At 44.2% G+C, this 72,089-nt stretch overlaps 1 protein-coding gene across 1 annotated transcript; it reads left to right on the top strand.

The window, feature by feature from the left end:
- The first annotated feature begins 16,361 nt into the window (after nt 1-16,361).
- NSG2 (neuronal vesicle trafficking associated 2) lies at nt 16,362-69,397 on the top strand. Its single transcript, XM_045998823.1, has 5 exons — nt 16,362-16,516; nt 17,429-17,579; nt 32,954-33,037; nt 65,068-65,178; nt 67,563-69,397. Exons 2-5 carry the CDS (start codon nt 17,451-17,453, stop codon nt 67,752-67,754), a joined length of 516 nt encoding a protein of 171 aa, XP_045854779.1. The 5' UTR covers nt 16,362-16,516; nt 17,429-17,450; the 3' UTR covers nt 67,755-69,397.
- Nucleotides 69,398-72,089: the final 2,692 nt, after the last annotated feature.

Here is a 72,089-nt window from a genome sequence, read left to right as displayed (position 1 = left end):
TCTTGACTATATTTAATTTCATGTCATCATGAAATTTTGATCACCATGTCTCTTCCCTGTCAAATTTATGGATTTCAAGGATATAGATTTCATTAATGACTAATCTTTGATTCATGACAGTCTCATTGATCAGTGCATGGTCTGCTTTTAGTTATTTTAAATAATACAATAAGCAACTGTGAACATACCCCCACAACAATAGCTTGAAAATAAGTTATATCTAGTCATGTTGTTCAATACCTTCAACCCATCCTCCCTGTCTTTCCTATTCAAGATAACCATCTTACTAATCCTATGCCTATGATTCCTTTCCTTTCCTTTTTATGTAGTTTTATTATAATCATATCCCCTAAAACTTGTATTATAAATCTAAGTATTTAATTTTCTAATGAGGACATGCTGCATATAATCTTTTTGGACTTTTAGTATAACATTGATATTTTTAACACATTGCTAACATTCGTGTATATTGTTGACATTCATTGTGGTTTGTTTTATTCTGTACTTTTTAAAAGTTAAGTAAAGTGGGGAAAATATCCATATTTCTGGGAATAACACATGTTGAGCGTAGATTTTCCTATTTTGACTTTTCATAAACACATTGACCACTTGCTTAATCTGCTTAATTTTATTGATGGTAAATGATGATAATCCTAAGTGAGTTCTCCGGTTTCTATGCATTCAGAAACCTGATTGTGTATATAGAAATACTTTATATTCCTAGAAAAGTTACAGAATGAAATCCAATTAATCAACCAATTATCAAATTGAGGGACCTGATGCTGCCTCAGAAATATCATTTACATTATTCTATACTTTTCTAAGAATCTGAGTATGAGGGAGATTTTTTATATTTCTGGAAGTGCTCCAGTAGAATCTCAAATGGCTCCATTTAAATGTTAGTTGTCATATTGGCCTTCCTGTGACCCTAATGTGTCCTCATTGGACCCTATTATTGCAGGAATCTGGTGAAGTTTAGATATATTTGTCAAACAACCTGCAATAGTCTAATTGACTTTGGGTGACTATTAGTCCCAATATTTTATGCAATTTTTTGTTTTTGTTTTAAACAATCACCTTGAAATGGGATCTTCTGGACGTCAGGAGACAGAGACCAGCTGAAAACAAATTGTCCAAACAAAGGTAGTGCCCTCTAGTTAACAAATGTGTACTACCCACTCCTGCCTGAAGGTGGGAGTCTTCAATTATGTAACAGCCCAGGGCAGAGGTTGTGGAGGAGCAGTGACATCTAGTCAGAAGTCTTCTGCCTTTCTGAGTGAGGTTCATTCATTCACTCTATTTATTTATGTAATAGTTATTGAGTACCTATGTTCCAGATTCTGTCCAGGCTCTGGAGGAACAGAAGTGAACAAAACATGCAAAAATCTCTGTCCTTGGGGTAAAACTGATAATAAACAAAATAAATAAATGCTAAAAAATACAATGGAGAAAAAGAAAGGAGATGAAGCTGTATCAAGGGATGCAGTGTTAAGTAGGGAGGTGAAATGAAGGTCTCACATAGAAGGTAATATAGAATTACAAACCTGAAGTAAGGAAATCAGACATGTAGTTACATTAGAAAAACTGGAAGAACATTCTGCAGAGGTCAATGTCCTAAGGCTGAAGAAGGGGGGAGATACAGCATAGTACTATAAGTTTATTTTCTTTTTCTTATGATTTTCCTGAAATTTTCTCTAACATTCTCTAACATTTCTTTATTGTGAGAATACAGTATATAATACATATAACATAAAAAATGTATGTTAATTAACTATTTATGTTACCAGTAAGCCTTCTGGTCAATAGTAGACTATTAGTACAGTAGTTAAGTTTTGGGTGAGTTAAAGTTATACATAGATTTTTGACTGCCTGGGAGATCAGTGCCCCTAATCCCTGCACTGTCCAGTAGTCAGCTGTATGTATGTATACAGATACATGGAATATTATTCAGGCTTAAGAAAGAAATCCTGGGGCGCCTGGGTGGCTCAGTGGGTTAAAGCCTTTGCCTTCAGCTCAGGTCATGATCTCAGGGTCCTGGGATTGAGCCCCGCATTGGACTCTCTGCTCAACGGGGAGCCTGCTCCCCCCACCACCCCCGCCTGCTTCTCTGCCTACTTGTGATCTCTCTCTGTCAAATAAATAAATAAAAAATCTTGAAAAAAAAAAAGGAAATCCTGTCATTTATAGCAACATGATTGAACCTGGAGGACATTATGCTAAATTATTAAACCAGGCACAGAAAAACAAATACTACACGATCTCATTTATATGTGAAATCTATAAGAATTGAACTCATAGAAGCAGAGAGTAGAATGATGCTGTCCAGGGGCAGGGGAGTGGGGGAAATGGAGAGATGTGTTCAAAGAATACAAAGTTTGCAAAATGATGCAGTTTGCAGTTATGCAAAATAAATGTGTTCTGGAAATCTAATGTACAGTGTGGTGACTATAGTTAATAATACCATACCATGTATTTGAAATTTGGTGAGGGTAGATTTTTTTTTTTTTTTGAAGATTTTATTTATTCATTTGAGAGAGAGCACAAGTGGAGGGGAGAGGCAGAGTAAGAGGGAGAAGCAGGCTCCCTGCAGAGGAGCTCAATCCCAGGACTCTGGGATCATGACCTGAGCCGAAGGCAGATGCTTAACTGACTGATCTACCCAGGTGCCCTGAAAATGGATCTTAAATGTCTTCACCACACATAGAAAAAAGTGGTAACTATATGAGGTGTTGCATCTTTTAGTTTGATTGTGGTGATTATTTCACAATGTATACCCATATTAACACAGTGTACACCTTAAATATTTACAATACTTATTAATTACATTTCAATAAGGTTGGAAGACAAATAACAGTAGATGTTTACAGCCTGTTAATCCTTTCTGGTGTGTCAGAGAGGAATAAAAAGAATTTTCCAAAGGTGTTCATAACAATCCAGTGAACTTATACTCAACTATTTGATTTCACCATGTTAGCTTACTTATCTCTTGTAAATTACTGGGTTTTTTTTAAGCTTGTTTTTTTTTAGAGCTCATAGATTTTTTTTCTCTAGCAGAAGAGTATTCATTTTTCCTATTGATTTAAAAAATAAGTAATGTTGGGGCGCCTGGGTGGCTCAGTGGGTTAGAGCCTCTGCCTTCGGCTCAGGTCATGTTCCCAGGGTCCTGGGATCGAGCCCCACATCGGGCTCTCTGCTCCGCGGGGAGCCTGCTTCCTCCTCTCTCTCTGCCTGCCTCTCTGCCTAGTTGTGATTTCTCTCTGTCAAATAAATAACATATTAAAATAAATAAATAAATAAATAAAAATAAGTAATGTTTTTGGGGAGATGAACAAAGAAGGGAGAGTTAGGAAGAGAATGAAAATCAGTCAAAAATCCTGCAGAAAAACCCTATAAACATTTTTATGTCTTTCAGTCTTTTTTATTGAAATATAATTTGACATATAACATTGTGTAAATTTAAGGTATGCAACATGTTAATTGGATACATTTATATATTGTAATATGATTGCCATTGTAGAGATATTAGCACCTCTGTCACATTTTGCAATTCTTTCTTTTTTTATTTTTAGTTTTAGAGAAAGAGGAGGGAGGGGCACAGGGAGAGAGAGAGATACAATTTTTTTTAAGATTTTATTTATTTCAGAGACAGAGAGTGAGCACAAGCAGGGGGGAGGGGCAACAGGAGAGGTACAAGCAGACACCCTGCCCACTGGGGACTCTGATGCAGGGCTTGATCTCAGGACTGTGAGATCACGACCTAAGCTGAAGTCAGACGCTTAACCAACTGAGCTACCCAGGTGTCCTGAAAGAGAATCTTAAGCAGGCTCTGTGCCCAGCACAGAATTCCACATGGGGCTTGATCTCACAACCCTGAGATCATGACCTGAGCTGAAATCAAGAGAGTCAGATACTTAACTGATGCCCCAGTTGTTTCTCTTTTCTAGTTGGTATTCAGTCTTTATATTTTCACATAGTCAAAATCATAATGTCTCTTCAGTTTTGGGTCCTCTTTTTGTCCAACATAATAAGCATTTCCCATGTTACCTAAAATTCTATGACATTATTTTAATGACTGCATAATATTTCATCATATGATGTGAACTAAAATTTACCCATCTACCTCCTTGTTGCTGATGTTTGGGTTGGAAGAACTAAATCCCTACTCTCATTAAACCATAATTACACAAATAATCATATAATTTTTAAGACTGTTAGGTATTTCAACATGGGAAAACAGAGTCCTATTTTTTAGGGAGTACAAGGAGGAGTAAAATATAATCTGGGGTCTTGGGGAGACTTCTCTGAGAAGGTAATATTTAAGTGACTCTGAAGAATAATAAGAAATTATTATAGGACTAGGAAAGAGCAGTCCCTGAAGAGGGAGTCACAAAGGAAACATGTGAAAAGTCGCTGGCTTGGGAAGGAGTGTTTGAGAGATCAGAGAAGCTGGAGCATAGCAGTAAGGGGAAGAGTGGCAGGAGGTGAAGTTTGTGGAATAGGCAGGGGACAAACTGTAAAGAGCCTTTCAGACTGAGTTTGAGATTTTGGTCTTTATCCTTAAAAAGAAGAAGGAGGAGGAGAAGGGGGTGAAGAAGAAGGAGAAGAAAAGGAAAACCTTCTAAGGAATTGTAAGCAAGGAAATAACATTACTAGACTTTCCATTTTATAGAAATTGTTTGGACTACTGTATAAAGAATAGCTTGGTGGAGAAGAAAACACAGTTGTGAGGAGAATTCTTAGATGGGGTGACAGAGTGGACTCAGGAGTCATGGAGAGGGAGAGGTGGGCTGATGTGAGAGATATGTGGGAGGTAGAATAATCAGAACTTGGTGATTAGATATAGGAGTGAGGAATGAGATGTCAATTCCTGTCAGTTTTCTGGTTGGATAATGGGTGGATAATGGCACAATTCACCAAGAGGCAAAGCCAGAGGAGGTGACTATTTGAGGTGAGAGATCAGGAGTTCAGTTTTGGACATGCTCAGATTCAAGTGCCCTTGAACCATTGGAATGGATATGTTGAGGAAACAGTTGTATATACATGTCTGGAGTCCAGAACAAATCTCTGTGCTTGGGACATAAATTTAGGAGTTACCTGTATAGGAACAGTATTTAAAGTCACAGGTGTGACTGTCAAGAGAGGGAGCATGAGGACAGTCTAGGTGGGTGCTGTGCTGTCCAGTTATGTCCCCCTACAGGACTGAAAGTCTTTTGCCCCTTGGGTGTTGGGTGACAGCCTTAGCTATTAGCCCTCTCCAGGAATTGCCCTTGGCAGAAGAGAGCAGTCTTGCCCAAGGTCTTTCTCTCTTGGAGAAGGGTATCCACCTGCAATTGAATTCAAGACAACTAAGAAAGTTCATCCGGCTTCACAGGTACTTGTGAGATTGTCTGAGGGCTTTGTTGAGATTGTATCACAGTTCAAGTTCTCCCTCTGGTCAATCCTGCTTCCCTCCCTTTCTTCATCCTGAGCACTCCTTAATAAGTTTCCTGCATTCAAAGCTCTTAGAATCCACTCAATTGTGACTCATTTTACAAAAAAAGACCGGGAAAACTTTTGTTGGAAAAGACAGATGAATGGATCATTTAACAGGAAAAAGTCCCCTGGAATGCATTTTAAAGACATATGCTTCTAGGCACAATTTAAAGCTTTTTTTTTTTTTTTTTTTTTTTAAAAAAAAAAAAAAAGGCTTTGTTCTTATCGACTTATTTCTAAGTGGATCCCCAGCCTTAATTGGAAGGATTCTTCATAAGTCATCCTGCTGGAATTAAGCTGATGTCAATTTTCACCCCCAGGGCTTGCCTCCATTTTAAAGAAAGTCATCTTCATCCGTTTCTAGCCAATCTGAGGAGAGATGTGGACTGGCCTTTCTATCGTTTGCCTTTTGGCCTCTCTATTGTCCGTTTTTCCTTCAAATCAAAAGTAGGCAATGCCCTCTTCCCTTTTTAAGAAGAAAGAGAATCTCATGCTTTTCATAGCTTTCGGACTGCTGTTATTTGAAATTTAAATATAGAGCTCCTAGCAATAATATGAGCATAGCTTCCTTTTATGCTGGCCTCTGGGAGATTCTTAGAACAGATTTCTAAAAAGCTTATGTTCCTATCACACCATTAAATTTTGAATAATGTTCTTAAACTGACAACTTAAGAAGATTTATAATGAGACATTTAAAGTGCTTTCATCATCTCTTTCATTGGAGGTATATCTTATACATGGAAACAAAACAAAACATTAAATGCTAGGATGTAATGAAAACCTATCACAGAAACATCACATATCCTTTGAAACTTATGTATGTAAAGTAATTATTTTCACGTAAAGTATTATTGAGCCCTTTGGGAAAAGACTCACACTGTATTCTAACTTTTCTCCCACTATGAATCCTGACAAGAGTGTTTCAGGAAATGGAAGTAAAATGGGAAAATGTGCATCAGTGAAAGTAAAGACTTGTGTTTAATATCTGATAAATATGAGAGAAGTAAGAGGCAGGAGAAGGAGAAAAAATGTGATGTGATGTGAAAAAAATGTGTGCTAATTATCTCATTTTACATGGAAGGATATTGAAAGGTTTGTTTTATTCTTGAAGCTGGGAGATGAAAGTTGATTCAAATATGTTTTGGACATATTGAAAAATAACTGAAGATATAATTTTAAAACACTGTATGTGCCTTTCAAATTATTGGAGGAAAATTTATGTAGAAAACAATGAAGGAAATGAAGGAAATCACAAAGAACAATAAACATTATAACAAGTATAAGACCATACATATCATCATAAGAGTTAATTTTAAGGACTTAAATTCCCACATTAAAAAGGTTACTTATAATGACCTATGTAAAAAATAAAGTCTAATTATAAAAGGCTGGAAAGAGCAAATAAAATCATAGAAAGAAGAGTTTGCATTTGTATTTTAGAGGAATTCAAATCACAAAACACTAAAAAGGACTCAAAGCTCATTTTATATCCATAAAAGCAAAATTCGCAAGAAGATGTGACATTATGAAGCTGTATGTCAAATAACATAGCTTTAATGCAAGGAGAAATATCACAACGGCAATAGAAAATAGTAACACCCTTCATTTCTTTTCTTTTTTTTTTTTTTAAGATTTATTTATTTTAGAGAGAGAGAACAAATGAGGGGAAAGAGGAAAGGGGAAAGGGAGATAAATCTAAAGCAGACTTCCTGCTGACGCAGAGACCCACACATGGCTTGATCCCATGACCCGAAGATCATGACGTGAGCTGAAACCAAGAGTCAGATGCCTTACTGACTAATCCACCCAAGTACTCTGCCTTTCATTTCTTATCAGATCAAGCAAGCGAAAAATCAGGGTACAGAAGATTTTAAGTATCTTATATAATAGATTTGACTTAATAGTTATGTATAAAAATCATATGTATTTGAATAGAAAATCACTTACTTCCTTATGCTTAGAAAATTTAGCAGAAATAAATCATAAGCTAGGCCACAAAGCAAATTTAATACATTCTGCAAAATAGAAAATGTACAGAAAATACTCCTAGACTATACGAAATAAAACCAGAAACTGGTCTCAAGATACAAATTAGTAATGATGAAAAACATGTAGAAATTAAAATAAAACAAAACTATTTTACTGAGTGACTCCAGTCAGTGAAACAAATCTTCAGTTATAAGATATTTGAAGATTAATAATGAAAGAGCTGCAGCAATCAGAGGTAAATTAAAATAATAATGTTAATTTCCCATTTTCAAACAGGAGGAAAGCAAATCAATAAACTAGATATTTGTTCCAGGAAGTTCAAAAGACAAAAATGAGATATATTTAAGGAAATCAAGAAAAGGAAAACATTTTAAAAGTGTAAATTAGGAAAGTAAAAACAGAACTGATTAACATAGGGTCCAAAATGTGTATCTAATAATTGGAAAACATGAGTAAATATTATTTTGGACTTACAGGTGTTGTTCTAAGCACCTTACATATATTAACTTCTTATAATGACCTTATGCGGCAAGTATTGTAGTATCCTGACTTATAATGGGGAAACTGAGACACAGAAAAGTAAGTAACTTACCCGAGACCAAAAATGTTGACCCCAGACAGTTTGGCTCTAATGACTGTCCTTAATTTCCATAGTATACACACAATTATTAAGGAAAATGGTTATAAACTCATAGAACAATAAATACCAATTAAAACATTGACAAGTGAAAAAAAGGCATATGACATTATGCTAAAAACATGGGTGTTTTAAAAATATTTTTATAAGTAACTTATGGTGCAAGCCATCTAGAATTGTCAGATAATGTTCAAAAGAATAATTATTTCTTTGTTTCATTCAGGACAATTCCAATATACTGTCATAAGGATATATTAGTAGGTTAAGGGTAAAGCTGATAAAATTTAAACTCTTCAGCATGTGAGGCTCAGTGCGTTAAAGCCTCTGCCTTTGGCTCAGGTCATGATCCCAGGGTCCTGGGATCAAGCCCTGCATCTGGCTCTCTGTTCAGCGGAGAGCCTGCTTCCCCCCCGCCACCCCGCCTGCCTCTCTGCCTACTTGTGATCTCTATCAAATAAATAAATAAATAAATAATCTTTAAAAAACAAAAACAAAAACAAAAAAACCTCTTCAGCGTGTTATTATGGTATTTAGATAGCTGTTGTTTTGAGTGATCAACATAGTTTCTCACTTTTTGGAAATGCTCCCTTCCTTTCTTCCAGGAAGTGCTTCAGTCCACTTTGACCACGTGGTTTAAATTGAAGTTGTCATCTTTTTCATTGCTGGAAAGAAGTGGGCACTGGAGTCTACTAGGGCCCATCAGAGCTCTTCTCTGAGAACTTTGACCCTAGGATCTGAGAGGGCAAATCTCAAATTCTTGTTTCGTATGTTGGAGAAGCTTGCTTTAGCAATACTTCTGAACTGAGAACAATTAAAATTTTGGCTAAAATAGAACACAGCAATTTGAAACAATGAGATACTACTATACAGTTTTGAGGTGGTTAAAATCCAAAACACTGACAACAATAAATGCTAGTGAAGTTCTGGAGCAACAGGAACTCTGATTCATTGCTACTAGAGCTGCAAAATAATACAAATACTTTGGAAGAACTTGGCAGTTTTTTTTTTTACAAAGCTGACCATACTCTTTTCATATGATCTAGCATTTCCTTTCCTTGGTATTTACCCAAATGAGTTGAAAACATGTTTACATAAAAACCTGCACACACATGTTTAAAGTGGCCTTATTCATAATTGCTAAAACTTGAAAGCAATCAAGATATCTTTCACTGGATGAATGGATAAATAAATGTGGTTTATCCAAACAATGGAATACTATTTAGTGGTAAAAACTAATGTGCTATTGAGTCATGAGAAGACATGGAGAACACTCAAATGCATACTGCTAAGTGAAAGGAGCCTATCTGAAAAGGCAACATAATGTATGATTCCAACTATATGACATTCTGAAAAAGGCAAATTTATAATCAGTGGTTGCCAGGGTTTGGAGGGAAGAAGGGAGGGACAAATAGGTAGAGCCCAAGGGATTTTTAGGACTGTGAAACTCTTCTGTATGATACTGTAATGATGAATGTATTCTATACACGTAATGGTGGATACATTATACATTTGCCATAACTCACGGAGTGTACAATACAAAGTATACCCTAATGTAAACTATGGATTTTAGTTAATAATAATGTATCATTAGTGGCTTATAAATTGTAATAAATGTTTAAAACTAATGTCAACTATTAATAGTAGGAGAAACCGTTTGTGTATTTGCACAGGATGGGTGGTGGCGAGGGTATATGGGAACTCTGCACTTTCCACTCAATTTTTCTGTAAACCTGAAACTTCTTTAAAAAATAAATTTTGTTAATTAAAAATAAAACTAACAAAACTGCTGTTTGAGGGGAGGGACCAGTGAAGCAAGGACTTGGAGAGCTAAGTTTCTAGAGAGAAATTAGTAATGGATTGGGGCAAATGCCAAATTCTCAGTGTTTTTTCCCTTCACACTGCCAATTCTTAATGACATGTTTAGAAGCTTAGCAGAAAGCAATGGCCTAGAGCTTTCATTGGTCTGTTGGAGTTGGGGAGACAAACTTTGGAGTTCTTTGCTACCAAAATACTCAGAACTGGAAGGGACAAAATCCTAGGTAAAAGGGAACTGCTAGGAAGAGAGCCCAACCTTTTATTTTATTTTTTTAAAAAGATTTTATTCATTTATTTGACAGAGAGAGATCACAAGTGACAGAGAGAGATCACAAGTGACAGAGAGGCAGGCAGAGAGAGAGAGAGGGAAGCAGGCTCCCAGCTGAGCAGAGAAACCGATGTAGGGCTTGATCCCAGGACCCTGAGATCATGACCTGAGCCGAAGGCACAGGCTTTAACCCACTGAGCCACCCAGGTGCCTGAGCCCAATCTTTTATACCACATTTTCCCTCCAGATGTTTTCTGATTTTTAATCTGTACTTGAAGGTGATGACCCAAATAGAAAATGGATATGAAGAGCCTAAAGAACTTACATTGAACATTTGAAGCCTCATGGTATCCCAGAGAAACAACAATTGGAGTTTCAGTGTCTGCCATGGTGGAAGGGTCCTGACTGATACCCTAAGTTTTCATTTAAGAGCCCCCCCACCCACCAAGGGACAGTTCAAACCAAAAATACACCAGATGTTATAAGAACTGAAAACTGACCTCTAATTACCTCCATCCCTAATTGGACAAAAGTGAATTTTCCCCTATTTAACTACCTGTCTGAATAAAATTAAATTTATTTTTAGGAAGATAATAGAATCTAGAGCCTCTATAATTTTTTTCATACACAGTACAAAATAATCAATAAAAAATTAATAGTTATGTCAGAGTCAACCAAGTGAGAAGAAAAAGGTAATAGACCCAGATCCATATGTGCTCTGGATACTAGAATGATCAAATATGGACTTTAAAATATTTGCAAATAGTATCATTAAGAGAGCATGTAAAAAATGCAAATATCACCAAGACCTGAAATCTATAAGAAGAACTATAAAGATGATCTCTAAATAACTAAAATTAACTAAGTCAATAGATAATTTACCGGTAAATTGTATGAGTTTAAAAAACTCAATTAGGGAATTGAAAGATAGTTCAAATAGAAAATATCTGGATTAAAGCATGAAGAGGAAAAGGAAAAACAGATGGACAATACAGAAAAGGCTGTAAGGGATGTTGGGAAAAGGTCTCACACATGTCATTAGCATCCCAGAAAATAAGAAGAGAAAAAAACAAAACAAAACAAAACAAAAACCAAAAAAACAGGGCCAGTACATACCTGAAGAGATAAAATGAAAGGAAATCCATAAGGAAAATCAATAAAACCAGAAGCTGGTTCTTAAAAAGAGTAATAAAATTAAGAAGCTTCTGACCAGGCTGACTGAAAAAAAGAGAAAGGACACAAATTACTAATATCAGAATGAAATAGGAGACATCACTACAATTCCATATACATTAAAAGATTAACAAAGGAGTACTATGGACAGTTTTATGCCCACACATTTAACAATGTAGATAGAATGGACCAATTCCATAAAAGACACGCTGTGGCCAAAATTCACAGAAGAGGAAATAGACAATCTGAATAAATCTATATCTCTTAAAGAAATAGAATTGATAACTAATAACCTTTCAAAACAGGAAGCACAAGACCCAGATGGATTCACTGGTGATTTCTGCCAAACATTAAAGGAAGAAATCATATCAATTATCTATATTTTTCAGAATATTGGAGCAGAGGGTATATGTCCTAACTGATTCTGTAAGTCCAGAATTACCCTAATAAAAACATCAGGCAAAGAGATTATAAAAGAAGAAAACTATAGACTAATATCTTTCATGAATATAGATGTAAAAATCCTCAACAAAATATTAGCAAATTGAATCCAATTCTGTATAAAAATAGTTATATACACAATCAATTATATACACAACCATTTAGCCCAGGTATGCAAGACTGGTTCAACATTTGGAAATCACTTAATGTAATCCATCACATCAATAGGGTAAAGAAGAAAAATTGCATGTTCATTTCAATAGGTGCAGAAAAAGCATCTGACACCCATTTATAACAACTTTCAGTAAAAGGGCAACTTCTTAACTTGATAAAGAACACTGTCCAAAAAACCCCTAAAGCTAACATCATAATTAATGGCAACAAACTGAAATTTGCCCACTTAAGATCAAGAACAAGGCAAACATATCTTATTACTGTTTCAGCATCATACTGGAAGTCCTATAAATTGCAGTAAAGGCATGAAAAGGAAATAAAAATTATACAGATTGGGAAGGAAGAAATAAAACTCTTTTTGTTCATAGATGACATGATAGTCTCTATAGAAAATCTGAAAGAATCAACAACCAAACTCCTGGAACTACTAAGCAGTTATAGCAAAGTTACAGGATACAAGGTGAATATACCAAAGTCAATTGCTTTCCTACACACCAACAATTAACAAGTAGAATTTGAAATTAAAAACACAATACCATTTACAGTATAACCAAAAAATGAAATGCAAAGGTATAAGCTAAAAAAATACATCAAATATGTTATAAACAAAATTGAAGAAGATCTAGATAAATGGAGAGATATTCCATGTTCATGGATAGGAAGACTCAATATTATAAATGTTCCAGTTTTTCCCAAGACACCAGATTTTCTTTTGATCTATAGGATCGATGCAATCTCAGTAAAAACTAGTGAGTTATTTTATGGATATCAAAAAACTAACACTTAAGTTTATACAGAGAGGGAAAAGATCCAGAAGAGCCAATGATATTGAAAAAGAAGGACAAAGTTGGAAGATTGACACTATCTAGCTTCAAGACCTACTATAACTCTTTAGTAATCAAGATAGTGTGTTATTGGAGAAAGAATGGACAAATAGACCAATAGAACAAAATAGAGAGCCTAGAAATAAACCTAAAAATGTATAGTCGAACAATCTCTGATAAAGAGCAAAGGCAATACAATGGACAAAATACAGTCCTTTCTCAAATGGTGCTGGAACAATTGGATGTCCAGTTGTTAAAAAATTAGGTGCAGAACTTACACATTTCACATAGATTAACTCAACATGGATCACAGACCTAAATGTAAAATGCAAAACTATAAAATCCCTGGAAGATAGCATAGGGGAAAATCCAGATAACTTTGGGTTCGGTAGTGGTGTTTTAGATACAACATCAAAGTTATGAACTAGGGAAAAAATAATTGATAAGTTGAACTTAATCAACATTTAAAAATTCCACTCTGCAGAAGATATTGTCAAGAAGATGAAGAGATTAGTCACAGACTGGGAGAAAATATTTGCAAAAACACGTTTGAGAAGGGACTATTATCCAAAATACACAAGAATTCTTAAAACTCAACAATAAGAAAATAATTTAATTTAAAAATGAGCCAAGATCTTAATAGACCCTTAACTAAAGAGGATAGATAGATGGGAAATAAGCACATGAGATAGTCCACATCATATGTCAGCATGGAGATATAAATTACACAACAATGGGAAGCTACTCCATACCTATTAAAATGGCCAAATTAAAGAGTCTTGAAATCACCAAGTGTTGGCAAGGATATGGAATAACTGGAATTCTTATTGCTCTTGGGAATGCACAATGGTACAGACACTTTGGAAAATGGTTTGGTGTCCTACAAAACTAAACATACTCTTATCATATGATCCAGGAATTACACTCTTTGGTTTTTACCTAAAGGAGAAAAAAAACTTATGTCCATACAAAAACCTGCACACAAATGTTTACAGCATCTACATTCATAATTGCCAAAATGTGGAGGCAACCACAATGGCCTTTAGTAGGTGAGTGGATAAACTGTGGTGCACCCAGACAACGGAAACTTCCTCAGTGCTTTAAAAAAAAAAAGGATCATCTAGCAGACCATGAAAAGAGATGGAGGACCCGTAAATGCATTTTACTATGTGAAAGAACCAATCTGAAAAGGCAACTTACTGTATAATTCCAACTATGTGACATTCTGGAAAGGCAGAACTATGGAGACAGTAAAAAGACCAGTAGTTGTTAAGGATTAGGGAAGAGAGGGAGGGATAAAGAGGTGGCGCACACAAGATTTTTAGGGCAGTGGGACTATTCTGTATGATAACCTAATGGTGGATACATGTCATTATACATTTGTCCAAATTCATAGAATGTACACCAAGAGTGAGCTCTAATGTAAACTATGAACTTGGGATGATAATGCTATTGTTGGCTTTAAGCCTATGATTTCATTAAGTTTTCTGCTTTTTTCCTTTGTTTTTGTTATTCTTGTTTTTTTTTTTCCTACCTTTTTTGGGTTATTTGATTTTTTCTTAGTATTCCATTTATATTTCTTTGTTGCAGCTTTGACGTTTTCTTTGTACATTTTTGGTTAGTCTGGGGATTGAAATGGACATAGCTAATTTTTCACTGTTTAGTGGGAATCAATGCTTTACCACTTAGAGTATAGAAACGTTACCACTGTAGAGGTCCCTTTATCATCTCTTCTTCATGTTGCCGTTATCCTATGTATCACATCTACACACATGGAAAACCTCCTAAAAATGTTCTATTTTGTTTTCAACTGTCAAGCATATCTTCCAGAACTCAACAGGAGAACGAGAGTCTATTATATTAGGCACCTCTCAATATCATTCTCCCATAAGGGTCTTTCTCACATCACTCTGGTCCCTTGTTTCTTCCTGCAGCCTCTCTCCTGGCATCACATACCAGGAAGCCTGGATTTCACATTGCCATGACACAGGTGCTTCTCTTGGACCTTTTACTAAACTGTTAGGACCTCTGGCTTGGAGTTATTAAAGGTGTGATTCCTGCTTGTGAAACAATCATAAGCTGTGTTAAAGGGGCTTTTTTTCCCCCTTTGGAGACAGCAATAATAAGATCAGACGCAAGTGTTCATAAGTGACACCATGTAGATATCTACATTGTATTGTCCTCACATGATGCTTGCACCTGAAAATCATCCTGGTCTTTGGAAAGGAGAAAGTGAGAAACCAATATTAGAGTGACTTCCTCTCATATATATGCATACTTCTATTAATAGTACCCTGTGCAGCTCTGATATGCTACAGACCTTCCTGTCTTAGAAATGTCTCTCTTTGCACACACACATGCATAGATGCACACACATGTCCATTTCATTACTGAGCAATACAGAGGACATGCATGTTTTCTCTTGGCCTTGTAGGTAGTAGAGTGTATGCTTATCACGTGAGCACTAATTAAAGTGACCAACCATTTATCATGGGAACCAGAATATTTTTGAAAGTGAAAGGGGATGCTATTACTAATGCCAAGACCACTGGACCTCATGACGTGCATCATAAACACCACTGCAGCTGGGGTAAGTGACCAACCGTGATCTGAACCACCGCGAGGAGAAATCCGTGACAATAGTCTAAATCTCAGAGGATTCTAAGAGTGTAAGAGCAATCCCCAGAGATGAAGTAATTCAGCTATTCAGAACCTTGTCCCTGAGCTAGAAGAGGTTTCCTTGAGCGTGTCTCATCTTATTCACAATCACCCTGCAAAGGAGGTATTATTATTCCCACAACATAGATAAAGTAATGGAGGCTTGCAGAGGGAATACAAAATGTCCAAGATCGCCACAGCCAAAAACTTCATAGAGCTAATACGAGGACTTCGCCTTCCCTGATTCCAGACACAACCTGGAAGCTATACGAAGCTGTGGATTGCATGCAAATATCAGTGGCCTTGCATCAGACCTCAAGTTTCAGCTTCTGGTGCTCTACCAGCTGTGCGACCTTAGCTGACCTGTGTGATTACTTACAGTAGCACTGTGAGAATAGTAGCTTCTCACAAGCAGTGCTTGCCATGTGCCTGGCTCTGAGCTGCTTTCCTGTTGTTATCACATTCCTACCTCACACTAACCCCATCACATTTTGCAAATGAGGGAAATAGTCTGAAAGATCCTGGAAAAGTGCCCACTACATGGGAAATAATAAATGTAAGTTTCCCTTCACTCCTTACTACAGGTCAGAGCACAGTGCAGGTCCTGAACCATTTTGGGTTTCATAATATTGCTCTGGAAGATTTTTAAAATTGATCCCTTCTAATGAATAGGTCTCCTTCTGTTTTTCTAAAGGCTCAAGGGTTGCTTATTATATGGTTATTATGATGATGATGTCCAGAATCCCTCCCACTTTCTTGAAACCAATTTTGTCCCATGCCCTGGTTGTGGCCATGCATGAGAAACAGCAGGTGGTGCCAGATGACAGATGGTGTGGGAGCCCGTTCCCCGGTGGGAGGGGGCGCGAGTGAGGGAGCAGGCAGGCAGCTGCCAGGAGCTCTTCCCCTCTCGCTGGCGCCTCGCTCTCAGAAACTCCCAATCCAGACACAGGCAAGGCGCTGTCCTTTCAGCACCACAAGCTCGGGCTGAGGAGGGAGGACTCCTGGCCGTCCTCCTCCTCTTCAAATTGGCTTGAATCTGCTCTGACCCCCCAAGAGTGCATCACAGTAAGTAGGCATTTGTTTTTGTTATAACCACTCCTCAATATCCTCCGACCCTTTACCATCCCTTTCATCTCCACAACAATCCTATTTTGTCTAATAATGTTCCACCAGCAAGATTGACAAGAGAAATTCAGTGGTCTGGTTTTCTAGGGGTGGGGTGGGAGCACCATTTGACTTCCAAGGAAGCTTGAGAGAAATAAACGTGATTTGTTTATTTAGTTGGCAATCTTGCAATACGGGGGTTGCTAACTTTCCATGGAAGCAAAAAAAAAAAAAAAAAAAATGGCCCTTTGCTATTGAGGAAATGGAGGCATTCCATGGCTGAATAACAAGAGCATGTTCAAGCCAGCCTTTTTTTTGTTTTAGGAAATTGTATCTCCTGTACAACCTATGTATCATGTGAAAGGGTACAGTACTCATGGAGACACTGAATGTATTTATTGTGGTGTAGGGAGATTGCTGAAGAAAAGCCAACATAATAAAAAAGCAAAGTGGTAAGGTGTGGTGGTAAGGTGAAATTTTTCATACTGCAGGGTGACCCAGAATAATAGGATTTAATTTTGCAGTAAGAATAAGCTTTTCACTGAGATTATATGACTGTATTAGCTCTAGTGTCTTGGATTTTTTAAAAAAGCTTGTATGTTGTTGGTGTAAGTCTAGGATTTCCTTGAGTTTTCCTGAATTTGGGGGCTGTTGAACCTCATGGGCAGGTGGGATATTTTGATGATTAGAGAAGTTTTGCTGGATAATGAGAATCATGTCATGAAATCTAGCAGAAGATAGATAGATGGCTGATCTCTACACTGAAAGCCGAGTGGACCCGTTTAGGACACCACTGTTTTCTCTGTCATCAGCCAGCCCTCTCTTTCCCTGCTTCACCTCCCACTGTAACTAGAACCCCACTGTTTGCCTTAGGTCTGGGAAGAAAGGCGTAAGGATGGTGAAGCTGAACAGTAACCCCAGTGAGAAGGGAACCAAGCCGCCTTCGGTTGAGGATGGCTTCCAGACCGTCCCTCTCATCACTCCCTTGGAGGTTAACCACTTACAGCTGCCTGCTCCGGAAAAGGTAAAGCAGTTGCTCTTCTCCCCATCAGTCCCTCATGCTCCCCCCATCTCAGGAAATAAAGCAGCAAAAAATGCCACCTCTCCAAACCCTTTCATTCCCTCAGTCGAATATGTCCCCTTTCTTGTAAAATGTAGTCATTCCTTTCAGAGACATGACATCTCTTGTGTTATTTCAGGTTTATGGTAAGTGTTTACTCATTTTTTTTGTTCACATATACATACATGGGCAAGAAAATTAATCTTTCTTTTTTGAAGTTTTATCATAGCATATGAATATTAACAAGCTTGTGGATGGTGACAGAGAAAATTGTCTTGATTATCGGGGGGAGGTGTTTCAAAAATTCACTGGTATAGATTTGAGGACAGAGAATTGGATACAGTCCAACAAGCATTTAGTCTGCACCTGCTAAGGCCCTATCCCTGTGCTACAAGTTGGTTATGAAAGGCAAATTACAAAATCTCTATCTAGTGCAATGCTTAATATAATGCATCAGGGTAAATGCTATACCTGAGAATTTCACAGGTTATGAGAGCACAGGGGTGGAAACAATTAAATTCTCTTGGGGTGGGAGGGGACTAGAAGGACAGGTTAGGTAAACTGCAGAGGAGAACATTTGAATTTGGCTTGTAAAGATAGACCATAGGAGGAAAAAACATTTAAGACATATGCAAAGCATGGAGAGCTTTTGAGAAATAGCATGACTAGCGTAGAGCGTCTTTGGGGAGGCGTGGCTGGCGATGAATGAGTGGCTGATGGCACATCTCCTGACATGGGAGTAGTCCATGAGGAATGGAGGTGGGCACTTATACAAAGGTGGGCACGGATACAAAAGTTATCCCATGGGCAGAGCTGGGAGAAACATTATTGTTTAAGATCCAGTTGAGAGAACTTGGGGTTTTATATGTGAGCTTTTGCACACTGTGAGAGATAGATTTGGAGGTAAATGATGGAGTTCCCTGGCTGAAGAGCAAACAATGGATCATTCCATCTGTTTGATTTTCTCATTGGCATCTCCAGGAGGGCATTGTGTGTCTTAACCAATTGGATCTATCCAATGAACAGAAGAGGAGCCAAAGCTAGATAAAGGGCCTGGCTGATTGGCTGGGGGTTGAGTCATCTGTTTTGAAAGTGCAGAGGCTGTCAATATGAGAATGTGCATGGGGGTGGCAGAAATAAAGAATCCTTGAGCCATCCTGTGAGACTGATAAGGCTTTTTTTTTTTTTAAAGATTTTATTTATTTATTTGACAGACAGAGATCACAAGTAGGCAGGGAGGCAGGCAGAGAGAGAGGAGGAAGCAGGCTCCCCGCCTGAGAAGAGAGCCCGATGTGGGGCTCGATCCCAGGACTCTGAGATCATGACCTGAGCTGAAGGCAGAGGCTTTAACCCGCTGAGCCACCCAGGCACCCCTGATAAGGCTTTTAAAAATAAAATGTGAACAGGCACTTAACACTAAAGAAATGTGAAAGAACAGTATTAATTAGGTATCTGCTACATGGATAGCAGAGGCTCTCACTTTGGGACTGCATATTTGAAATCACCTGGGGGAGGCTTTGAAAATCTTGATATCTAGGCTGCACCCCAGAACAATTATATCAGAAGCTCTGGGGGCGAGGCCTAGGCATCAGTATTAATTAAATTCCCCCAGATGACTCATGCGTGCAGCCAAAGTTGAGAACTGCTGTCCTAGGTACACATTTCCCTCTGGAGTCAGGGATCATGCACTCAAATTTATAGGTGAAAAGGTGAAGGATCAGAGAAATTTGGTTAGTTACCCCAGCTCACAGAAGGAGTAAGTGGCAATGCTAGAATTTGAACCCAGATATAATGGAAATTGGAAAGGAGCAAGGGGATATTTTCTTGAAGTCTCGTGAGGCTTCAGGAAGATTCTTCACCCTTCTGCCAACTGCTACTGCCTGGAAGATCTGCATGTTCCTAAAAAGGATGCAAGGAAAAGGGATTGTGGTGAGATCACCCTTCTCACCATCCCTAGACACACGGCAAGTCATCCTCATACTATGGCCTCTGTCTCCCCTCACTCTCCCATCCCACCTTTTTGCCTTCAAGGGCTCCCTTCTCTTCTTTAGAGAGGAAAAGACACAATAACCATGGAGTTCTTAGTCCAGATGAACAAAAAGTGTGTCCCAAAGCCTGAAGGACAAACACACGGGGGACCTGCACGCATGGAAAGGGAATGCAATGCATCTCAAAAGATGCAATTCCCTACAGGGGCACATCCTCACAGGGGTACATTACAGACTCTTTCTGATGTTCATGACCAAGTCTTCCTACCAGGCACCTCCATTTCCTCCTTTGTGAAGGGGGGTCGCCCTTACCTCACAATGGTCAGAACAAAGTTAGATACAGGCTCATATGTAAAGTGCCTGGCACAAAAATAACTATAAAAGAATAATAACGACCATTTTCAAGTGCTTCCTATATACTAGATTCTGTTCTAAGACAAATGTACATGCGTGCGTGTACCCCCAAATCGTGCGCATGTGTGTGCACACACGCACACACACAAACACACTTTTCTTTCACCCTGTCAGTAGTTAATAGGACTCAATAAAGAAGTTGCTATTTTAATCCAATTTTTAAAGATGACAAAACTCAGAAATGGAATGGTAAAGTAACTTCCCAAAGCACATAGTAAGCATCCTGGCGATGTCTAGAGAACCCAGAACCCAGGCAGTGTTGTTCCAGAATCTTCCACTTCAGCAGGAACAAGGAAGCCAGTTGGCCTGGGAGTCCACATACTTGGGCTTTAGCTCCAATTCAGTTACCAGCCCACAGTGTGACTCGTGTAACTTGTTTCTCCTCCGTCAGGCCTCTGTCTACTCTTCTCTGAGTGGGAAATGGTAGTAGCAGTTTTCTGTGCTAGTATTTTGATTTTCTAATATTTACAAGAGTAGACAAGTTTTCCCCTGACATTGGAACAGATGTGTTAGAAGTGAATTGCACTCAAGAAGCCAAATGGGTCCTCCAAATGTTTAGCTAACAACACAGACTCTGAAGCTACCTCACTAGGAGGGCGCCCATCTCTGCCCCCCTTTTACTATTTTTACCTTGGCTGATGACTTGAAGCAAGTTTCCTCCACGGCCTCAGCCTCCTCATTGTGAAGTGGGGATGATAATATTGGGACGCAGGTCACAGGACTGTAGGGAAGGGGATGTGAGTCCTGACACACTCTTTGGTTAGGTTCCAGTCAGATGGTGAGTGTTTGAAGCTAAAATGTTCATTAGAAAGAAGTATATTTGACCCCATTATTAAATCATGTGGGGTTTTTGTTTTTGAAACTGTAAAATACAGAGTGTGCTTGGTGTGTGATACTGGTAATAATCTTTGGATTTGCACACTAAATGCACTTTAGTATGGAGTCTGTGAGTTTCAGGGTTGGGGGAAGCTTTTGGAGGCCAAATGGAGAAATGAACATGTCTGAAGCTCTTGCGCTGGGCTGGGAATGGACCACACAAGGCATTCATATCTGTTTCTTCAGTTAATCTTCTCAATGGCCCTATGAGGGGGATTTTTGTGCACCCATTTCACTGATGGGGAAATTGAGGCTCACGTCGATGGAGTGGCTTGCCCAAGTGCACCTGAAACCCCAATTCTCCCTCTGCACTGTGCTGCCCTCAATAACGAGAAGCCTCCCATCTCCAAGAGTGCTTCCTCCGGCTCTACACCCCTCATCCATGGCCACGTTCCTCCTTAGTCTTCCTGGACCAGCTGGTGGGGGCTGGGTGTGATCCCCCAGAGAGAACACCCTAGCCTCCAATGCTCCTGCCCTGCCCAGTACTAGAAGGGTTGCTGTCTGCGTCAGGAGAGAGATGGGCTAGCTTCCTACCTTGTCTAGCACTCTAATCAAATCCTCCACACTGCACAATGCCAAGGTTGCCTTAGAGTTTCCTATACCTTCCAGGGTGGTTCATGCTTCTTCCTCCTTGCACATGCCATTCCCTGTACCCAGAATGGCCTTGTCACCTCTTGCCTGTCTGTTAAGCCAGTACTCATCTTCCTAAACCCAGCTGAGAAGGCAGCTCTCCTGGGCGCCTTCAGTAGCTGCCCATAACTATAGCTATGGTTTTACTTATCCCCATGGAAGGTACCTATTCCCTCACTCGCTCACTCACTCACTCATCCAGCACAACTTGTGAGGCATCTTCTATGTACCAGGCACTGTGCCAGGCTATGGATACCCAGCCATAAAAAGCCAGGCCTAGCCACTGCTTTCATGGGCCAGTCCAGTGGGGAAGAGGGATTTCAAACAAGCCATCATACAAACAGACACAAGAAACACGAGCTAAAAGAAGGGCTATTAGGGAAAGAGTACAGAGCTGTGATGTGAGAGAGGATAGGACTCGAGAGACCTAACAGTGATGGAGGCTGATCAGCTATGTCCTCCTGAGGAAGGAGCCCTGCCTGAGACCCGGAGGTTGGGTGGTTAAAGGAGTAGGGGCCTGGGGTCTAGTATGTGGCCAGGCATTGAGGGAGTTGGAGGAATAGGCAGGAAAGTAGGTGGGCTGGGCACACCGAGTGAGGGGGAGAGATTTGGGAGGTGAGGGGAGGTGGGCACAAGTTCATGGGGGGCTTAGTGTATTTTTTTTTTTTGGAGGGGTTTAAAGCAGGAGAGTAATGGGATCAGATTTGTATTTAAGGAAGATTCTTCTGGCTGCCGTGGGCCACGCTAGGGGTGAGGGACTCATGCTGGGTCTCCTCTTCCTCATTTTTCCTAAGGTGCCCTCCTCGCAGCACCAGTGTAGTTTCCTTAAGACAGAGGTGACTGGTTCCCTGCAGCATGCGACCATGAGAGAAAAGAGTGGAAGGCAGGAGGTCAGCTAGAAGGCCACTGCCATGTTCATGAAGGAGGATGGGGGAAGCTAGGGTAGTCGCAGTGGGAATGAGGAGGTGGTACATTTAGGCTGACTTGGTGTCTGGTTGGCATTGAGGAGATTTGCCCACTAGGCCCGAGGGCCTTGACTCGACCTCATCATGCATCCTGGCATGGAACAAGCAGTGGGAAGTGCTGGCTGAGTGAGACCCCCCATCCTTTGCATAGCCTAAAGCAGGCTTGGTTTCTCCACTTGACGGATGCAGGAAGAGACTTGAACCTAAGCAGTTGGGTGACTTTTTCAAACCATGAATGCAAGCTCTTGAGAAGTTGAAACATCAGTCAGCAGATACCAAATTCTGGGACATGTCTGTGGGGCCCTGTTGCCTTTGGTGTGTCTAAGTGAGCACATTTTTTTTTTTTTTAGATTTTATTTATTTATTTGACAGACAGAGATCACAAGTAGGCAGAGAAGAAGACAGAGAGGGAGGAGGAAGCAGGCTTCCTGCTGAGCAGAGAGCTGGATGTGGGGCTCGATCCCAGGACCCTGAGATCATGACCTGAGCCGAAGGCAGAGGCTTTAACCCACTGAGCCAGCCAGGCACCCCTAAGTGAGCACATTTAACCCGGATATCCCCACAACCCATCTGTGAGGTTGCAGCCATTATTGCCATTTTATAGATGCAGAGACTAACTCAGAGAGGTGAAATGCTGTGCTAGGACACCAAAAAGAAAACAGTGCATCCCAGATCTACACACAGGTATGCTGGGAGATGCCAACTTCTGAGCAGCAGGTCTGCAGAAAGCAAGCCACAAACGGGCACAGACCCACCTTGGCAAAGCCCCAGATGAATCATGTATTTGACAAATCAGCAACCAAGCTCTGGGCAAATGTACCTTTCCTTTCTACTGATTCTTAAGTCTTTGCATGTCCTGGATGAGGTTGGCCCACTAGCTTGTGGGAGGAAAAAAATGCAGTTGTTTGGAGATCCAGTAATGAGGTTTGATACACTTTGTATTTTGCATGGTAAGCCACATGAGCTTTGCCATCATTGAGGCCCGGGTTCAGATCTCAGCTAAGCTATTTTCTTACTGTGTGGCTTTAAGCAAGTCACTTAGCATCTCTGGGCTTTTTTTTTTTTTTTTTTTTTACAACTGTAAAATGAGCGTAATATCTACATACTAGGGTTATTGTGAGGAAGAAGCATGAAAATTGTCTAATGGCACACAAATGGTGCTTTAAAAAAAAAGATTTTATTTATTTACTTGACAGAGATCACAAGTAGGCAGAGAAGCAGGCAGAGAGAGAGGAGGAAGCAGGCTCCCTGTCAAGCAGAGAGCCATATGCGGGGCTCGATTCCAGGACCCTTGGATCATGACCTGAGCCAAAGGCAGAGCCTTTAACCCACTGAGCAACACAGGCGCCCAAAAAATGGTGCTTTACTGATGTAATTGATGAATATATGTCCTAAAGTTCACGTTTTCAAAAGATAACTGTAAAAATGAAACATGCTATAAATGGAGTTTCCAAGGTGAAGGCACACGGTATCCAACAATGTGGACCTGGACAGATGTGGCCAAAGGAGATGACTCTCTTGTCACTGAGTCTGTCCTGCATGTCTTCTTGGCATCTCCGGTGGCTTTATCAGAGGGTTCTTTTTCTCCCTGAAGCACAGGATCAGAGAACCATCAGCCATTCCCTAGGGAGCAGCAAAAATGCTCATCTCTGCACATCTGAGGTTCACAGAGCCCCCTTGTTCTGCTCTTCAGACACTCTCAAGAGACAGATTATAAATCACCATGAATTGGGGCAAAGGCTCCAACCAGGCAATTCCAGCAAATAGATTGAAAAATGACCATGAGGCATATTTAAAATTCTTTATAATTTTTTTTCCATTTTATTTATTTTTTCAGCGTAACAGTATTCGTTGTTTTTGCACAACACCCAATGCTCCATGCAAAACGTGCCCTCCCTATTACCCACCACCTGTTCCCCCAACCTCCCACCCCTGACTCTTCAAAACCCTCAGGTTGTTTTTCAGAGTCCATAGTCTCTTATGGTTCGCCTCCCCTTCCAAATTTTTTTTTAATAAACATATAAAATTCCTTATAATTTTAAGCCAAACATAACTTTTTACCTATTAGATTGGCAAAAAAAAAAAAAAAAAAGAGCCCACCCTGAAAACCAAAAAATGACACAAAAAACCCCGCCCCGGGGCACCTGGGTGGCTCAGTGGGTTAAGCCGCTGCCTTCGGCTCAGGTCATGATCTCAGGGTCCTGGGATCGAGTCCCACATCGGGCTCTCTGCTCAGCAGCGAGCCTGATTCCCTCTCTCTCTCTCTGCCTGCCTCTCTGTCTACTTGTGATCTCTCTCTGTCAAAAAAAAATAAATAAAATCTTTAAAAAACAAACAAACAAAAAAAACCCCACCCCTACAACATTTGATAATGTCCAGTATTGCTAGCACTGAGGCAGAGCCGATCTAATAGACTGTTTGTTGGTTATATAATTTGGTGCAATGTTTTGCAGAGGGTGTTTTGACATTGTTTATAAAATTTAAACTATATGTACCATTCAATTGGGAAGTTATCTTATGGATATATTCTTTCAAGTATGCAAAGGCTTATGAATAAAAAAGAAAACCTGTGAACAACTGGAATGTTCCATGAGACTGGGCTGGTTAGATGAACCCTAGCGCATGGGCGTGGAATACCAAGTGGTTGCTAGGAGAACGAAGCGTTCCTGCTTGTGCTAATGTGGGAGGAGCCACAGACACAACAGCTCTGTTAAAACAGCTCTAAAGAACATGGCACGGAGTGATCCCATTTGTGGAAACACATCTGTGTGTATGTTTTGTTCTTATCATTCATAAAACAATTTTGGACAGACGCACAAGAAACCATTAAACGTTGAGGGAGTAGGGATAGAGGTTGGAGGGTGGACTGTTTGAAGACTTTCATTCCATATTTTTCATACTATATTTTTATCATGGCATGTATCAAATTTTCTACTTTAAAGAAAATCACCACCCCCCATTCTCACAGATGGTGAGACAGTCTTGGAGCACGGAAGTGACTTGCTCACACTCACACACGGAGCAAGCTGGTATCCCTGCACGTAGAGGAAGGCATTATAGCAGTGAATTTGAATTTGAACACTAACTCTACCACCTGCTTGCTGTGTGACCCTGGGCAGGTTTATTAACCCCCCTGTTCCTCTGTTTCCTCGCAGCTAAAATGACAACAATAATCTCTTCCTGTAAGAACTGTTTTGGGGGTGAAACGAGAAAGTGCATGTCGAGTCGTTCACCCCAGTGTCCAGCGCAGAATAGATGCCAGAGCAAGGCTGTTGTTGTTACCGTTGTTGCTTATTACCATTGTCAGCAGTTTGGTCCCAGAATCAGGATCACTTTGCAGAGCACAGGGCTGGCCCTAGGCCTGGAGGAGTGCTGAGCACTGTAGTGGGCTGAGCCTTTGGACCACAGAGGACAGGCCCAGAGGCAGATCTGCAGATCTCTACTATAAAGATGCCAGCCCCGGTAGCTAGTTTCCTTTCACAACAGGAGCTGGAGCCCTCCCCATACCCCCAACCCTAGAGAGGAGCACCTCATCTCCCTGGGTGCTATACCCTGCCATGGGGTCAGGCAATCATGGGCATAGTGGACTGACCGTTGCATTTGAGGCCATATCGGCCCACCTTCTCTTCTGCCTCTGAAAAAATAAAAGTACAGCAAGGAAAAGAGACCTACTTGATCCTGTGGAAAGAGTCCCAGACTGGGAGTGAGCAGGCCCTTACTAGAGTCTTGCTTCTGACCCAGGCTTGCTCTGTGACCTGTAGCAAATTCCTTCCCGTCTCTGGGCTCCGTTTTCCCCAGCTGAGAGTTGATGGGGTTGGACAACACTACCACTAATGTCTTCTGAGCCCTGTGTTCTGGGCCCTTGCCAAGCTTTGAGGGCCCAAAGAAAGAGACTCGAACCCAAAAAGATGGAGCACGGGTTGAGTGGTGAGCTGGGGAAACGGGAGAAGTTCCCAACTAAGTATTCAAGCCCCATCTGGACAATTTCACCTTGTCTCTTTACAGATATGATTTATTCATTCAACAGTATGTATGGATCCCTCTTATGTACCAGGTGCCACAAGATCAGAGTTTGAGTGTGGTCATTCTTGAATGGTGACGTTCCTAGTGGGTGGCACTTGGATCTGAACCAGAAGCTTCGATTCAAGATTTGACTTTGTTTCTTAGTGGCCTTGTGAGGTTATGAGGTCATTTCTGCTCTCCAAGACTCAGGTTCCCCATCTGTAGAATGGGGATAATCATTCCTAATTCAGAGTGATTGAGAGGGTTTCCTGTGTTATAGGATGTAAAGCTTTTGGCACAATGGTAGTGGGTACCTATTTTATTTTTAAATTTTTTATTTGGGGGGACAGAGAGAGAGAGAGAGAGGAAGGGCAGGGGGAGAGAATCTCAAGCAGACTCCCTGCTGAGACAGAGCCCAACTCAGGGCTGGATCCCAGGACCCTCAGATCACGACCTGAGTGGAAATCAAGAGTCAGAATCTTACCCGACTGAGCCACCCAAGCTTTCCTGGGTACCTGTTTTAAAACAATGATAAGAAAGAGCAGGGTCATCTTGAGTTTGAACCATCAGTTCAACCACTTTGCAGTCATTTGACCATAGGTAAGGGATCGAATTCTCTGAGGCTAAATTACCTCATTTGAAAAATGGGAATCGTAACGATTTTAAAGGAGATACATGAAGATCAGAGAGAAGGTTGTGAGGAGAGTTATGAGAAGTAACAGAATACACTCAGTAGGCCCCTTAGAACAGTGCCTGGCACATAGTAGGTGCTCATCAGGTTCACTGTCCTGCTCCGAACTTCTCCCTTCGCAGCAGGGATGAGCCACAGGGTACAGCTTAGATCTATTTTTGGGCTGCGCAAGTCCGGCTCGTAGAAATACAATCTTGCTCCTGTCAGCACTTCTGCACCTTTATTTATTGTTCTTGCCAATCCTGGGGCCTCTCCATGTGGGAACCTCTTTATTATTGATAATCCTGGGAAGTAGTATTTTAAATTTTTATGATCTGTACTTGCGCCATCTGAACCACCATGTATTATCTGGCCTTGCCAGTGAAGGGGGACTAGATCTAGACGAGGGGTCTTTGGGGATGAATAATTCATCCCATTTTCACAATGCCAATTATGTTAAATTATGTTCTTCATATCAGCCGCTGACAGGACAATGGGGACTGATGTATAAATATGAAAACAAATTTATCTCTTTCCCAAATCCACAATGGTATTTGAGAATCTGGAGGTTCATTTTTCCAAATATTTGTAAAACCCCACTTTAAATGATAAAAAGAGTAGAAGGGATTTTTCCTCTTCTCTCTCCACTCCCCCCAACCCTTCTGTCATTAATCAAGAGCTCAGGGCTTCATTTTTCCCCACTTTTTTTTTCAACTGCAGAGAATAGAGCCTTTCTTTGCCAATGTATTTTCTCTTCTCTCTTTCTTTGCTTATGTAAGCTGATTCCTCTAAGGTACAATTAATGATTGGCTAACATTTTTTATGCTTGCCCTTTCACAGTGCTAAAAAAAAAAGCAATTATTGCCATATCTTCTTTTATAGAAGGGAAATGTTTCTGGCTCCCCTCCATGGGAACAGAACACCAAATTTTGTGACACGCCCAGTAGCTGGTTGATTCCAGTAACTCTGGAGGGTTGTGTTTCTCCTGTTCTCTACATCTTTCCAGTGTATCCTACTGTGGCCAGAGGCTTCTCCATTACCTATAATAGGCATCTGGAAAGCCACTCTCTGGTTTATAATCCTTCTTTGGCCTTTCACTGCTTTCAGGTTAATCCTCAAAATGCTTGGTGTGGCATTCGGAGCCTCTGTTTACCCCTCACTCCACCTGCCCTGTGCTCTGGCCACTCAAAACCACTCCCTGTGGCTCTTCCATGTGTCAGCCTCCTGAGTGTCTTCTGAACATATGCTGGTATATACTGTTTCCTTGGTCTAGAAACCCCTTTTCCCTAAATTTGGGGAGGCAAGCATGGAAACAAGAAGCTGGCCAGACAAACCACTCATGGAGAGAGGACAATGCTCTGGACTAGAGTGGTGGCTGTGTGACTGGACAGATGGGTTGATTTGAGAGAAGTTTTTGAGAAGCAGAGCTGGTACTGAAATGGATTTGGAGGGTGACGGGAAGGGAGGAGTCATGGGAGAATTCCTGTATTTTATTTGACATAAGCACTGGCATGGGTAATGCTGCTATTTTGGGAGGATGACTTGGGGAAGAAATGTTGAGGGGCAGGTGGATCTAGGAGCCCAAGGACTTTGCTGTAGACATGGTATATTTAGGCGGGTTGGTCCACGGGCAAATGTCCATTAGGGTAATCTGAGTGCTGGATGAAGTCTGAATTAAGTTCTAAGGATAAAGATGGACTTGTAAGTAATACAAGTGTGAACACTCAGAGGGTGTGTAGGAGGGAAGCATGCCCATGACCTCACCCTGAGAAATTCTAACATTGAGAGGTCAAGAAGAAGGGGAGGATCTTGAAAGGGAAACTGAGGAGAGCTGGTCAGTGAACAGGAAGAGAACCAAGAAAGATACAGCCATGGATGCAAAGGAGAAGAGCATTTCAAGGGGTAGGGAGCAAACAAGCCCGCTGCCTCTCTGCCTACCTGTGATCTCTGTCTGTGAAATAAATAAATAAAATCTTAAAAAAAAATAGCATATATATATGTACATGTACATATATATAATTATAAATATTACATGTTATTTATATATTCATTTAAAATATTATATGTAAGTTATATAAAGTAATATATAAGTTATTCTATATATATTTTGAATTTGATATAAATGAAATCATATAATATACAAAAAAATTTCATGTCAGATTTTGTTCAAAGTAGTGTCTGTAAGATTCACCTATATGTGTGGTATGCCATATTTTTATGAATACAAATTTTTTGAATACATATTTTTATGAATAAACCACAATTTATGCATTCTCCTATTAATGGATATTTGGATTGTTTTCAACTCAGGGATGTTATGAAAAGAGTGGCCATGAACATTTTATTTGGTGGACATTTTGAGGTGATTTTTTTTTTCTCATGCCAAAAAACATCTACTGGTTTTGTTATGCTTATTTAGTATTTGGCCATCTTACTAAATTCTAATAGCTTTTCAGTTCATTTTTCTTGGAACACATTTTTATTAGATAGAACTTTTTACCTCAAGTAACAGAAAACCTAATCCAAATTGGATTAAGGCCCAAAGGGTATATATAGTCCCCTGTAACTGCAGAGTTCAATGTGAACTTCAGGAGAGGTGTGATCCAGAGGGCAGTGCATCAAGGTCCATCTCAATTTCTCCAGGTTTCTCTTGGCTCTGCCCTTTTTCATATGCTACTTTTGTCTTCATCTTGACTCCTTATTGTGACAACAATCTCTACAGAAGTTTTGGAACTCAAGTCCTCCCCACACCAGCCAGAGTAACAGCATGTTCTTTGAAGAACACCCATAAGGAGCAAGGAGGCTTCTTTTCCCTGGTCAATATTACCTGGTATCTCATTGGTCCAAATTTTGAACCAATCAAATTTTATGATCAAAAAGATAGTAGGTCTTGATTGGCTTAACCTAATTAGGGACCATTCCTATCATGAAGAGAGGCATTATACCCCCCAAACCACATGGCTGCTACACAAAGTGGCAGTGGTGAGTTTCCAAAAGGAATATCTGGGGACTTTTGACCTAAATGGATGCTAGGGAAGCAACCACAAAATGTTTAATACAATATTTAGAATGGTATTGCCTATAATGATTTTTCAGTGTCTCATTCTGACAGTTATATTTTTAAAGTTCTGTCACCTGTCTCAAAATATCGGCTGTGCATAGGGTCTTTTACATTTATGTGAAATGATGAAAATGGTTTTGAACTTTTTGAGAAACTTTGGAAAAAATGTTTATAGAAATTGAGGGGCAGAGGGAAGGACTAAGAAGCAAATACTTCTTAACATTTGCTGTGTGATATCATGCCTGAGATCTGATGGCTAAGGATCAGCCCGAAAGGGATCAACCCAAGAGATGGTCGATAGTTGAGATGGACTTGGCATTGTGGGAAAGCATATCAGTTTTCTATCATTGTACAACAAATTTGGTCTTCTTGTAACAAGTCAGCTTATTTCTTCAAGGCCAGTAGGAGAATATCTCTCCAGTCTGTTATGATGGAGTTGGGTTTTTTTTTTAAGATTTTATTTATTTTTTTTGAGAGAGAGACAGAGAGAGTGAGAGTGAAAGAGAGCACAAGTGAGGGATAGAGAGAGAGAGAGAGAGAGAGAGAGAAGCAGGCTCCCCACCAAGTATGGAGCCTGTTGTGGAACTCGATCCCAGGACCCTGGGATCAGGACCTGAGCTGAAGGCAGATGCTTAACTGACTGAGCCACCCAGGCACCCGTCACCCAGTGAACTTCTATTCATCTATCACTCCCTACTTCCCCCCCACCGCCAGACAAGGAGGTCAGGAGCATGACTGAACAACATTGTTCTTGAGAAGCCCTTTTGTCGCTCTTGATGGGCTGGGTAGGGAGGACCTGCAGGCTGACTAATACAGGCCAGGTTCCATTCCACACCTGCTTTGAACATCCGTGGAAGAATATTGGGCAGCACTCAGAAGCAGTGTGAAAATAAACATTTGTTATTGAATTGATAGTTTGAGTGATTATCTTCTATTAACTCCTTTAAGCCTCACAACAACCCAGTGAGGTATTGATGGTTATTGCCCCACTTTATAGATGAGAAAACAAAGTAGTGGAGCTAGTGTTGAAACCCAACACAGAGCTACAGTACCGACAGTATCAGTGCCTGACCCACAGCATAGAATTAAGTGAGATGTACATATGGAATGTTCAGTACCTGCCATATGGCAAATTTGCAAGCATGAGAATTATTTTCATTACCTGTGCCAAGGAAGCTTCTGTTTTCCTATTCTTCATAACAGAGGTAGAAAGAAAATAAAAATAACTAACAACCCGCTCCACATCCCAAAATACCCTCACCCTTATTTGACTGCCCTATGTTCCTATTTGAAGGAGCCAGGGCTCAGTTCCATTGTTTGGAGGAGAAGATTACAGAGAGGGGCAGGACACAAGAGCAGACATGACGTCTGCAAATTTTGGGTTCTAGATGATGGGGAGGAAGAGAAATGTTAGATGGGCTGGTCCCTGAGCCCCCTTAACCAACATATGTAAGCGCCACACTGGAATGCTCAGTAATAGCAGTACTTTCCCACATTCTTTCCTTTTCGGGTTACATTTAGTCAATGGCACACCTCATAGACTTAAAGAACATTCTTTATAGCAGAATTTTTTGCTTGAGTCAGTCCACTCGACTGCTGTCTCCAGGAAAACGTGGTGGAAATTTTCAGTGAAGATTCAGTTAATTCAAGCTCCAATGAGAAGTAAGGGTGATCATAGTTAGAAGACAGCTTCCTTTTAGCTGGGTGACCTTGGACAAATGACTTAGTATCTCTGAGCTTCAGTTTCCTTGTCAGAAGACTGGAAATGGTAGTGGTATATAGAGAAAGGCATATGAAATGCTTGATCTAGTTCTAGCACATAATAAATAATTCCAAAAATATTACCCATTATCATCTCACTTCACACTCAAAACAACCTTGTTAAATAGGGATGATGATTATGATTATTGCCCATATTTTACAGGTGAGACCTTGAGTCTCAGATAGCTTCTGTGTTCCCCCTGACACTGTGGCACTGGCCACGGTTATTGATTATCTGTCAGATTATTTTCTCTTCCACTTTGCCTACACAGTGGGATGGGATTCCATAAATATCTGGGCAGGTTGACAGCGTATCTTGATAAGATATTAACCGCCTCTGCAAAATATGTAGACTTTAGAAAAACAAGACGATACAGGAGATTCCAAGACCTTTATGTTTTCCTCTGTACAGGTCCCTAAGTCAAATTGGAATTAAGTTTATGTATAAAGATGGACTACGAGATGTCCATCATAACTTGTTTACATAACCCAAACTGTGTAAAAAACCTTAATGTTCAACAGCAGAGGCTCATCGGATTCATTGTAGCATATGTGTACAGCAAGATATTATGGTACATCAGAAAGCAAAATACAATTGTGTATTTGTCTCTATAAAATATGTTAGTATACTGTTGTATGTTTAAAGTAGGTTATAATTCATGAAGTATGAATCTGTTGCATGAAGAGGAAATATATGTTTATATAAATAGCACATATATATCTAATAGATGCATATATATGCATATTAAAACGTCTGGAAAGGTGCGAACCGAATTGTCTCCTATGGCTGTCTCTGTTGGAATAGGAAGTATGGGTAATTCGAATTTTCTGCTTTCTTGTGTGTTTGAGAAGGAGATTCTTTACTTTCTGATCTTTATGGAATGTATAGCAATTCTAGCTACTGAGAAAAAGAAAAGAAAAAAGAAGCGTTGCAAGTCTCCATTTGTGCTAACACTGGTTGAACATTTCAGGTGATTGTGAAGACAAGAACAGAGTATCAGCCTGAACAGAAGAACAAAGGGAAGTTCCGGGTGCCGAAAATCGCCGAATTTACGGTCAGTTTCTTTACACAAATTGTAAAGGTAAGGCTGGCTTCGGCCAGCTCAAGACTCCTCGTGCTAGTAGAGTAGCTATTGGAGAGTGGGAAATTACGTAAGACTATTTCTGGGGGATTTCTTGAGGTCACACTATCTGGCTCACTGAGTCTAATCAAACGACAAAACCTCGCCTCGTGAGGGGTACTTATGTTCTCTTCTGCTCTGGAATGCTCGGATAATTTGAAAATTGATAAATGTGCCTCCTTCCTTCTTTTCCCCCTGTCCCCATCTCTCTACATTTCCATCACAATCTCCTGGAAATATGATGGAAATCTGCTTTTAAAAACCCTCAAATTTTAGTCAGTGGATGTTTATAATAAAATAAAAAAAGACAAAGGACAAAAAAAAGCTGACTTCTTGGTGGGAAAAACCCAAACGGTTGACCTTTTGTTTCTTGGTGGAGGGGTTACTAGGAAGATTGATAAATATGTATCATTGTGATAAGTCACATGAAGGAGTCATGAAGAATTCTCTGCAAGGACGAGGAGAGAAACTTCAGGGGAGTACCCTGGAGAAGGTAGCTTAGGTAGCTGAGAAGAGCACAGCTTGTGCAAAGGCCCTGAAGCTGGTCCCAACTCTGAATAGGTATAAGTGCAGTGAGGTTAGGCTCTTAGAAGGGGGTAGGGAGTAGCAGATATGGGACAGGAGAAGTGGGCAGGAAGCAGACAATTCTACGCTGTGTAGACTATCTGGGGGAATTTGAGCTTCATGCTAGAAGCATAAAGGAAGCCATCGAAGGACTTGAAGAAGAGAAGAGACATGATTTAATTGGGTTTTAAATAAAGCACACTGGCTTTAGGGACTGTGGTCCATGGACTGTAGATGGCAAGCGGGAATTTGGGGAGCTATTAGGCTATTGCAGTTATCCCAAGAGAAAGAGATGGTTGAAAGAGATGGCTGAAACAAGAATGTTGAGCAGACAGAGAGACATGGGAAGACCTAAAAGATATTTAAGAGGCAAAATCAGCCGTGATTTTACTAGATCAAGTGGCTCCTTAGATCGATATTGGAGCAGTCTGACTGGGTGTGAGCCCTATTGCCACCTTATACATGTCAAGTGGCCACCGCAAGGCCACAAACCTAGTGTATCAGATGGAGGTAATAGTAGGGTCACTGTGAGGGTCAAGTGCAGAAGACATGCAGGGCACTGTGATCTGTACACGGTAAGTACAAAGGAACAGTAGCTCTTCAGTGTCAACTGTGACTGGAGGCTTTGAAAGTGAAAACAGCCCTTGGGTGGAGTATGTACGTGGATAAACATGTTGGTCTCTTCCCGTCCCTCCCTGTCTCCCTGCTAAATCTGGGTTAAGCAGTTGGCTGTGTGAGCCTGAGAGGGAGTTTGGTCCCTCTCTATGCATCCCTCGGACTGTAGGAGTTCCCTGGATGCTGACGCCTGCTTTGAGGGTGGGGGCTGTACTATTTTTTGTACTTCGGTGTCTGGCTCACAGAATAGGTCCCGTGAATGTGGACCTGCCCTGAACTACACACCTGCAAGAATGAGCTCAGAGCTTCAGCGGGAGGGCCGGGGCACCTTGGTGCATAGAGTATATGCACTGGGCCAGAGAGTACGCTGACCTGTGCTCCTGGCAATGGAGACCATTAGAAATATGTCCAGATTCACGTACAGAAATGTTTGCTGCGGTGTTTTTTGTTCTTTTCTTTTTTTAAGATTTTATTTATTTATTTGACAGAGAGAGATCACAAGTAAGTAGAGAGGCAGGCAGAGAGAGGTGGGGAGGCAGGCTCCCTGCTGAGCAGAGAGCCCGATGCGGGGCTCAATCCCAGGACCCTGGGACCATGATCTGAGCCGAAGCCAGAGGCTTAACCCACTAGCCATCCAGGTGTCCCTGCAGTGTTATTTATAAAATCAAAGTATTGGAAATAATGCTACATTTTCAACAACTTCCTCATGATTTTGTAAATAAGACCACAGCCATACGAAGGACTATTTTCGCAGTGTTTCAAGGTTTCCTTTCTTTCCGAAAGTATTTCATTTACTCTGAATTATGGGCTTCTGTGATATTTTCATCTTCTTTTTACTTTCCTGTGCTTTCCAAATTTGATACAAGCATGCATGATTTTGATAATCAGAAAAAAGGTAGAATTATTTTTAAAAATTTATATTTTTTTTTACCAAATAGCATGTTTCAAGCTTCTGATGGGTTTATTCCTTATTTATCAGTTGCTTTGCAATGATGGTTATGAAGACGCACAATAATTTGGGCAAATACTTCACAGGGAAAGTTGAGGGAAGAAAGCAGGGATTCAAATTGTGTGTTTTCCAGGATTAGAACTATGCAAAAAAACACAAGTAAACAGAGGAAAAAGGACATGGCAGAATGTTATTAACATATGCCATCTGGGGATGCTGGGTGGCTCAGTCGGTTAAACGTCTGCCTTCTGCTCAGGGCATGATCCCAGGGTCCTGGAATGAGCTCCGCATCAGGCTCCTTGCTCAACTGGGAATATGCTTCTCCTTCTGCCTGCTGCTCCCCCTGCTTGTGCTTTCTCTCTCTGTCTGTCTCTCTGGGCAATAAATAAGTAAAATCTTAAAAATAAAACAAAAACAAAAACATATGTGACTGCATTACAGCAGTGGTGTTGGATGATTTTTTTCTCTTCTTTGACCACTTCTGGTGATGTTGCTGTTTAATTATATAAATATTTATATTTATATGATTTTAAATAAATTGAATCGTATATAAATATATTTAGTAAATATATTTGTATTTATATGATATGTCATATAAATATTTAATCATATTTAATCATATTTAATGCCCACAAGCCCTTGTGGGCATTTAAGGAGGCTGATGTAATCCTCCATTTCTCAAAGGGGAGCCATGGCTCGGAGCAGTGATGTGATCTGCTCTAGCCAGCAAGTAGCTGGGCCAGCACTCAGAGAGGAGCCAGATTGGCCTTTCTGTTCATCTGCACATCTGCGGTAGTCGATCACTCCCCATTCAAACGGAACAGAAGTGAGTCAATTAAGAGAAAAGGAGGGGTGTCTTCAGGGCCTGGGCTGCTGAAGCCCCCCGTGCAGCTTGACTCGATTAGTCCTGGGTCAAGAAGGAAGGGTGTTGGGTTTGGGGGCAGCAGTCCCTTGTCAGAACTGGCTGTCAGGGCTGGGCAGCGGGCCCTGCCACTCAGAACAAAATGGGAGGAACAGAGCAAATCCGTTTGTTTACGTAAAGCTGTAAGCATTCCTTAGCCTCTTTTTGCTTTCTTAAAGAGAGCTGCCTCTGGGTTGTGTGGAGGATCTATCTATTGGGGTGCGGGTGGCTCGAGGCTTTGGGGGGAGAATCTGAGGGTGTGAGGTGTTGACTGCAACAAGGCTTGGGGGGCCCAGGTGAGGCCAAAATTCCATTTTGAAGATGGAATTTATAGGACTTGCTCCTGGAGGGAAAAGGGGGGAGGCAGTTAGAATACTCCTCCGTGTTTGGCTTGGCTGGCTGGGTAGGGGGATGCTGTCCACCGAAGTAGGAACTGGGGGCCTAGGTTGGGGACATGCATTGAGTGCGAGGTGTCTGGGGCATATGGGCCATGGGTGGTGGCCAGGTCACCCTTGTATGTAAATGGCTGGGGCTCAGGATGAAGCTCTGTGCTGGAGACCCCGGGGCTGGAAGTCAGAGAATTCCCAGTTAGCGTTAAAAAGTGTGGTGTTGGGAAGTAGTGGCTGGCTGCCTCCCCAGGACGTTGCTCATGGCGGCAGGAACCTTGGGGAGGGCGAAGAAGTATCTGTCCCCTATTCCAAGACCCTCGCAGGGGTGGAAAAGCTTATTACCTCAAATTTCAGAGCTGACCTGGACAGAACAGCTCCAAGCCTGCGAGAGAGAATGAGAGAAGAGAACAGTGGGGCGGGGGGAGATGAATTGAGAAAGACTGGCTAAAAGGATTGCCTGGACTTTTTGTCTTTTCTAAAACCAGGAAGGCTCTTGTGAGAAGTCACAGACTTGAGAAAGTGTCCACCAGGCTATTTAAGAAGACAGGAGCATGAACAGAGGAGCTCCTCCTTCTTTCTTAGTCTTGGGAGCTGAATGTTCCTCTAAAGCTGGTTTTGCCAAGGAGGGCGCTGTGCAGGGTGCTGGTCTGTGCAGGACGCTGGTCTGCACGGGATGTTGGTGCGTTATAAGGCAAATTTTCACAGTTTATCTATCTGCTGTGATCTACTCATTTCTTTGTCTTCCTGCTCTGCTCCTGACCTGTGATTGCTGCCTTATGTATGTTATCTCACTGAATGATCCCAGCACATGGGGCTGGTGGGCTCATCGCCCCACTTGCAGGTGAGGGAAATAGGCTCAGAGAGGCTGGTCCTTCCCCCAAGTTCCACACCAGGAGGGTGTGTGGCTGGTCTGGGCTCCCAGGCCCTACGCAGGAAGTCAGGAGTCTGGAAAGGCTGCTTGCAGTGGAATGGGAACAGGGCTACCGGTGAGCAGCTCTCTGGGGATGCTGCCCAGCCAGCTTCCCTGCCAGTTGCTCCTTTCCTCCTTCTCTTCTGTCTGGCCAGGGGAGGGGGCCTTGGCTCTCCGTGTCGGGCCTCTGCTCCACTAGCGTCCCCTCCCATGCCAACACGGGAAAAGACTTGGGGCAGTGCCAGAACCAGCCTCGCCAGGCTCTGTTGCCTCCTCTGACAGCTGGCAGACTCCAGGCCCCTCTCCCTCCTAAAAGACTCCAGTTACTGTACCTTCTTCTCTGTTCGCCCATCCTCTCATCGCCCAGCCTCATCCTGGATCCCTCTGCCTCCCTTGTCAGACTCCAGTCCATTCTTTCCATTCTTCTCACCACCGCAGAGGAGGACTCTTCCTAAAGCACATATCCTGTAAGGGCTTTGCCACCTTTAAAACCCTTCCACAGCGCCCCCGCTCACCTGCCTCTCCCACAAGTACTCTGACTGCCCAAAGCGCTTCCTTACGACACTGTCCGCGGTCTAACTCCCTGTCTTTGTTCATGCTGTCCCTTCCTGCTGGAACGCTTTTCCCGTCTTCACCACTGCGCGTATTCCCTACTCACCCCTCAACACCCCGTCCTGGCCCCTGTCCTGTGCGGTCTTGCCGGCTGGCCCCATGGTCTGTCCCTCCTCCTTGGTTTCCTGCACCTGTTGTACGAGCCTCCATTCTAGCACCGGCTACATGGTATTGGTGTCACCACCCTACCGACTGACGTGGGACTGGGATGGTGTCTTCGTCATCTTCGCACCCCAAGAACCTAGCCAGTGCCCGACCACCTTAGGAACCAAAAGATGACTTTAATAACTGAACAAACAGGTGAAGGAGTAAAAAAAAATCCCCCTGGCTGACCGAGAAACTCTGCATTTAAATAACACTGGAACTCTGGCTGCCCCATTTTCAATATCTTTATTTAAAACCAGGGCCTTATCTCTGTTCCTAAGCTTCTTGACAATGACACATTCTCATAAATGTCTTCTTCTTGATGCCACATTCTGAGGGAGGTGAAACTGCGTTCATACGTTTGCCATTTGCTTCTGCCAACGTTTCATCAAAACCCCAGGGGCTGCTTTCCTTGGGTGGGATTCTAATCTTTGTTGACAGCAGCAAATGGAGATAAGATATTTTACTTTATTATCTGTTGTCTTGGTTTTTATTGCTCTCCTATTTTAATTTTTATTCTGAGGTACATTCTAGGTGAGTTATTAAAAACGTTGCCTGCTGGGTTAAGAGCAGAGTCATTATCTGGCATGGAAGGAAAGAATTTGCATCTGAGTACTTGGTGGAGAAAGGCTCTGCTCGTATTTGATGTTTATTATTGCATTTCTGGCTAGGGTTTTATTGAAAATCAGAATAAAGATGCTGGCCTATGTTTTTGTCTGGGTGCTTTCTCCAGGCCTGATAGAGGTACTGTTAGAGTAACTTCCAGAAATATATCAATTGATCATTGAAAAGCAAATGTGGCTTTTTTTTTTTTTTTTTTTAAACAAAAACTCCCATGGTGCTGTCTCAGAAGGAATGTACTCAGGGTTTCAGCGAAGGCCTGGGTGGCTGGGTGGCTCAAGGACCACTCCACAGCCCAGTTAACTGAAGCTGCTTTTAATTGCTGACTTTTCATGCTTGTTGATTCAAACAGACACTGGTGAGTAAATGCCAAAATAAAGCAAGTGATTTGTTAATGTGTTGGATGTATAAAAAGGTTGCCAGAGTTTAGTGAATATTCTTCTTTCCTATGGGACTTCTCAGCGGAAGCTGGAGCTGGCTTACACCCTCTCCTGGAGGCCAGTTATGAAGAGTCTACAAGCCAGTAGTTAAGCCATTGCAAACTTGTAACCAAACATAGTGGGAGTATTTACACCATGGAAATGGGCAAACGTAGACAAATTTTCACCCCCACTCCCAAAGCAATAGGAAAGGCAATATGGAAGAAGGGGGAATACATTGGTTGGGGATTTGTGTGAACTAAAGCAGGTGTAAAATGGGATAGTGATGTCTACATTATAAGCCTGGTACGGGGACTGAAATAACAGAAACTAATACTGTCCCATGAGAGCTCAGTAAATGTGAGCTGCTTCTTGTACTTACACAGTAGTTGCATTTCCGGGGAGTTGGTCATCTGACCGGATGGAATGCATCTACTTAGGTCAGGCATCAGTGGGAAGCTTGCCTCAGTCCATCTCCGTGAGCCCTCCGTCTCAACTGACATTGCCATGGCACACCTGTCCCTCCTCACTCACCCTTTCCACTATGCCAGCTTTTGACCTTCCATCTCCATCCCACCCCTTCCACCCACTGTGAGCAACATCAGATTGGATCATTGATCTTGCCTCCCTACTTCCTACAGGCAACAGCATGAGCATGAGGTCCTTACTATGGCATTGCAGGCTTGTTGAAAGGTGTCCTGGTTGCTAGTTGTAGTCCCTGTGCCACTGACCTCCTGCACCCTCAGAACTTCAGCCTACTCTTACTTCTATAAAGCCACTACACCTTTTCCCACCTTCTGGTCTTTGCCCACACAGTCTTCCCTCTTCTCTATTCCATGTTCTCTGATAACCCAGCTCAAATATCACTTACAGAAACCAGTCCTCAATTCCCAAAGTCATTTCTCATCTGAGAGTCTCAAGATCCCAGCATTACCCATGGTCCCTGTACCTGTCTCTGCTTGGCAGAGTTCTCCGGCTACCTGGTTGGGTTGTTGACGTTAACACTGAAAGCAGGGCTTCATAATGTTTTCTTGAGTCCCATGTGGAGGTAGTAAGAGGAAGATGTTTGTAGAAAATAAAGCAATATTTACAATTATTTGTAATTAATTAATAACTTTCATCTTATTGAACATCTGTATGTATCAGGTAGTTTGCTAGTCATTTTCCATCTCATCTTTACCGCACGAAGGAGGCATCATTTTTTATATACAGAGGAGAAAACTGGAGATCAGAGAGGTTAGTTAAGGTACCTCAGATCACACAGCCAACAAGGGGCGGAATCAGGCTTTTCTGACCCAGAGTGGTGTGGGTGACTATGGATGTTTTTGAGTGTATGTGTGAATGTGTGTATGTGCTCTTTTGTCTATACCCATCTTCCAAATTGGGAAACCCTGCACATTTTGGGAATTGGCTAAATTTCACTAAACTGAAAAGTGGTTGTTAGAATTCTAAATTTTGCTGCCTCTCCTTGCTATTTGCCAAGAATTAGGCTAATTTTGCTTTGGCTCTCTCCTTCTTTCTTTTCTTTGAATACACTATTTGGCCAAGCCCTGAAATGCATTGATCCAAAAAAGAAAAAAAAGGAGAAGCAAAATTTCCCAAGGGAGAAATGCCATTTTCCTCACTGATTGCCATGTGGCTGGCCTCGTGGTCCCATCACACAGTGGGAGGGTTGATCTCCTGACTTTCTCGCTCTCTGGGCCTCCGCTGCTGCAATGCGTGATTATATTAAATGTGATTTAAAAAAAAAATTATGATGTTTAAGCTCCTGGAACTGTCAGAGGCAGACAGGTCCTAACAAAGTGACTGTATGTGCAGCTTGTGTGTCACCACCATGTTCTATAATTATAAGAAAACTAGTTGCCATAGCAACTGCCATAGAGGCCTAGCTTCCTCCTGGAGATGCTGACAAGCTCTTCAGCTCCGTGATCCGAGAAATTGGGAAGGAATTTGGTTCTCTGAGAACATTCAACTCTCACTTGGGTGTTAATCGTGAGCTCACTCTGATTCTCCACAACTTGAACTCAGTCGTGTTATGCAATTTGACAGATGCAGGTTCGAATCTGGTTCTAGAACTCACTGGCTGTTGGACCTTGGGCAAGTCACCTCACCTCCATGAGCCTCAGTCTCCTCTTTTGCAAAATGGGGATGCTAATGCCCACTTCGGAGGATTGTTGTAATGGTTATGTTTGTGGTGTACCTGTCAGGGTCCCTTGATATAAATTAGATATGTTCCCCTTAACTGCTTCACTGTGAACAAATGAAAAATTAAAAATGCTGAATTAGAGGTTGCGGAACAAGGTGGTGGGTAATAGGGAGGGCACGTACTGCATGGAGCACTGGGTGTGGTGCAAAAACAATGAATACTGTTATGCTGAAAATAAACAAAAAAATGCTGAATTAGAAAAGGTGGTTGTTTTAATAATAGTGGAATTATAGTAATAATAATAATTTTGGTAACAATTATGGTTAGAAAACCAAATTCATAAATAAAACATTCTAGGATGAATCATGTATATGAGAGATAGAAAGAAAGAGGGATGGAAGGAGAGAATAGAGAGAGGAAAGATAAATGAATATACACCTGGGTGAAATTGACTTGAATGAAGATTCTGCCAATTTTCTTTTTTAAACTACATTTCCTTGAAGCTAAGAAAAAGATCTCTAGTCCCCCCCAAATCTCTAACTTATGTTAGGAAATCTAGCTTCTATCTCAATCTCTGGACCTCAGTTTTCCCATCTGTAAAATGAAGCAGTCGGGTGGGATTGTCTACAAGGGCTCTTCTGTCTTTGATGTTCTTATGTGGTTCTCAACCAGCGATGATTTTGCAATGAGGGGACATTTGGCAATGTATGGAGACATTCATTGTCATCACAGCTGTGGCATGTGTGTGCATACTACTGGCATTTAGTAGTTAGAGGACAGAGATGCTGCCAAACAGCCTGTAATGTCCTGGATGACCTCTACAATGAAAAATTATCCTGCCCCAAATGTCGTGGGTGCCAAGGCTGAGAAACACTGGTCTAGGACTTACCACCATGTTTATTGGTCTAGAAACAAGAATCATGCCCCTATCACCTCACTGAGATGTGTCAGAATTGTTGAGTATTCAGTTTCTTATCCTAGCCATCTCCTGGAGATTTGAGGCCCTAGAAAAATTAGTTAAGGTAAAGGCCAAAGACTTCTCAAGATCCCAGGGGCTTAATAAAAAAGGATGGCCTTGGGAGGTGGGGAAAATGTGGTCCTGTGAATTTTCTTTTTCCTGGATACTGTATAACTCTAAACAGAACAAATATGATTATTTCATGAGCAAACAAGGTACAATTTTGGACCTATAATTAACTTTATTATTATTTCTCTATAGAGAGTAAAAATAAGTCTTTGTATATATTTCAACTGCACCCTCATTTCTAGCTTCAGCCTTTGATTTTGACATTTCAAGTCACAGCTAGTGTGTGTCTCTTCTCAGAGTCATTGTGATCCCTCCTTACTTGTGCTTAAAATCATTTCGAGGGTTCCCCTGGCCTTTAGGGTGAAATCTGAACCCCTTTGTTCATTGTACCTGGCCCTCAGAAACTGTCTTTTGCTCATCTCTTCCTTCCTGCAACCAAACTCCTCCTGCCAACCCACATTACTCATGGAATCCTGGGCACACTCTGCCCTATCTCCTCCAGTCTTCAGTTTAGCTGTTTCTTGCACCCTGAATACTCTTCTCTCCCCCATGGTCTAGTGCACACCTGTTCATCTCATTGGTCTGGCTCAAACATCACCTCCTGGATGAAGCCAGTCCTGGTAGCCCGTCCTCTCTTCCCCTTTGTCAGTTGTGGAACTGAACGTTTCCTCTGGGATCTTCCTCACTGGACAGAGTTTGTCAACTTGACCTCCTTCGTGCAGGTACTCCCTTACTTGGGATTTTCCATGGCCCTGTGAAAGCCTGGGCTCTTGGAGACGGACGGCACCGCTGGCTGAGTTCTACATCACCTAGAGCTATTAATCATGGGGACTTGAAAACCATGGGTGGTCAGTAAGTTTTCTTTTTAAACAAGAGTAACACATTTACACGTGCAAAATTCCCACAGTATAGAAAGGCATAAACTGAAGATGTCTCCTTTTCTCTCCCTTAGTAATCCTTCTCACCTCAAAACCCATCATCAATGTCTATGCTGCCCAAATTAGAAGCCTCTAGCCAGATGTGGCTATACTCATTTAAATTTATCAAAATGAAATAAAATTCAAAATTTAATTCCTCAGCCACACAAGCTGCATTCTGAGTGCTCAGCAGCCACGGGAGTCCAGTGGTTACCATATTGGATAGCTCAGATTTAGAGCATGTTTCCATCATTGCAGAAAGCTCCATTGGATGGCCCAGGAGAGTTTATGTTCCCTTCTAGAGACATTTTTGACATGTCAGCATATATAGAATTATATACGCATGTACACTTTTGATATCTTTTTTGTTTTCTCAAATGGGACCATTTTATATATATTCTTCTGTACCTTGCTTTTTTCTCTTAATAATATAGCTTAGAGATCCTTCTACATCAGTACATTGAGATCCTTTTCTGTTCTCGTTAATGACTGTAGAATGAGGGTTTTCATAATCTTCCTCAATCAGTCTCTTATTGTTCTAGCTTTCAGTCTTTTGTCATTAAAAACCCTGCTGCAGTGAACTTCCTCGTGTGTGTATCTCCACACACACACGTGCACACACACACACTCACCCATCTTTCATATAGTTTACAAGAATATTGCAATGAGAATTTTCATCTTATAAGCTGTGCAAGAGAGCCTATGAATCTTCAATTTTTAATAGATTGGGCCAAATTATCTACCAAAAATTTTCCGACCAATCTATACTTCCTGCATCATGGCTACAAGTATGTTCTTCCCCACATTGCTAGTTTTAACAGTCTTTAAAAGATTTACCAATCAGATATAGAGAAAATGGCACCTCTTCTTTGTTTAAGCGTGTATGTCTTTCATTATCAGTGAGATGGAGCCCCTTTCTGTGTAGCAGTTGACTGTTTGATGTTTGCTTCCTTCCTGGAAAACACCCTTTTTGGTTGGACCACTTGTTTTTCCTTCCTACAGATTTGTGTGGCCTCTTCCCAAAACTAAGAACTTAGTCATTCTCATTTATTTGGTACTTTCTTAGTTGTCTTTTGCCTTTTGGTTTTGTTTATGGTGTAACTTCTTTTTTAAGCCGGCGGGATTTCCTACATTTGCTTTAACTTAATCACCAACTCCAGAAGGCATAAATGAAAATATTGATACAGTTAACTCTATAAAAATCAAGGCCTTCTCCCACCCTAAACTCATGTTTTCTTCTAGTACTTTTACGATTTTATTTTCTATATTAAAATTTTGGTCCATTCGAAATTTGCATTGTAAGTAAGTACAAATTACTGTGAGTAAAGTAGGAATCCAACTTTCTTTGTAAATGGCAGTTTGCCATTTTTTCCACATTCATTAGTTAATCCTTCCACTCTCTGACTTGATATATCCCCATTTTTAGATAGTGCATTCCCATTTGTATTTGAGTTTACTTCTGGGTTCTCTTTTCTTCCTTTGATCTGACAATTATTTGATGTAAAAAATTGAGAAAATACCAAATTGTCACTATTACATGGTTTTGTTATTTGTTATTATTTATTTATTATTTTTAAGCAGGCTCCACACCCAGCATGGAGCTCCATGTGGGGCTTGAAATCACAACCCTGAGATCAAGACCTGAGCTGAAATCAAGAGTCAGATGCTTAACCAACTGAGCTACCAGGCCCCTCTTAATTATAGACTTTTATAATACATCTTATAATCTGTGTAAACTGTTCTTTCCTTAATCCTTCGACTTTTCAGAAACCCCTTACCCATTCTAGGATGTGTGTTTTTCCAGATATATATATATATTTTTTACATTCTAAAAACTCATGCTGCTTTTTCATTTGGGTTATAAGAATTTATCGATTAATTTGAGGAGAAGCTACATCTTTAAAATACTGAGTCTATGTAGACACAAATTTAATGTTGCGTCTGCTGAAGTCTTTTTTAGAGGTTCTAGTTGAACTTTAAAATCATATTTATAGTTCTTATTACATTTATTCCAAAATATATACCTATTTTTTGTTGATATTATAAGAGGGACCTTTTCTTCCATTATATTTTCTAACTAGTCATTATTTACACTTAACAAAAGTAGTTTTGAATTTTATACCTTTACTTGTCACCAGATAGTTACTAATGCATCTTATTGTTTTTAAATAATTTTTTGAAAAAATAATCCTTTGGCTTCTGTACATATATAATCCTTTGGGTTCTGTACAGATGATATTGGCATATCATCTGCCAATAATGCTGATATTGTTCCCCTTTCTGATATTTAGTTCTCTTGTGTTACTTCTTTGAAGATTGTTTTTAGACTCCTACTGTCATTTTCTTGTCTAATTGCATGGCTCAATGATTTCAAGTCTGCTATTTCTAACATTTGGCCATTTACACTTTAAAAAAAATTATTTTAGAGAGATGGAGGAGGCACAGAGAGAGAGGGAGAAGGAGTCTTAAGCAGACTCCCCACTGAGTGCAGAGCCTGACATGGGGGTCAGTCTCACAACTCTGAGATCATGACCTGAGCTGAAACCGAGTCAGACACTTAACCAACTGTGCCACCCATGTGCGCCTTTGTCACTTACATTTCGATGGATTTTTTTTCCTCCCCAAATGTCTTTTCTGCATGTATGGAGAGGGTCCTTTGGTTTGTCTTCTTTGACCTGGCATTATGAAAAATTATATGAGTAGATTTTTAACCACAAAGCCAGTCGTACATGTTCATGTTTGGTTATGGTGTACTACTGGATTCTATTTGATAATACATTCTTTGGAAATTTTGCTTTAGTCATGTTGTGAGTTTGTGTTGAGTTATTTTGTGTGTGTGCTGTCTTTGTCAGTGTGGTACTATTATGCTGCCTTTGTAAAGAAAATGTATATGCCTTTTTCTTTCTCGGTGCTCTAGAAAATTTCAAGGAATACAGAAATACCATTTCTTTTAGTTCTTTTTTTTTCTAAGAATGAACACATAAAGTCATCGGCTTAGTGTTATTGGGAGGGTGTGGGTAGTTATCAGTATATATGTGAAGAACTAATAAGCAAATTTCATTTGTACCCAGCTTCCTCTCTAAAACTTTGAAAGCTTACCTTTTGAAATGCGCTCATTGTCCTTCTCCTGATTGTAATTCCCTTCAGCAATATTTCTCTAAGTGGCCCCATTCAGTCAATAAGTATTTACAGAATAGACACCATGACCCAGGCCTTGGGGTAGGTGGTGTGCATGATTCATGGAGGTACCAGACTTGGTGCACGATCTAATGTTTCCAGCATCCAACTGAAACCTCCATTCCTGTGCATTTATTTGATTTTAAAGCAACATCATTTATCATTGAATATTAATAGAGCTCAGGACTCTGTATTTACAGTTTCCCCTTTAGGCATACAAGAATTATTTTTGGCTGTAGAGTGCAACAGCTCACTCCATCACATGGCAAATTGTCTCTCCTCTTCTTGGGCTGGAGCTTGCTGTCTTCCGTCTCTGACTCGAGTCTTCCAAGCAGGGTCATGCTGATTGTCCACAGGTAGAGCCCTGGTGTTACCTCTCTTTATTTCTCTGAGCTAAGTTTTTTGTTTTGTTTTTTTTCAAACCTGTAAAATGGAGATACCAAACTTGTTTGGTGATACGTAGATGGGAAAGCATTTGTAAAGTGTCAAAATGCAATGGGCACCCAGTAAACCTGAGTTTATCTCCTTATTTTGGTATTTCCTCAAATACCCAGCTCAGTACTAGGCTATGAAGAAGGCACTCATGGAATATGTGTTCAGGTCTAGATTATTTTTAGAGTCCTTGACTGGTCTTCCTACCTCCCAATTTTACTACTTCCAATTCAATTTCCATCCAAACTGCCAGAGTAATATTTAGTGCTCAAATGGAACCACATCAGTGAACACTGGATAGTAAACATAGGTTAGCTCTCTGGTTCTCCTAGTAAAGTCTGACACTGTGCTCCTTCTTGAGCTTGCCTCTGTTTACCTTTCAAGCTTTCTCGTTCACCATCCCGTCCCAACCACACCCCCATACCTTTGCACTGGCTGTTCTCTCTGCCCGCATCACCCTTCCCCGCATCCTTCCAGGATGGCTCAGGAACCCTCTTGCCTGGCGTGGTCTTCATCACAGCTTGTCTTCTAAGGGGCTCTCCTGAGGGTGGAGACCACGTGTCTGTCATCCCTACGTCCCATGTGCCTGGCCCTGGGTCTGCTGTGGACTAGGTGTTCTGCCCGTATCTGTTGTCAGGTGCGTGATTAGTCTTGGGTTACATGGTAAAATATGAATGAGGTTTTCTCCGTTTCAGTTCTCGGAGGAGCCCTGGGGAAATAGTTCTTTAAAACACGAAAATGAGGCCAGGAAAATCAATTGCATTTCTCGGATGCAGGAGATGACGGAAATGCGTGACTTTCGTGAGCCTCCCAGGGCACAACACTATAATGGGGAGTCAGACGCACCTTTCATTTAACATGGATTTCAAGCAGGGCCCAGGCTGGAACTCACCAAACCATTCAGCCACCCACTGCTCATGAAATTCAGATGCAGGCTTGCTTGAAAAGCCCCGAGATGCCTTGCACAGCTCCTTTCTTCTTTTTAAGTAATAATGAGCTGGCTGGGCAGCCTTGCCAATGATTTTACAGTTAAACGCCTACGCTCCAAGACACCTCCTTCGATAAGTGGATGGGGCAAAAAGGTCAGTGAAGAGACAGGAGGGCGAATATTGACGGAGTGTCTTCTGGGTTCCAGGCACTGGGCTTGCTGTCTTTATCATATCCTGGACCTTCCTAACTGCCCTGTGATGGGGACATTACTGTAATCACTCCCTTTGTACAGAGGACAAAACAGAGGGTGAGAGAGAGGTGACTTGTCCAAGGCCACACAAGTCAGATAGGAGCCATTTGTGTATCTTCTGAGCAGTCAGTTTTCTTTTCTTTCTTCCTTCTTTCTTTCCCTCCTTCCTTCCTTCTTTCCTCCCTCCTCCCTTCCTCCCTCCTTCACTTCCTTTTTTCCCTCCTTCCCCCCTTCCTTCCTATCTATCATCTGGACTCCGAATATTCTAACAGATCCAGTTCCTTTCTTTTGTCAGGCTCTAGTAAACACTGAGCCCATGTTTGCCCCCTGCTCTGAGTACGGGCACTGTTATAACACCTGCTTCCAATTTGTGCCCATCTTTGTTCCTTCCACTTACTTCATTACTATTTTCCTCATCTGTGAAATGCGGATAATCATCATAATCCCGAGCACAGAGGACTGTTGTGAAGATGCACTGGAGAACCCAGATAATGTCCTCAAGGCAGAACTTGGCACATCGTGAACACTCAGTGAATAGTAGTGATTACTAAATCACGTAGTCAGAAGTTGCCCTAAATCATTTCTGGAAAAAGATGATTAGGGTGTAATAAAAATTAGACGAATGAAACTAGTTAGGTGCCTTTATTTACTCGGCACAGATTTTATTGACCACCTACTGCAGTGAAGCCCTGGCCTGATACAAGGGCTGCCAAGATGAATCCTTGAGGCTGGGAACCCTCGAGGGAACAGACAGCGTGGGGCAAATGTCCAACCGGTTTGCTTAACCATGGAACCTGTCACTGTGAACATCCCACACTCTGTATCTTCTGCCCTGCTTGATTTCCATGTCTAGGAAGCCGCCCTGACCTGAAACTCACTCCCAACACTTTGGTTGTCTGCAGTCTGGCAAAGAACTGGAAATGACAGGAAAAGATACTGGCCCTTCACTCTGGGTCACGACGCCCACTCCTCCAACCAGGACTGCTGGGAGGGGTCGGGCTGGGGTCGCCATTGGATAAGCACACAAACAGGCGCCCGGATTGCAATCTCCTTAACGAACTCAGCAGAGGGAGGATCATTTCTTTAGGCTCCAAGCCCTTGCTTTAGTGTTCTGCAGAGAGGTCTTTCTGCGGCCCTGCAGGCTGGCTGTGTGCTCAACCTTGTGTGTCTGCTGGGTGATTTGCTTGCCTTTGTAGAGTCAGAACAATTTTTAAAGGACCTGCGTTTCCATTATTTGGAGTCAGGGAGAGTGGGCGAAATGCAAGGGTCTGATTCCTGCCCCGAGACACCATGCAAAAGTTAATTAAGGCTCTGACTCACCAGACCATTTTGATGAAATTAAGAGGTTCAGCTAAGCGTCGGCTATTTCAGTGACAGGAAGTCAAGCAGTTGGCTCTGTAGGCGACTGCTTAAGGAATGTATTTCAGTAATAATGACAGTAATGATATCCAACATTGCTGGGCGCTTTACATCCAGTGTCTTTGGGAGTCCTTCCAATGTGTCTGGTAGGTAGTGTTATGAATTTCCATTTTTTTTTTTAAGATTTTATTTATTTAGTTGACACAGAGAGAGATCACAAGTAGGCAGAGAGGCAGGCAGAGAGAGAGGAGGAAGCAGGCTCCCTGCGGAGCAGAGAGCCCGATGCGGGGCTCGATCCCAGGACCCTGAGATCATGACCTGAGCCGAAGGCAGCGGCTTAATCCACTGAGCCACCCAGGCGCCCCATGAATTTCCATTTTTGCAGATAGGAGATGGAGGCTCAGAGAGGTGGCACTACTTGCTTAAGGTCACACAACCAGAAAATGGTGGAGCAGAGACTAGATCCCAGGCCAGTCTGGTGTCAGAGCCTGGCTCCTTCTCCCGCCTCCCACTGCTTCCTTTTTAAACCCCTGCATCCCAGTCCCTGCAAAGCCAAAACTGAATTGCTATGCCCCTTGCACCCTGATCCTTTGGAAGCCTTTGGTTTTCTTCATAATAAATTAAAATCGTGATCACGGCAGCAGTAGATCAACATCGTGTCCTATCCGCCCAAAGCCCATTCGCCTGCACGTTGGGACAGATTTGTAGCTGCAATCACTCCTTGTGGAAACAGCAAGGCTTGTGTGACATATTAATTTACTGAGCTTCCCCGGGTGCCCAAGAGCCCTGGCAAGATTTGCAAGGGTCTCCTTCTCTGGACCATACTTACAAAGTGCAGGTGAGTGACAAGGTTGTAGGAAAAGCTCCAGATCTCCCCTTGCTCAGCAGCCCAAGCAGGAAGAAAGCCCAGGTGTGCTGAGCAAATGTTAGAAGGCCTTGACCTAGCCTTGACCCTTGTGGGACGCTGGGAAGTCCCCTAGCTTGACCTCAATAAGACAGGGACAATAACAACTTCATCAAACAGTTGTTGTGCAGACTTGATCAAGCAACGGGTGCAAAACCCTGTGCCTGGCTCACAGCAGATGCTTGATAAATGTTAGGTCCTTCTTCTCCACACCTCCAAATCCCCTCCCTTCCCTGGGGTAGAAGGTGCTGGACCTCTCTGGAGAGGTTTTGTGGACACATGCTCTGGACCCCTTGAATCCTCCCACCTGTCCTGTGCAGTAATCAGTCATTACCTCCCTCATTGGACTGATTGGGAGCAAGTCCTGATTTCAACCTTTGCTGCTATCTGACCCTGAACCAGTGACTTTTTGGAACCTTATTTCCTGTAAAATAAGATTTAAAAGATAAATTTTATAAGGGCACATTTAAAATGCATAATGAAAGAAAACATAGTTTTGTATCTGCTGTCCCCAATTTGAACACTGGGAAATTTCACTTAAAGTTCAGGACCTCTGTCTTTTCTCGAGAAAGCAGAAGATCAGCTGTGATAGGCCCTCCTTCCTGTCCTTGATGCCACTTTCCTGGGGCCGAGCAGCTGCTGTTCCCGGTGGGGCGTGTTCCCTCCAGTGTGCTTGCCCTCCTCCCTCATTTATGGTGCTTGTCTGTTCTGTGCTCACACCTAGTGGGAGACTAGGAAACGTTGACTCCCTCCCCCTTGAGACATCGTTTAGATCAAGTTGCATTTATGTCTCTCTTCTGCATTTGTCTTTATCAGCTTAGAAAGACGCTACCTTGTGAAGTAAGGCCTCAGCCTCTCCATCCTATACAAACATCACGGTCTTAACATCCTCTGGTCCAAAACAAACAGTGGTTTGAACTTCTGAAATGCAAAATACTTTGGGAGGCCAGAGATTTGCCTCCCACATAAGCTGGGCTGCCAGACCCTCATTTCTTTTTTCTGGTGATTATGCCAATAGCAAATTACATTGAGAAATAAGTTATTGCTTTGGAGTGTTCCAGCTTAAATTGTGCTTTTTCTTTTTCAAGCCTTCCACAGGTATTAATGAATTCCTGGCTTGAGCTGGGTCGACACTTGGGCACACTCCTCCTTCTGTGGGGGAATCTCCCTTCCTGGGTCCTGAGAGTCTCGAATCATTGTTCATATAAAGTTTGAGGCCACAGATGTTTCCTCTTTCTTTCAAAAGGCAATGTACTGAGCGGGATTCATTTGGGGCCCTAGAGAATAGGCTTCTTGAATGGGTTTCTGGGGGCTTCCACAGGGAACTGATCTAACAATGTAATAATGCCATCTTTTTGACTTCGGGATGGAGAGAACCTTTGTCTTCCAAGCTACTAGTGGCCACTCCAGAGGAAGTAGTGTGAGTGGAAGGTACACAAAGCCTTTGGGGTCAACCTGGGTTCAAATTCCGCTTCTTAATTCATTATTTGAGTTTACCTAGGCAAGTGACTTTCCTTCTTCGGGTCTTATGTTCCTCATTTATAAAACAGGAAAACTGACAAGACCTACCATATAGGGTTGGTTTTAAAAAGTTATCAAGAAGAAATAAAGTCAAAACAGCCAACTGTATTTAAATACTCTTACTGCCCATCTTAAACCTTTCCAATGAAATCATCTTGGATATGGAAGCACGGCCTCGAAGCACAGCCAACTCCCTCTCCAGGAACTGACTCCAGTGAAGGAATTAAACAGAGCATGGGAGTGAACAAAACACACGCTTACTCTCCAGACCTCTCCTGCCCCTCCAGGGTCAGTGTTTCTACCCCAGAGGTAATACGACAGAAATTGTTCTGCCCTCCACTGAATGTGTGCTGCTCCAGAGCAAAGCTGGGCTGGTGATCTATATGATCGCATGGTACCTTTCAGTGCTCCTGGGAGCTAGGGCATCATTCCCATCTTTAGGCGGAGAACCCGAGGCTTAGAGATGTCATAGAACTTGCCCCGAGCCATGCAGAAAGCAGGGGGAGGAGCTGGAAGTGGAGAGGCGTGTCTGTTTTGAGTCTGCATGGGCCTCCGGCCAGCCCCTACCACTAGTGATGGGGGCACGAGTGATGGCTGTCTTCAGTCTTGTCTGGATAGTTCGTAAAGCCAAACGATTTTTTTCCTTCTGATTAGGCCAAACAGACCCATGAAGACATCAGGGGTCTTTGTTTTGGTCATTGTGGTAATCTCTCATTCACAGGTATGTCCTTGAGTCCAAGGAATCTAAAATAGGAGAATGAATCCATTCATGTTCAGTGAATGCGGTTTGTTTGGCATGGGAAAAAAAAATCATTCACAGCACGGAACTGTGGGACAGTCAGAGGAAATCAGATTTTAAATCTGGAGACATCTTCATTCTGAGCCCACGCACTGGGCTGAGTATTTCCGCACAGTGATCTCATTTTATCCTCACCCTGGTGCTTCGAAGTAGTTTTGATCCCAATTTCCAGATGAGAAATCTGAGGCCTGGGAAATCTAAATGGGACCACCACTGCCTTTCTCCCTCTTTATCAGGACGGAACAGACTGATGGGAAAGTGTTCCTCCTGAGGCCACACTAAAACCTCCTTGGCTGCCTTGGGAATATTTGGGTCTCGAGGATTGACTCAGGTCCTAGGTGTGACCTAAATGTGAAACTGGGGAGCATCCTGACTGGGCCACGTGACTGTGGAGTCAGCTTACGTACCCACGTGTGTACTTCACCAAGAGCTGGGAAGACAAATATTTCGGTGCTAGAATCCTTCCACTCTTTCCTTCTGAGGCTCCCTGCCAAGGACGTCTGTATGGAAGGAGGCAAAGTACCCCTGGAGAGACCCGACATCCCGAGAGACAGCTTCTTCTGTGAGCAAAGTGGGCATGAGGCTGTGGGTGGGAGGTCTCAGACAGTCTCTGGCTTCTCATCTTGGCCTGTGCACCCTCACCCCAAGGAGGGAGCTTATACTACGTTTTGAGAAAAGGGCCGTCCAAAGCACATTTCGCCACCACCAGAGGGAGGAACATGGGAGCTGGAAGATAGGAGAGAGTGTGTTTGTTCCCAAATCCTAAGGTCAAATCCTAAGGTCAGGCTCACCCAGTGATGACCTGGGACAAGAGGCCACAAGGAAGGAGGTATAGACTTGAAAAGAGATGGCGCAGGCTCCTCCTGGTCAGGAAGAAGAAGAACTTTACCCTGTCCTGATCCACGAGGCAAGAAGTAAAGAAGCGATATTCAGGGGGCCTGAGCAGGAGAGGCAGGAGCCTGGAACCCTGTGCCTGTCTTTAAGGCATGTAAAGCATGGGCACTCCTGCCAAGCTCTGAGAAATGAGGTCCACGATGCTTCTCCTTTAGGGGAACCAGAAACGGGGGACAGGACAGTGAGGGGAGCCGTACTGGATGTCCCTGAGACCACCCCCAGGCTGGTGATTCACAAGCAGGACTCTCAGGACCCAGTATAGAGCTGTACTTCGCACTATGCTTTATTACAGTGAAAAAGAGACAAGGCACAGTCAGCAAAGGAGAAAGGACCCCGTCAGGCACAGGCTTCTAGTCTCCTCTGTTCATGGAGTCACGCTGGACGCAGCTCCCCAGCAACCAGTTGTGACATGCAGGGAATGGTGTCTTTCAGGCAACTCCCAGGGTTCTTGCTGGAAGCTGGTCACGTAGGCACCCCCTCCCCTGCATGTACCCACATTCCAGACTCCCAGAAGGAAGTCAGGTGGTCAGCATCTCCCGTGCTGTCTGTGTAGTTTAGGCACAGTGAGCCACTCTTACTAGTTCTGGAACGAGCCAGTTCCCAGGCACCAGCCAACTGCCTGCCTTGCAAGTAGACCTTCCAGAGGTAGAGGTCTCAGACTTGGGGCTTTGACTCTTTTTTGGGCGTCTCTTTCCCAAGACTCCTCCAGGTGGGGAGGGCGCACATGTCTGTGTGTCTGTGAGTCTGTGTGGGGCGGGAGGGGAGAGGAGGTAGAAGATGCGGGCACAGATTCCTTCCTCCTCACAGACAAAGGCAGCAAATTGAGAAGAGGAGATGAAATGACGCCTCCCCCAAACACAGCTGCTTCCTGTCCCAGGACCCTCTGCTGTGGGGCCACTGTGGCATTGGCAGGCCTGGTTTCTCACCCTTGCAAGGTTTATAGGAAGACGTGGGGTGGCTTATCTGGCTCCGAATCCCCACCGGCATTCCTAGGGGTGTCATGCATTGGAACATGGAGGATGAGTTCTAATTTTCCAAACCAATTTTGCTGACCCAATTCTCTCTCTCTCTTTTTTAAATCAACTCTTCTGCCAAGAAAGGGGATTGAGGAATGAAAGTAGCTTAATGGAACTGGTATTTGGGCTGCAGGGCCAGCGTCTCTATGGAGATGGGGCTACAGGCTGAGTCTAGACAAGTGTTGGCTGGGACACCGGGAGACGGCTGTGTGCCTCTGACTGTGGCTGTGAGGTGCATGGAGGGCCCCCTGGCTGGATGAGACCTGCCCTGCTCTGCTCAGGCCGGCTCCAGGTGTAGCTGAAGCAAATGGGGGTGAGTTCTTCACAGCTCCCTCCTGTGTTCTCTGTGGCAGGGCCAGGACAAGAACTGGGCAGGTCACAGAGGCATGGCCCCTGCCCTTGGAAAGCTCCTGGTCTAGTGGGGTAGGCTGATGGGGCAAGAAGTCGTGACAACACAGAGCGCTAAGTGACCATGGCTAGAACCCAGCACCAGGAGGCTTCAGAGTGGCCTCACTCCTGAGGGAAAGGTCTAGGAAGGCTTCCTTTGTGTCCAGGGGGAAGGCAGTGGAAAGGCATGTCAGTAGCAAGAAGCCTAAAACTTTCAGGAACTAATGAGAGAGAAAGGGACTGTGTGTGTGTGTGTGTGTGTGTGTGTGTGTGTGTGTATGTCTGTATTTGTATGTCTGTGTGTTGGTGCATAGTTTTCTGTGTGTATCTGTGTGTGTGTGTCTACATGTGTCAGTATGTTGGTCCGTGTGTGTGTGTGTGTGTGTGAATGAGGGTTCCTGGGGCAAGGTCAGCAGAGGGTTCCTGGGACGGGTCAGCAGAGGCCAGATGACGAAGACAGTACAGTGTTGAGGAAAGACAATGTGTTTTGGATCCAAACAGATCTGGCTTCTAGGTCTTGCTCCACTACTGATGGGCTGGAAAACTCTGGCAACTTAACCCAGTACCTACCTGCAGTCCTCAGGTTCATCGTCTAGAAAGCAGGAATAGCAACCATACCCACTTTCTGGGATACAGGATAGGACTGAGTCAGCTAATATTTGTGAAGTGCTGAGTATCTGTCAATCAAGGATGTGAGCTCCTTGCTCTCTTCTCTTGGAGGCCAGGCAAAGAGTTTTGATTTTTGCCTTGATCTAACTATAGTTTGTTGGACTTATGTAGAAATGCTGGTTTCTGGGTGTCAGAGAAGTCTGAGGGACCCTAAGGTCTAGGCCCCTGCATCGGCTCAGTGTCCTCAGATGGCCCTGGTGCTCAAAATCGTAGACACACCATGTCTGGGCATGAGGTCAGCCCTGCCATGGGCCGAGATGGGACCTGCAGGTGCTCCCACGAAGTGTGCTGGGAAATAATTTAAGAATATCCCTTCGGAGCCCAGCAGAGATGATGGGGTGGAGGGGAAGGCAGGAGAAGCCAGAGAAAAGATTATCCCCATGATCCCCCTCTCTGTCTCATTAATAAGAATCACTGGTGGGACCCTCAGGCCCTTGGAAGCTCAAGGTTAGACAGCGCTGCTCTTGAGGGGCTGTCTGTCCAGGAGCACAGGTCACTGGAGATGGCAACACAGTCTAACACCTGATGGTCCTCATGCTGCAGAAACAGCTGGACCAAGCTCAGCTCTGAGGATGCACAACTCTAACAATAACAACGATGGCCACGAGCAATAATAGTTCAGCACTTTCACGTTTGCGTGGCACTTTGGCCTTTTGCATTATTCATCTTGGTCATACCTCGTGACATTTTTGTGTACATCAGTGTAATGACTCTGAGCCATTGGCAGATGGTAAAGTGGAGGCCTGTCCAGGGCTGAGAGGGGCCAGACTTGGTATGGAGATACTTTCTCTGTGATCGTAGAGAGCTGGATGGGCCACGAATGGGTAAAATGGGAAGAAGCGGAAGGAATCAGAATTTATGCAGGGATGCACGTGGATAAGAATAAATAGAAAGTGTGTAAAAACAGACTCGAGACGATGGCAGGATTGTAATGGGTGTTTTCCTCTTGGATTTCCAATGTTGTTCTTATTATAATGGTGCAGCGCACTCTGGATAAAAATAAACTCTAACACAACTATGGATCATTCAGCAGGGTAACATATGGTGAGGCAGCTGTATTTCTGAGTTAGACCTGAGTTTAAATTGCCACTCTGTCTTCATACATGTCAAGTCATGGCCATCTGTAAAATGGGCACATGGTTAGTACCTTCCACACGGAGTTTCAAGGACATGAAGTGATGTGACCCATGCATGTGCTCCATAGGTGCCAACTAAGGTCATTACCACAGGCCGGGCCTAGCCTGAAGCCTTCATGCATTGTCACGTTCTGTCTTAGTAGCCATCAGTGTCTCCCTCATTTTAGAGGTAGGTCAGGGATTCCCAAGGCCAAGCAGCTCACCCAGGTCACATAGCAAGTTAGTGATGGAGCTGGGCTTTCGTTCTAGACATTCTGGCTCGAAAGCTCTACTCCATTAAGTGCTTGGTGCTAGGGCCAGGGCCAGCAAAAGCAGGATGTCATTGAGGCAGGGTTTATGGAGAATTTGCCATCCCCTTGCACTTGCCACTCAAGCCCTGTTGTCAGGATCTTTGGGACCGAGCCAGGAGCAAGGCGCCCGGTGGCCTAATTCTGTCTCTGGAGGTTCCAGCTGTCACATACAAAAGATGAATGTCTGTCGGGTAGTTCTGTTTTTATCTTCCCACAAAGTTTAATTTCCCTGATGCGAGTGGTTCGATTGCTTTGAGGTTTCCAGGGTTTGCATTCTTCATAAAACGGCTGGTTTCCTGGGCACCGTGATGCCGCGAGGCTGCAGTACACGAATGTGAATGAAATTCACGTTTCTTGCCATAATGAGGGTCCTAGATCAGTGTCTTGGCTCAGCAGACAGCGGGAGGCTTTTGCTCTTCTCCTCTGTCTTCCTAACTCCTGGGATTTCCACATCCAGGTGACATACCCCCTTGAATAAGTTAATAGTACAGATTGTCTTCTTTCATTGCATTATTGCAAGCAAAGGCAGCAGCAGCACAGAGAAATGTTTACCAAAATTCTGCTTAAGGCAGTGGCCAGGGTTGAGAACTTTGGAATCAGATATTCCAGAGTTTCCCTCAAGCTCTGCTGCTTCGATTACCAGGAAGCCTTGGGCCGGCTACTCGGTGCCTCTACACTTTTGTTTGCACAGCTGTAAAATGGGGGTCATAACTGGGCTTACAGGTTTCCCATGAAAGATTTTAAAAAGATGATATGTATAATGTGCTGGACACAGTACCCTGGACGTTCCGGAACAGTCAGTAAATGACGGCTACTATTGGCTGAGCCCGTGCACCAGGACAACCCTGGGCCCTTTCGCAGACAATATCTCAACGAATCCTCACAGCAGTCCTGTGGGCTGGGAGTTTTTGCCCCCATTTAACAGATAAGGAAATGGGCTCAGAGAGGTGAAGCATCCTGCCCAAGGTCACACAGCTCATCGGAGGCAGAAGCAGGCTGAGAGCCCTTTTGGAATGGGGTCACCACTGCTGCACAGAACTTCATGGGCGGTGCCCGGAATGGCGGGGCCCAGTCCTCCCAGCCCTCAGAGAGAAGCTCTCATCTTTGACGGCCACAGGAGACAGACCAGGAGATTGCGCCAGGGGCAACTAATAATTCTTCTAGTGTCAGACGAACTTCTCGGATGACTTTATGTAGCGATTTTATCCAGTCACCCTGCAAAGGCAGTGAAACAGTTACGAAGGGCCCTGAAAATTCCCTACTGGTAGTGCTTTGTGCCAAAGAGGAGAAAGGGGGTGAGGAGTAGGCAATGTGGAATTTGCATTAGCATCCCCTCTACCCAGTGCCAGCCCATGAGCCAGAAACTGGGACCACAGAGGTAAATGAGATACGGTCCCTGCCCCGTGACACACATGATAGGATGGAGAGTCCTGGTATGGGGATAAGTGCTAAGTGGTGGAGGAAAGAAAGTGTGATGAGAGCACAAGTAGGCAAGGGAAGGCTCGCCAGGGAAGGCAGCATGCTGTGAGCTGGGTTTTGAAGCATGCCTAAGAGTTCGCTAAGAGAGGAAAGGGTGCATAAGAGGAACATATGTTGAGAAAAATGGCAGTCTTCCAGAGGGGTTGGGGCTTTGGGAGTAACATGCTCCTCTGTGGGAGTCATGGTGCCAGGCACAGAGTAGATGGTGAGAAACACTCACTGCCCAAGGCACTCCCTGGGGAAGGGAGGGTTCAGGGGTATGAAGAGGTCACCACAACAGCAGGAACGCCTTCAGGTGGCCAACGCAGGTCCTGGTACAGAACCGGGCAGGGAATGCGTAGCAGGCTGGACCAGAAGGCTGAGGACCATTCTCTGTGATGAGGGAGGACACATGGGAATTCCAGGCTGAGATGCACAAGCGCAGGAGGGCTCAGTGGGTTGTGCATGTCTGGAGGGGACCGTGCAAGCCAGGGAATGGTGGCCTGCATGGCTGGAGGTGGCAGAGACAGGCCAGGCTCAGCAGGACATTACCTGAAATATGGGATCGATGTTGTGGGAAGTCGCTCTCCTGAGCAGGACAAAGGTGACCTTGGTCTCAAAGCCCTGTGGCATCTCGTCTCAGCGTTCTCTCCCCTTGTCCCCAGTCTCAGCTCCCCTGCTCCTTCCAGACCCCCAGGACCCAGCTACTCCCTTAGTTTGTCTCTGGGCTGGTGCCTCATCCTGGATGGCTCTGGCCAGAGTCTTTTTATGCGGGGCTCCCCGGACCCTACCCCTGCTATGTGCCATTCCAGATCCTGCATGGGGCTTGTCTTGGTGACGTGCGTGTTCTGCGTCTGACCCTGTCTCTGCCATAAGGTCCTGAGGTGACGACTGTCAGGCAGTATCGGCTCGCGATAGGCCCTTCATCAGTCCGTGCTGAGTGGTTGCTCGGATGAACGTGTTGAGGGGTGGGGGGCACCTAGAGATGGGGAGCGGGGGCCATGCCCAGCAGGAAGGACTGCATCTCCCAGGAAACCCGAACCTAGCACGGGATTTATTTCTAGTTCCGTGTTGTTACATCAGGAAGAGAAGCCAAGGGCCGTAGGACCTCTCAGAGGTTATGCAAACTGAGTCTGTCATTATGGATGTGCAGCCAAGCTTCCCCATGTGAAGCGCTGTGTGGGGGAAGTGGGAGCTTCTCACTGGGGTCCTCTCTGGGGACCCTTCCAACAACCAAAGCCATGCACAAGAATCCAGACCAGCCCAAAAGTCACCTGTCGTCCCCAGGGTCAGCCCCTTGCTCCTCCCCTCTCACATCACCCCGCTCACCTCCTAGGCGCTTCTCAAGCCTTGCACCCCTTACTCCCTCATGGCCCCACGTCCAGCATCTGCTGGACACCTTGGTGCCTCAGCCTCCCCGCTGGCCTCTCTCCCTCCAGCCATGCTCCTGCAAACCTGCCTCCACCTTGCCTCCAAGACATCTCTCCAAAACATAGTTTGTATCCCATCACTTCCCTCCTTAAAGCCTTCAGGGGCTCCCGGTTACCCTGGAGATAAAGTCCAAGTTTTAGCCTGGTCTTTCCTTGCCACGTACCCGTTTCCCCAGATCTCCCTCTCCCTCACTCATACCCTCTGGGCCAGCCATGTCAAACCGTATGATGTTTCCAGAACAGCCCCAGCTTCCTGTCCACGGCAGACACGACTTCTCTGCCCAGAACCTTCTTCCTTCTCTATTCTTTTTCTTCCCCGAAGTCACTTCCAACATTGCCTCCCCCAGGAGGCCTTCTCTGGTCCCCTACCGACCTTACGCCCAGCAGTCCCCTGAGCTGATGCCCTCAATCACAGTGTTGTCCCTGGTGAGCATGTACCCATATCCATCTGTCCAGCTCCCCCCCACCCTGTAGGCTGTGAGGCTCCAGGGAGGGCCTGGGCTTGACTCAAAGCCCTGTATTCTCTGACCTCCACAGGGTCTTAGGGAATGACTGGCCTCTAGCTGCAGAAGTGATCAAGATTCAGGACAGGGAGACAAAGCCTCCTTCCCTTGAAATGGCCTCTGCTCAGCCTCGTTCCGGGTCTCTTTAGCTTAGCTCAGCAAAATCCCTCAGTGGCTGCGCTCCTGGCACCCTTCTCAGCACTAGACTCTGGTCTCTGGCAGTGGTACAGGGCACCCTGCCCACTGTCTATGTGTCACAGTCTTCTCAACCCTGTGGGCACACGACAGCCACCTTGGGGCTTGGACCCTACCATCGGAGGTTCTGCTGTAGTGGGTCTGGGGCAGGTCCAGAGCTTTAGGATTGTTTAAAATGCTGTCCAGGTGACTCTAAGAATGTGTAGCCAGCTTGAGAACCACTCACACTTAGTCATCCTAGAGTAGAGGTCCTCGTTCTTTGTTGGATGTTATAATCACCCAGAGAGCTCATAAGACTGCCCATGTCCCCGACCTACCATCCCTGACCCAGTAAATGAGAATCCACTGGGCAGTAGCAATCTTGGCATCAGCATTGAATCCTACAGAATCTTTCCTCCCTCCCTGTCTCCTTCCCTCCCTCTCTCCCTTTCCTTGTTCCAGAAACATTTACTGGGCTTACCTATCAAGCTCTGGGAGCACTGAGGTGAATCAGACCCTGCCCCTCCTCGGTGGGGGCTTAACAGGGCTTAACTCAGAGCTGTTAGGAAGGGAAGAGCCCCCCCACCCTGCTCCCTAAAGGGAATGTGTCCCATGGACAGGTGTACTGGGCCCTGCCCTGGCTCCCAGGGCCACCTCCTCTTCACCAATCTGCTGCTTTCCCGGGGACGCCCATGCTGGGTCAGCCCAGAGACTGGGTCTCTGCTTCGTCAGATCACATTAGAATGGGGACTCCCTGGGGGCATGTCCCGGACCCTGCACGAGGCTGGCGGTAGTGGCAGATTGAGGGGCTGCGGGTCTCTGCTCTCTCCTTGGCACACACGAGTCCCGCAGCCATCCTTTTTCCGCGGCTGCGCCTGTTAGCGTGTCTGTGTCTCGGTCCCACACACGGCTCTGGGGACGGCATGCCAGCAGGACTTCAAGGTCCTTTTGATGGAACAAATCAACCTGGGCTCTGGGCATTCTTTTAAAAAATGCAGGTAATATTCACATATCAAATTAACTAAAGTGAAAACTTGAGTGCCATTTATTGCATTCACAACATTGTACAATTACCACTTCCACCTAGTTCCAGAACATTGTCCTCACCCCAAAAGGAAACTCTGTTCTCCTTCCCCCTTACCTCCAGCCCCTGGCAACCACCACTCTGCATTCTCTCTAAGAACTGAACTATTCTGGATGTTTCTATAAATGGAGTCATATAATATGTGGCCTTCTATGTCTGGCGTCTTCCACTTAGCGTGTTTGCAGGGTCCATCGGCCTTTGTAGTATCTACTAGTACTTCGTTTCTTTTCACGGATAAATAATATTCTATTATATGGCTGGGCAGTGTGTTGACTCATTTATTAGTCCATGGACATTTGTATTGTTTCTGCCCTTCGTTATGGGGAAATCTGGGCATTTACAATTCTTTACATCTTACTCCAAACATCTGCTGACTGGTATTCCTAGGTCCTTCGCATTAGCCTGTGGGCTGTGGTGGTCCCCTTCCCTGTACTAATCTAATACTATCTTCAGGGTCCCTGAGGGGGTGTAGGCATATGTGGGCCATGTCTTGTTCTATCTTCCAGCCTCCACTGACATCTCCGACTCTCTCCACATCCTATCTGGGTGAGTCCAGTCCCGTCTCTGCACTGTCCCACCCCACCCCATCCCCACCCCAATCTTGGGCAGGAGGCTGGTGCGTGTGCAACAGACTGTAGCCGAGGGATTGGTGTACAAATGAAGAGGGCGGACAGCCCACTGTGCTCACAAGAGTTTAGATGTGAATTTTGCGTGTCGCCATCTGCAAGGAAAAACTGCTTTTTCTCCATCCTTCCACAACACTTATGATATCAAACGTGCAAGGTTTTCCCTGCATCAGGTAATTCTCCAATTCTCAATGGACAGTGACCGGATGTTCTATAATTTAACTCACCCCTGACTCTAGCTGCTGGAGCTAGCGCACACCCCACGGGGAAGGGCTCCATCCCACAGGCTGCCCCAATTCAGATGCCAGTCGCAAGTCCCGAGCTGCACCTGTGCTGGGGACCAGCTGACCGGTCACCGGCGATTCCTGCCCCTCCCCCTCAGTTTTAATAGTTTGCTAGAACAGCTCATAGAACCCAGGAAAGCACTTTACTTAGTCTCACTGATTTATTACAAAGGATACAAATGAATAGCCCCCCTGAGGGGATACACAGGGAGAAGTGTGGAAGGGTCCTGGGCACCGGGGCTTCTGTTCCCATGTAACATAATGGGGTAAGCCACACTCCTGGCATATGGACATGTTCTTGTTCACCAATCTGGAAACTCTCTAAATCCCTTCAGTTAAGATTTTTATGGAGGCTTCATTACATAGGCACCATTGATGAAATCACTGGCCATTAGTGATTGAACTCAGTCTCTCCCCTCCCTGTGGGTGAGGGGGTGGGGTGGAAAGTTCCAACCCTCTAATCCCATGGCTGGCCTCCCAGCCCCCGCAACGGGCCCCCCTCCTTGGGGGCTTTCTGAAAGTCACATTATTAATGTAAACTCAAGTATGGTTGGAAGGGGCTCATTATGAATAATAAAAAACACTTCTTTCGCCTTTATGGATCTGGGCTATTTCAGGAACCGGGCACAAAACCCAAATAATAGAGCAAAAGATGCTTCTAGTGCTCCTATTATTTAGGAAATTATAAGGGTTTGAGGAGCTCTGTGCCAGGAATTGGGAAGAAGACCCAAATACATATTTTCTTCTATCATAATAGCAGACTGTCCTAAAACTTCACGCACATGGCACAAGGTATTTCTAATGGACGGCGTCTGCCCATCAGGTTTGGATGGACACCTCCCATTTCCATCTTCTTCTTGTCCTTTTCAAATGCCTCCCACCCAGTATTTAAAGCTGCCAGCAAACAACTCTGTTCATTTGGAGAAACATAGACTTCTGTCTTTTCTGGTCCTTATAAACCACAACCTGTGTTGGGAAGGAGAAGGGATGTGGATGCCCAAGGTTGATTTTATTTTTCTTCTGAAACAAAAGAAACCTCCTCTCCATGAGGAGAATTCTGCCATGTTCCTGGGCCAACTGTCTCACACAGCTACCTGCTTTTCAAAATTAGCATGAAAAAAAATTCTGCGTGTAACACTAGGTGCCCCATGTTATGGGGATTACCCTACCTCTTTGTACACGGGGAGTGGGATGGGGCCGGTGCAAGCCTGGACACGCCTTTGAAATGAACCATCTACTCCTTTCTGGTGAATCCTGTCTGTTGAGTCTTACATTATTTTTTTAAACTTTGCTCGAGGGTAATGGTTAGGAGCTGGGCTTTCACTGTGAGCAATTTGGAGACCATTAGATGCTTCTGAGCAGGCAAGAGACGTGCCCTGACTTAGATTTTGAAAGGACCTCCCTGGTTGCTGCAGGCGGCTGCATCATAGGGGGCGAGAAGGCTGCTAGTCAGAGGCTGCTTGGGGACCGCAGGTGAGAGGTTTTGATGACTCGGCCGTGCTGGAGACAACCGGGAGGTTAGAAGCCATCAGACTACGGGATATTTTCAAAGACGGAAACCATAGCTTCTGCTGGAGGCTTGGATGTAGAATATGGGAAAAAGAGTTGAGGTTGACTCCAAGGGGTGCCTGGGTGGCTGAGTGGGTTAAACCTCTACCTTCCACTCAGGTCATGATCCCAGGGTCTTGGAATCGAGTTCTGCATCAGGTCCTTGCTCAGCAGAGAGCCTGCTTCTCCCTCTCTATCTTCCTCACCCCCTACTCCAGCTTGCTCTCTCTCACTCTCTCAAACAAACAAACAAACAAACAAACAAAAAAGGATGACTCCAAGATGTTTGGCCTGAGTGACTGTAAAGGCGGACTTGGGGGAAATGTAGGCGGAACAGATGTGGGATGGTGAGGAGCAGGGGGTTAGTTCGGTTGATGTTTCTAAGGTGCCTACTGCATGTCCCAGGGGAGGTGAAAGGGGCAGATGTATCTGAGGTTGGAATCCCGTAATGCTAAGGAGGGCGGTGGTGGTGGAGGGCAGAAGCACTGGAAGTGACAGGTGGATTAGTGATGCTCCCCACACACATTCCTTTACCCCCCTGCTTTAGGCTGCGCACCCAAGCACAAACACACTTAACAGGAAACGTGAAAAACAAAAATGAGGGGGGAAATCACACCTTGGGGCCAAGAAGGAGCTTCAGAAAGTATCTAGCAGGAGAGGGAAACTGAGGCCCAAAGAGTACAGGTGGTTTGTTCCAGGTCATATCACGAGTAAGTGACCAAGCGAGGCAGAGCCAGTCTTCGGGCCGCAGGCTGCTGCTGCTGCTCTTTCTGACACACCGTGTTGCCCACCAGTTCCAGGATTCGAAGGCTGCCTGTGTGCGGGGCTGAAGGCAGGTAGGGCCGAGGCTGGATGACTGTCAGCGTTGTTTCCCTCTAGGTCACCATTCTCGTCAGCCTGGCCCTTGCTTTCCTCGCCTGCATCGTGTTCCTGGTGGTTTACAAAGCCTTCACCTATGACCACAGCTGCCCAGAGGGATTTGTCTATAAGGTAAGGGCCTTCTGGCAGGTGAGTGGCCCCAGGTGACTGCCAACCTCAATTAGAGGGTTTATCAATGTCTTCTTTTCACTGGCCTCCCTGCAGACTATTGAGAATGTGGTATGTGTCTGGCAAGGGGTTTCACGAAGGATTTCGTTTCCTTCCAGTAGGCAGTAAAGTTCTTCCTCCCAGATGGTGCTCTTCGGAGTCAGGAGTAGGAGGGGGTCCCGCTTCAGGCTGGAGGTCAGCGGTCAGGGAGAGCTCTCTTCCACTCGAGAGGGGCTGGTCCATCCAGAAAGGTCTGCCTTAGCACCTGTCTTCCTGGTTTGATGTCCGATTCCCAGTTCCTGTGGCAGGAGTGGGTGCTTTTGAGGTCTTTTTGTGGCCTTCCCACTGAACCCTGCTCTGACCATACTCCTTCCCTTGAGGCACCGAACCAGCTGCGTGACTCCAGGGCATCTCCTCACCCCTCTGAACCTCAGTTCTCTTCCCTGCAAAATGGGCACTGGTAATATCTGCCCGCAGGAATTTTGTGAGGCCTTAAGGAGAGAATTTAAGTTAGCAAAGGACCTATTAGAGAACGGGCTTTCAACACATATTTGTTGTAAAAAAGACAGAATCTGTTCTACAGCAAAAACAGGTGATACAAACATTTGTAAATTGTCATTTACTGAGCACCTATTATAAGTCACAGCCTTTTCTAGATATTTTTGTAAACATTATCTCAACCGGGCTGTACATGCATTCTGAAAAAAAAAGGTTTTATTGCCCCCCTTTTACATATGAGGAAACTGGGGGAGAACATTTGGATAATAGAGTTTTCCAAATCAGCACATTCCATTGTCAGGTGAGGGAGTCAAATGGGGGATGTTCTGCCTTGGAAACATGCGTCCTTCAGTTCTGCTGTGTGGCTTCCTCAGACTCCATTCCTGGTAGTTAAAAGCTGAGGTTCTCAAAGAAGCAACAAGAGGGGACAGTTGAATGGATGATGATGTGTTCACACAAGGGATTTCTGGGCAGCTGTGAAAATGGGTGAGGAAGGTCTCTAGAACCGGGCCTGGATTATCCTCCAGGTTAATAGTGAAGAGGAAAAAACGCTGCCTTTGTGTGAGGAAAGGGCTCGGAGGGGAGGGATATTTGTTTCTATTTTCAGGAAAAATTCTAGAAGGATCAATGAAAAAACTAGGAAAATTGATACTCAGTGGGGGTGGGGGGAGGAAGGAAGAGAGCAGAGGAGATGGGGAAGAAGAGCAAGGCTCCTCTGGAGACCTCTCGCTATCCATTTGTCCTTGGTATCTGTAAATGTCTGCCATATCTAAAAAGTAAATAACCACAAGTCATTCCTGAAAATTAAAAACAAGCTTGACAAAGAACCTAGCTCTGTATCAATTTGGGGATGTCGATGTACAAAGAAAATAAATATTCCAAATGAGCAGAGTGCATTGACTGTTCACCCACAGTAGAATATATTCTAAGGACATAGAAAGAGGAATCTTAAAGTTGATTCAACAATCTAACTGTTGGTCATAATACTCATGTTATTTTGTGACCATTTGATGTATGTTGTAGGATAATGCACATAGACCATTCTATCAATGTTTGTTGGGAATCAAAGATTTTGATCAAAGAGGAGTTATAAATATAAAATAAAAAAAAATAAAACAGACAGCCATAGGCTAGAGCAATGGACCAGAGAAGCAGCTGGGGGAGGGGTGAATAAGCCAGATCAAAAGGTCTGGGGGGGTGCGGTGGGAGGGATGGGGGGTCAGGAGTGTCCTCTACAGCCTCATAGTCACTGAGCAGAGGACTGTGGATTTGTATCAGCCTCAGGTTTCTTTCTCTCTTTTTTGTAAATGAAGGGATAATTGACATATAACATGTTAGTTTCAAGAATCAACGTGATGATTTGATATTTGCATATGTTTAAATGTAAGTCTAGGTAACATCCATCATCACATGGTTACAAAAAATTTTTTTTTCTTATGAAAAGAGTTCTCAAGATCAACTCTCTTAGCAGCGTTTAAATATACAATACAGTGTTCTTAACTACAGTCACCATTGTCCGCGACATCCCCAGAGCTTATTTATTTTATCTCTGGAAGTCTGTGCATTTTAACCACTTCCACGATCTTCACCCCCCAACCCCTGCCTCTAGCAACCACCAGTCTAGCCTCGGGTTTATTTTTTCTGGTTTCAAGTAGGCAGCAGCTTTGAGGAAGTGATGGGGGTGATGTTGGGGAAAGAGCGCCGAGGGCCAGGCCCAGGCCAGGTGACATCCCCTACCCTCTGGTTCAGAGCCTCTTGTGGCTGAGGCCCCCAGACGGGGTGGCCATGGGGCAGGGTGGGTTGGAAGCAGTCCGCTGAGCAACCCCTGACTCTGTCTCTCTCGTCCTCAGCACAAGCGCTGCATCCCGGCCTCCCTGGATGCTTACTACTCATCCCAGGACCCCAACTCCAGAAGCCGCTTCTACACGGTCATCAGCCACTACAGTGTGGCCAAGCAGAGCACCGCTCGGGCCATCGGGCCGTGGCTGTCGGCAGCTGCTGTCATCCATGAGCCCAAGCCGCCCAAGACCCAGGGCCATTAGAGGCCCACCCCCAGCCAGAATGCGGGGCCCAGCGGGGGGGGGGTCCCCTGATGGCTAAGCCAAGCTCCAGTTACAAGACACCACTGTACTCCTGGGATATGGGGGCGGGGGGGCGGGGCCGGGGTGGGTCGGGGGGATCTCACCGAAATTATCGTGCACTGGAGTTGTCTGAATTGATATTTCTTTTCGTCCTTTGGTATTGTTGATTCGTCCCCAAGTCAGGATTATGTACAAAGGCATGTTTCGTGTTGACTGTTCCCATGTAAGATATTTTCAAAGCCACTGCTTATTACTCGTTAGGAAAATTTAAAAACAGAAAAGGAAACAAAACAAAGAAGGACTAAACTGGCTGCATTTGGAAGATGTTGGCGGGCCGTGAAGAGCACAGACTCTGGGCTTCTTCGATGAGAAGCCATACCTCCGTGGGGGGTTTGGAAGGTACAGGAAATGTGAGTGATGCAGGCTGGGGCTACGTGGTTGGCCTCGGCTCTGCGGGAGGGGAAGACAGGCAGTCAGGACTGGCCTCATTGGAAAGGAGGACTGATTTCGGCGTTGTTAAGCCTGGGATTCACAAAACCTAAAGTCAAGAGCACCCACTGTGGGTGCGTTTTGCTAAGCTAGCCCAGAACACCATAGGGGAATCTGAGCTGGGGCTTGGGCCAGCCCCTGCGGCCTGGGGAGGAACAGGTGCAGTCAAACCCTGAGCAGCAGGCTGACTTTCTCGGTCTTTCTCTTGCACGTCTAGATCAACACCGGGTACTTCCTATGTTTAAGAGACAGCAGGGTAGGATGGGGGAGAAGGAAGAAGAGGCCGCAGGACAAAGCAAGGCACGGGACAGGAGTATTGCATGTGGCCAAGCTAGAAGCGCAGGCACCACATTTTAAAAGTCTTGTTTGCTTGGTGTTTCCCAAAGTGCTAATAGCCATTGGAGGAGTAGTGAGAAGGGTCATAGCCGGAACTTCAGGCGACAGCTAGGAAGACTTTAAGACTGGGTCTGCAACAATGCCAAATCACCCATAAAGGAAGCTGAAAAATGGGACTGTCTTCTGCCCACTCGTTGGACTGACAGCCATCCGACAAGCACCCAAAGTCCCCGATCTAGTTCTAGAAGCTGACTAGGGGGAGCGTCTGGCATTAACCAGGCCTCTCGCTGTGCTGGGACGCCACCCCACCCCCCACCAGGCACTCCCACATGCTTCTCCGGCAAAGGTTTCTGGGACGCCCCCTCTGCGGGATGTGGCTCCAGGCTCGCAGGGCCAGAACTAGCTGGGAGAGTTGGTTATTTGAGATGTAGTACTGTTTCCCCATGAAGCCCGACAGCCCGGTTAACGGACATTCTCTCCTGGCTTGCTATGTTGCCGAAATCATTGTACACAACAGCTGGGTAATAAGACTAGCATAGCTCAAACTATCCTGGCAGACGCCATCATCTGACTTTCCTCCTCCCACCCCATCACCTCGAGTCACCTGTAAATTCATTTGTCATCCGAAGCGGAATAACAAATTGTCCCTAGCAAAACCGCTGAGCGCTTTATAATTTTGTGGTGTATTTTTGTCAGTAGGTAGCAGAGGCTGAAGTATTTTTTGGTGTAATTCTTGAACTTTTCTGACAGGAAACAAATAAAGATAGATGTGTCTGAAATTCTTGACCTTCCTTTGCAACCTTCTTCACCTTTTGCTCAGTGAGCTTGGTGGGAAGCTGCCGGGGTCAGAGATCTGTCCCCGAGGTTAGGGTGAGCTCTGGGGGCAGAGTGTCTTGTGAGGCTGAAGATGGAATTGGGCTGTGGGGGGACCTCCGTCTTCAGGCAGGTGGGCCCAGAAATGATACACCTGGCCACGAGGCCATGTCCCCCTGAGTATCTGCTGAGCGCCCATGGAGGGCCAGGCTGTGCTGGGCACGGAGCATTCAGTGATGAACAAGGCACATCACCACCCTGACATCTGGAGATGGAGTTGAACATGGACACAGATGCTGGCTAAGGAAGAGTCTGAGGAGGTCACCGGCGTGACGCAATTGGCTGTTAGCCAATAGCTTGAGGAGGAAGGTGATGAGTAATCAGTGGGGTCCTCTTCATAAGTAGCTTTGAGGTTTATTATAACCATGGCCAGGGGTCGTTGTTGACCCCATTTCACAGATAAGGAGACTGAGGCTTGGAGGGATGGAGAGGTGCCCTAGGGCCATAGCAGATGAGCTGGGATTTGGACCCAGGTCCTTTGGGAAGGTCCTTTAGGAAGTTCCTTTGCCCTGCCCCCACCCCCAGCCTTCTTCTCTAAGACCCTGAGCCACCTTGTCAAGGTTATAGTTCATTCCCCCCAAAAGTCAAGTCACTGTTACCATAAAAGCAAACTAGCTCACTCTCAGCCCAAACTCAGTATCAATGGTTAATGTTAAGAATAGCAAACATGGGGGACGTCTGGCCGGCTCAGTCGGTAAAGCATGAGACTCTTGATCTTGGGATTGTGATTGGATCCCCCCAGCCCCGATCCCTCCCAACCCGGCCCAAAAAAGAATAGCAAATACGTGAATGCCCCTTGCTCTGTGCCAGGTACTACGTGGGTCATGTAACCCCTCTCCATCAGCTCCATGAGGTAAGCACCCTCCTCATCAAAGTCACCGTCAGCATACTGTCATCCTCTCCCCCACTTTGGGATGGAGGAATGGAGGCACGGAGCAGCCTGCACAAGGTCATGTGGCTGGGAAGTGGCTGAGACATGCTTCCGACCCACAGGTTTGGGGACTAGTGTCTGAACCACGGAGCCGTTCAGCAGTAACCGCTCGCTCCTGCATTTTGCTTGGTAGCGTATGGTTTGCGTTCACAGCACTTCTCAAACCCAGATGACAGGATGTTTGAGGGAAAGGCTGGGATTGACTCTGGGCAGAGCTGGAGGCCGAGGCTCCAAGTTCATTGCTATGCTGAGGACTGTGGCCATTCATGCACGCCTGGTGGGAAGAAGGAAGCTAGCGGGGCTCCTGCCCTTTGAGGCGACCCACGCTGCTGAGTGCTGGCGTGAGACGATCCTACCCGTACCCACAGAGCTGTGGAATTCAGCCTCTCTTCAGGGAGGGGTGAAGCCAGGGCAGGGATCTGGGCGGGCAGCCCGCTCCTGGAGGCAGGCTGATCCATATGGCCAACGTGTAAACACCCACTATTTTTTTCAATTACACAAAGTCAACGAAAGACTTAATGAACACATGTTCAAACATTCTGTCATAAATGGATTTGCCACTCCATTGCCTCAAAAAATAAACCAAAGCCATCTTTTTTTGTGGAATGAACAGGCTATGGGTATGTGACTGGAAAGGAGGGAGACGGTGGGGGCTAGGTGTTGGGTGACAGTTACTTCTGTTTTCAGGGGCAACCCTGGGCTGTGTGCTATGCTTGGTGGAGTCATACCTTTCTCAGCAGAAAAAAAAGACGATACTAGCTCTTCTCACAAGACCCACGGAGTGGGTGATTTGTTCTAGAAGAGTTTAACCAGAGGGGGTTTGGTCAGGGAAAACTGCTCTGGTTTTTGGAGGATGGGGTTTTGCAGGAGCACCGCTGGCTGAAGGAGAGTCAAGGGGAAGACAGGAAATCACATAAACAGCACCTTGGTTCATGGGAAAAGCTCAGTCTGTGGCTTTTGCACGCCTTTGAAACTACTCACTGACACTGGGGACTGCTCTCTTGAGAGGCTTTCAGTTGACGGGGAGAGAAGACAGACAGAAAGTGTGCAGGAGAGGTGGAGGGGAGGGCGTGACAGGGTGGCTGTGAGCCATGGGTGCGTGGAGGAACGAGCCGTAGAACTGGACCTTGAAGGACGGCTTGCGTTTTTGATGGAGGGAATTCAGGAGGGTGGAGAGAAGACGCCACAGAGCAGACAGCACTCCCAGGTAAGGGGTCCAGCATGACAGAAGTGCGGAGGAGACAGGCCCAGGGCTGCTCCTCACACAGGCTCTGGGAGGACCCCTCTAAGCCCGAGCTAGATTCAGAGATGACACACCCAGGATACAGCTGCTGCCCGCCCTGCTGAGGGGAGGGGAGGCAGAGGCCTGAAGAGACCATTGCTACATCTCGGGGAGAGGCTGTGATGGCACCAGGGTAATCCCAGCAGGCAGTCAGACCCGTGGGTATTTAGAGAGATGTGCATTCTTCTTGGAAAATCGAAGGACTACCTGCCGGAACTGCTGTTGATCAATTTCTCCTGCTCCCCTCACCCCGACATCGTGCTCTAATCTGACTGGGGAGTCATGTGGAGGAAGAGAAAGAAGAAGAAGAAAATAAATCCCTGATCATTTTTCCAAGAAGCACACATCACCGCCTCTTTAAGAAAAATAGTGCTCCTGGAGGGTT

Source organism: Meles meles, chromosome 3, assembly GCF_922984935.1.
Source record: "Meles meles chromosome 3, mMelMel3.1 paternal haplotype, whole genome shotgun sequence".
In the NCBI taxonomy this organism is placed as follows: Eukaryota; Metazoa; Chordata; class Mammalia; order Carnivora; family Mustelidae; genus Meles; species Meles meles.
Note: the sequence above shows the minus strand (reverse complement) of the source record. Positions and strands in the feature narration are given on the sequence as shown.

What these genes read in the sequence shown, in the direction of transcription:
- NSG2 (XM_045998823.1), top strand. Translation starts at nt 17,451, where the DNA reads ATGGTGAAGCTGAACAGTAACCCCAGTGAGAAGGGAACCAAGCCGCCT. An exon ending in AGCTGCCTGCTCCGGAAAAG is followed by an intron (nt 17,580 to 32,953) that starts GTAAAGCAGTTG and finishes TGAACATTTCAG; the next exon opens with GTGATTGTGAAGACAAGAAC. An exon ending in CGAAAATCGCCGAATTTACG is followed by an intron (nt 33,038 to 65,067) that starts GTCAGTTTCTTT and finishes GTTTCCCTCTAG; the next exon opens with GTCACCATTCTCGTCAGCCT.